This window comes from Cibotium barometz, chromosome 2 (genome assembly GCF_041138505.1).
Source record: "Cibotium barometz isolate CiBa-2024 chromosome 2, ASM4113850v1, whole genome shotgun sequence".
NCBI classification, from domain to species: Eukaryota; Viridiplantae; Streptophyta; class Polypodiopsida; order Cyatheales; family Cibotiaceae; genus Cibotium; species Cibotium barometz.
This window is the reverse complement of record NC_141047.1, coordinates 68,622,337-68,694,425: the sequence shown is the minus strand read 5'-3', so window position 1 is coordinate 68,694,425 and position 72,089 is coordinate 68,622,337. Positions and strand designations below refer to the sequence as shown.

The 72,089-nt window shown below is 40.7% G+C and overlaps 1 protein-coding gene across 1 annotated transcript; it reads right to left on the bottom strand.

Moving 5' to 3' along the window:
• Positions 1–11,907: 11,907 nt before the first annotated feature.
• LOC147641402 (receptor-like serine/threonine-protein kinase At1g78530) lies at positions 11,908–40,477 on the bottom strand. The gene is made up of 14 exons (XM_086821045.1): positions 39,890–40,477; positions 39,668–39,803; positions 35,479–35,550; positions 35,303–35,374; positions 34,921–34,992; positions 34,704–34,775; positions 20,003–20,074; positions 19,834–19,905; positions 14,127–14,248; positions 13,803–13,943; positions 13,316–13,648; positions 12,855–13,109; positions 12,601–12,731; positions 11,908–12,501 (listed from the first exon to the last, which is right to left on the bottom strand). The coding sequence occupies exons 1-14, from the start codon at positions 39,975–39,977 to the stop codon at positions 12,268–12,270; spliced, it is 1,872 nt and encodes a 623-aa protein (XP_086677171.1). The 5' UTR covers positions 39,978–40,477; the 3' UTR covers positions 11,908–12,267.
• Between the last annotated feature and the right edge of the window lie 31,612 nt (positions 40,478–72,089).

The window sequence follows — 72,089 nt, the reverse complement described above, 5'->3', positions numbered from 1 at the left end:
GCCAAGAAGTGTGAATTTATTAATAATTCACTAGTTTTTGACATTTTCCTCTTCCAAAGATTGGTGGCCACTCTTGTTACAAACAAGAGTTGAACCCTCAAACCATCAAGCCAAAGGAAAGCTCCAAGAAATTATGTAAGTAGAGATTCTTGTATTTTTCTTATTGATTTTATGTTTTTCTAATGTTTATGATTGTTTGAAGTGATAAATGGATGTTATGCCTTGATCGAAAGGCTTTTCCTCTCTCTCTTCTTAGAATCAACCCTTCTTTATCCTAGTTAAGTGAAGATTGTTGGAATTAAACTTTTTATAATGTTTTCTCTTTTATAAGTGAATTTTGATTAGTATAGATTACTTTAAATCAATTAGAGTTAATTTTTAAGACAAAATTAAGTAGGAAAATTTGAAAAATGGTCAGCCATACAAAGGAGGTTATGGCGAAATTTTTACAAATAAGAATTATCTTTTATTATGCTAAAAGAGTAATTCCTATCTGTAAAGACTGCATTCTTACATGGTGATCTGCATGAGGACATATATATGCAGCAGCCTAAGGGTTTTATTGCCTAAGGGCAAAGAGAAGAAGGCCTGTAAACTCAAATGGAGTTTGTATGGGCTGAAACAAGCACCGCGGGAATGGTATCATAAGTTTGATACTTTCATGCAGTCTCAGTGCTATCAGAGGAGTCACGTTGATCACTGCTTGTACACCAAGAAGGCAGCAGATGGCAGCCTGATTATCTTGGTTTTGTATGTTGATGACATGCTGATTGCTGGCAGGGATACTCATGCCTTGGATTCATTGAAATAGAATCTACATAGTAGCTTTGACATGAAGGATCTTGGTGATGCAAATCACATTCTTGGAATGCGGATACTCAGAGATAGATCGAAGGGGTTACTCTATTTATCTCAGCAAGAGTATGTATCCAAGATTTTGCAGCGTTTCAATATGGAAGGGGGGAAAGCAATCGAAGTTCCATTGCCTCCATATGTGAAACTCAGTGCAAAGGACAGCCCTACATCTGATCATGAGAAGGCTGAAATGGCCAAGATTCCATATGCTTTAGCTGTTGGTAGTTTGATGTATGCCATGGTTGCTACACGTCCTGATATTGCCTTTGCATTGGGAGTAGTTAGCAGGTACATGATGGCAAACCCTGGCAAGAAGCATTGAGAAGAAGTGAAAAAAGGTATTATGAGATACCTCAAGGGCACAAGGGATTTGTGCATCTGCTTTGGTAAGCAGAAGGCATCTGTCGTTGGCTTTATGGATGCTGACTATGCTAGACATGCGGACTGCAGGAAGTCCACTTCAGGGTATGTGTTTACCTTCACAGGGGGATCTGTCTCTTGGATATCCAGGCTGCAGAAGTGTGTTGCACTGTTTACTATAGAGGCAGAGTATGTGGCTGCCATTGAGGCATGCAAAGAGGCCTTATGGTTGTCACGTTTGGTTGCTGAGCTTGGTATCACTGAGGTTCTTATCCTCCACTGTGATAGTCAGAGTGCTATCATGTTAGCACGGAACCCTGTCTTTCATGCAAAGACAAAACACATATAGGTGAAGTATCATTTCATCAGGGAAGTACGTGACATAGCAAGAGCATTGAGCTAGTCAAGGTACATACTGATGATGATAACCCTGGCAGACCTTCTCTGCGAAGGGTCTTCGCAGAGCGGTTTGCCCACTGCCGGCAGATGATGGGAGTTGGATAGGTATAGATTTTCAGCTCTATACATACTTAGACTTAGCGGATTCTTTTCCTCTTTCTTTAGGCACGTTGACTTTAGGGGGGAGGTTGTTGGGAATAAAGGGCCACCATGCCCGCCTAGTGTCCGGGCACCCTTCGGGGTTGTACCATTATTCATATATCTATTTGAAAAGCTTGAGTGGTACATCATCATTGTACCCACATACTGTCTCTCTCTCTCTCCCTCTACCTGCATTGCTGCATCCATTGAAGCTCCGCACTCCGTGGTCCGTGCACTTTAACTAGAGCACTCTCCATAGCCCAACCAATCATGCATGGTCCACATAAGTATTCCTTGCACTGTTATTTTGCAACTCTTTCTCCAAACCGCTTAGATGCATCATCATGAACTTGGAAACCATCCCATAACGTGCGTAGCTCATCAACAAATGGAGCTATTTCTCGTTGTTCTCCTTAATAGCAGAAAGATAAGACATTAACCTGCAGTAACAAGTCAGTCAGGTAATGCTGTGGAAGACATCAGGACTTCCACCAGAGATTCTGGATTAGAACACCATCCCTTAAGTGGTTGTGGGGAACACCATCCCTTAAGTGGTTGTGGGAAAACACACATGTGCCACCGTCAGTTCAAGCAACTCTTTTACATCTGCAGTAGTTGGATTAATCTTTGGTATCTCTGGTGCCTCCTCATGTTCACCTTCAATGTAGTCTCAGTAACCTTTTCCCATAAGGAAATTTGTTAATCTAAACCTCCAAGCATGGAAGTTGTTCTTGTCAATCTTCTCTACAACAATCTGGTTTATTCTATCATTCGACATCTTATCTGCAACACAAATTTACCAAAAACAACACTCTTGTTTGATCTGCATAAACCATAGTATTCTCTGCCCAGCGGTACTATACTGCACCCAAACTGTCACAACCAGCGACCTCAATTTGCATACATTCACCCAATGGTAACTTTGAGACCTCTTTGCAGCAGTACACACAATGTTTGCACAACCAATCTCCCTTCCTGCAGTTTCAAAAAAAGAGTTCTGTAGAGAATCAAAACTTACCCACAGTGCCCGTGAATGCCTGCGAACTGAAAAACGGAGGTCCAGATTCGCCCGAAACGCATTTTTGACTCCAATTGAATAGTATAGTTTCCTTGTATCTCTCTACAAAGAAAGCTCCTCAATCGAAGTTCGTATGCCAGTGCCTCCTGAAGAACTCCCAACAAGGGTGTAGTAGCCAACACAAAGGGGAAAGAGTAGATGAAGCTCTTACCCTCGTACTGCTTCCTATGCTTCTCTTGCTTGCCGCTCAGCCCTTAGCATGAACTAGGCTTTGATACCATGAAAAGATGTAGGTGGGAAGAGAGCTTGATCTCTTTGCAAGTACACACACACTCACACAAACCCTAGAAGAGAACACACAAGTTGAGAGGCTGAAAATTCTTGTGTTCACACAACAATAGAGATCTACAAGGAAGATAAAGTGACTAACACACATAATAGAGTATATACAAGCAGTCCTTAATGTGAAGACGCTAAGAGGAGTGGGTAGGTGTGGACTAGTTGGTGTAGTCCAACTATAGAATCTCTGGTGGTGAAGATATGTTGGTGCTAGCTACCAAACCCGCCAGTGATGTAAACATTGAACGATCATGCAGGTGCCTCGTGAGTGTCAGCTCATGTTGAGCTTGACATCTCAACAACAACGACAACCCTTCCCAACTCTATCATAAACAAGGGCCTACATGCCAAAGGCCATACCTAAGGTAGTGAAGCCCAAGCCAAAACCAAAGAGGAACAATAGAAGAAATAGAAAAGTAACCAAGGACATGAAAATCCATGTTATCTCCTCTTAGCCACACCCAAGGGTTAAAATTTGACAAGTATGGATACCAAAAGTCTCAGTTATTCCAAATGTTGTACCCCATACTTCTCCAAAATCCAACATTAAGCAACCAAAATAGGTATAGATCCTAAAAGCTAGTATATTGAAGTTGTAAAACGAGTAGCATAGGACAAGTTGGTATGGATCCCAAGGAGAGGAAGAAACACCAAATGGAGGAATGATCTAGCCCATGGATAGCCACACAGAATGCTCCCTCAAGGGCTAAGGATATTATCATGTGGCTGACCATGCCACCATGCCAGCTCTACCTGTAGGGTTCCCCCTACCTTTAGAGTTATATGAGCCTTTGCCTCTACCAAAATTTGTTTTCTGTTGTTATTAATGTTGGTGACTTTGCCATTGGTCCCACCACTTTTTCTTGCTCCTCCTCCTCTCATCTTCAAGGATCTCCCCCTACTTGCTCTACCCCTCTATGAATAGAATACATGCTCTCCACCCCATTGCCACTGCCCATGTACTCTATGAATAGAGTATATTCTCTCCACCCCATTGCCACTACCACTTGATGAGGTACCACAACCACCAAGCTGAATCTTCTCAATAATGGGTAGAAAAAATGCTCTCCCCCCCATTGCCACTACTACTTGATGAGGTACCACCACCAACAAGTCTAGCCTCCTTGCTAGTGAGTAGAATTCATTCTCTCCACCCTATTGCCACTACCACTGATGAGGTACCACCACCACGTTAATGAGTAGTGATACCAACTCTAAAAACTTGAGGAATTTTTCCTTAACTAAGATTGATGTGTCTCAAATGGCCTATACTCTTTCCAAAGCCATTGATCTTAGTTAGGGACATTACAAAGTGGGTAAAGGAGAATTTTGATGGGAAATATCCCCTTGCTCTTGATGATGAGCCAACAGATGTTCTTTAGTTAAAGAGTTGATGAGCAAAAGAGAGCACACTCTAGTAAACCGAAATGGCTATCACATAGCTTGTAACTACTAGTGGCATATCACCCATAATCTCACCAACCACGCTAGTGGCATAAGTGTAAAGTTGACATCATCATGCATGTCACCCATATCTGCATTAGTTGAGATTGATATCTCAGTGCTCCCCCTCAAGCTCAACTCTATACCATGCACTCCAAGTAAGCTTCTACACCTTTGGAGCTTCTTTGTACCCAATGCCTTTGTGAAGATATCAGCGATCTGAACCTCTGTGCTGCTGACATACACCAAATCCACATCACCTTCTTCTAGAACCTTCTCCCTCACAAAGTGATAATGCATCTTAATGTACTTTGTCCTAGCATGATATAGTGGGTTGTATACTGCTCATGTTACCATATAAATCGCACTAAAGGGCTGATTACATAAACTTTTGTCACATACATCCTAATTAAAAATCTAGCCACATTGTATATCCCCACTAATAACAGCACTACCAAAAGTAAACCATAGATCTCTTGTCTAATATACTATCAGCCCAATCTATATATATATATCCATATACATGTTGTTGTATTCCATCCTCATAGAAAAGTCTATAGTGTACTGTAAAGTTGATATACTTGAGTAACCTCCTAGCCACATCCAAGTGTGGCTTCCTCGGGGGGCTTCCTCGATGTTTGCATAAAATTGACTTACCAACCAAATAGTAATGGCTTGGTTATAGTTATGTAGATCAAACTCCCTACAATATGCATGTACATAGTAGGATAGGGTCGTCCAAAAGATCACCTTCATGTAACTTTGTATTCTACTCCAAGAGCACTGAGATTGACTGACAACCTCTCATTCTCCATACTTGGGCATGATTTAGACATCATGTCTAAAGCGTATTGCCTCTATAATAGCCAAATCCCATCATGTGATCTTATCACCTCTAGGAAGTATCACAACTCACCCAAATACTTCATCTTAAACTTCCTTTTAAGAGCATCTTCACCTCATGAATGCTAACGTCATTATCCCTTGTGATAATCAACATAGATGACTATTAGAACAATGCCCCTATCAATCCTTTTCACATAAAGTAAAAATATTTTATATATAAATAAAATCCAATAATGATAAGATATTATCATATCGTGTCTAACCATGCTCTAGGTGCCTATTTCAAGCCATACAAGGCTTTATGCAACCTACAAACAAAATCTGGATGTGCATGGTCCTTATATCCTAGTGGCTTGCACCATGTGGACCTCCTCTTATAAATCGCCATGTAAGAAATCATCCTTTATATCCATTTGATGTAAAGACCATTTCTTAGTTGCAACCGTTTCTATGACTATTCTCAGATTTCCATCCTAGCAATCGAACTAAAAGTCTCCTCATAATCAATTCTATAGATTCATTCATATCCCTTAGCTCTATTAATTTTGCCTTGTACCTCCTCATAGACCCATTTGAATTATGCTTTACTTTTTAAACCACTTGCATCGACACCAACTCCCATGTATCATTTGCCCAATGTAGCAATCCCTAGCATCTTTTCAATTCTTATATCTTCCTCAAAACATGTGAGCTCTATCTCTTGTATTGGTTTGACCGTATAATCATAATGATGGACTATATACCCATCATATCACTTGTATTTATTTAACCATATAAACATAATGATGGGCTGTATACCCATCATATCTCAATCTATATTTCTTTCACCATATATGCATAATGATGGGTGGTATACCCATCATATCTCAACCTCTCCACTGGATATCTGACTCTCATAGACCTATATACACCTCGATCATTGCTAAATGATCTCAACACTACTTTGGCTCTTTGTACATTAGGTGTAACAATAGCTAGGACCACAATGCCTCATCAAGACTCTTTCCTAAGCCATTGTCCCCATCAATAAATTAATGATCTACTGAAACATCAGGCATTATGAAAGGTTGATCCACCTTCTGTTTTTCCTTTCGTGATATGCTCACTCACATATCACAAGTACTAGGATTATAGTATCTATAACCTTTCTTCTCAAAGGAGTATCTAATAAAGATACATTTTTCTACCTTGGGATCCGGTTTTCTTCTCACTTTATTTGGCATAAGTAATGTAGCTAAACACTTTCAAGTGTGCCAAATCTAGTTTTTAACAAGTAAGCTTCTATTCAAACATCATGCCATAAACTACTACATTAGTGTAGTTCTGTTCACATACTTTTTATGCATTCCATCTACTTTGAACTTCAACAAACCTATAACAATGGTTTGGGCTTGCATATTTTTTAGCTCTTGAATATGCTAAAGGTCAATGTTTGTAATCACACTTGTATTATGTGTAAACATTTGCATCCTCTTCAATAATTCAGGCATATTTACATCCAATGTAAACATTCTTCCAATTCTATTTCTCTTTACAACCACGCGGCACTAGTTATTGAAATATTCTACATAATAAGCATGAGGATTAAACCTCACTTGTAGATGTTGGGTTATTCGTAATATTTAGAACATGAATTATATCAACCAGGTACTTCATTTTACCATCCTAAATAGACAATGTCACCTTACCAACATGTGTAATAGAATACACAATCTCATCACCTGTTTCCATATGCCTTAGTTTTTTCCCATTTTTTGCATATCTCTAAACGACTCTCTATGACTGGTCATGTGGTCAAAAGCACCCAAATCAAGATACCATATAACTCTAGGATTCCTTGTATCTGCAATCATAGAACTAAGCTTGTTTAGTTCTCTTACTACAGCTTCCCACTTTTAATGTCATTCTACTTTTTATAGCACTCCTTTGGTATATGGCTTGGTTTACCACAATAATAGCACTCCATGTTATTTCCACTCCTTTGCTATATGGCTTGGTTTACCACAATAATAACACTCCATGCTATTTCCACTCTCATTTCGTTGCTATCTATTCCGGCTCTCTGGTTCCCCCTACCTCTAGAGTGGCCTCTTCCACTTGTTTGTGTATTAATGATGTATGTTTCCAAAATGATCTGCACCATGGCCTCTAGATGAAGATATATCCCTACCTCCACTTGTCCCGCATGCACAAGTCTTTCCTTGCCTTGGTGCTTGTGCTATACAACATAACCAAGGTATCCCATGCATCTTCACGTGTCGCTTCATATCCTATATGTGACAAATCATAGCATCTGACATGCTAACAGATAGCCGGTACATCACTTTGATGGATTTCTCATTCCAAGCCTTAAATGCATGCACCTGTTAAAGAGTGCCATTTCTTTCAAAAGCTCTGGCTCCTTCTCATCACTCCCAGTATCCTTTTTCCATAAGAAAGTTTCTCATCCTGAACTTCCAAATAGAAACTCCCAATTCTTGTCCATCTTCTTGCTTGCAATCTAGGATAGACTATCAGACATGTAGCAACTCACCAAACAGTGCTTATAGGAACTTCTACACTAGATTACAGCAAACTTGTAATCTCCAACAAAGTCACCTCCTTCACTATTGCAAACCTATTATACTACAACTATATATGGAACATCCACATAACATACATCCACCAACCACTTGTGAATCTTATATTCTTTGCACAGACTTACTTGCAACCAAATTTCTGTCGCAACTTTGCATCAAACCAAACATTGGGCGTACACAATCAAAATCGACACTTTCACTTTTCCACATAATATAATGCCCCGTTGCTTCACCGTGTGAAGAGCGGCTCTAGATGAAAGTGCACCTTACTATTGTGCTTACCAGTAGCTACTTGTAGAGATTTACTTCCAAATCAAAGGGAAAGACATGGACCCTTACTCGTGCACCTCTTCTTGTGCTTGCCTCTTGATGCAAATTTGTACATATTTTCTGAGCAAGATAGGTACATAACCATAGTCCTTTATGTGGATGGCCTTATTTTGATGCGGGACCATGAAGATAAGATCCAACATAGTAAGGAGATGTTGAATTTAAAGTTTGAAATGATAATACATTTTTATTTGGGAATTGAGGTCTAGTAGGACCTGGATTACATCTTTGTTTCTCAACAAAAATATGCAAAAGAAATAATGAGAGAATTTGGTATGGCCAAGTGCAGGACATTGATGCAAAGTTATCTACACAAGACAATTCACTACTTGTGGATATAAAGGAGTACATAAAGTTGGTGGGGAGTTTGATCTCTTCTTGTGCAATACACAACCACAGACATCAGCTTTGCAATTGGTATATTGAGCAACTTCTCAAATCAGCCCAAGAAGAACCATTGGAAGGTACGGATGTGTGTGTTGAAATACATCTAAGGTACACGTGGGTATGGCATCACCTATACCTCGAGCAAGACCTTGGTTGGATTTTGTGACTCAGATTAGGATGGAGATTATGATAGCAGGAAGTCAATTTTTGGTTATCGTTTCTCACTGAGGTATGGAGCTACCTCCTAAGTCAATCAGAAGCAACCTCCAGTGGGACTTTCTTTGAGTACAAAAGGCAGCATGTTATGCCATGTGAGATAGTCTAGTTGATGAGAATTTTGGGGGACAAAATTGTGGCTCAAGAGTCAAGAGTAGTTGTGTAACAATCAGATTTATATTGCAATTGCAAAGAACCTGGTGTTCCACGCTCCCATGAAGCACATGGAGATACAAAGCCATTTTGTGCATGAGCTCATCTTGGATGGAGAGGTCGATCTCAATGAAAATTATGTAAATATCTTTACGAAGGCACCTATCAGGAGAAATTTGCTAGAGCGGCATCTTCAACAAATCAACGTTGGACCGAAGAGGCAGTTCAGGGGGGATGTCGAAAACCAATGCTCCACCCTCATCACTCTCATTAAGCCGGTGAAGGTTTGCTCAATATTGTAAAGCCACATGTATGAGGAGTGGTTGCTTTGTTGAGCACTTGGACACCTGCCAATCTCCAATTTTGACATTGGATGTTGGCCATAAGTGGCTGGATGGTTAGAAGACAGCTTATATAAACTTAACACAATGCCAAGTAAAATGCATGTTTTAGTATGAGCCAATTAGCCATACTCTTGGGCAAAAGAAGATCTTCTCAAGACACCTTATCCTAGCACCTAGATGATCTTGGATAGGTCTAGAAGCTACGTGAAATCCGCAGGCCTAAATTGAAGCCTAATATGGTTTTAATCGAATATGTGGCCGGTTTCGTCCATTTGGACTAGTCATAGGGTGGCCCACATTGGCCGACCTACGATATGTCTTACCCTACTAGTTCAACAATCTTAATTTATTTCGAGATCAACATATTTAGATCTATCTTTACAGTATTTTGCACACTTGTATTTGGTTTGCACAATAATACTTTAGCATTATTCTATACCCTTGCTTCTTCACGTTCTTTGCCTTGTGACCAAGTTCCGCTTAATGTATTTCCTTACAAGAGAGAAATTATCTTTTTCAATGTAGAAGGTTGACCTATTTGTTAGAGGTTTGCACATCTAGGTGTGCCCTAGTGTTTGTACATGATACTCAATGGCTAAACCACAGAGATGTGAATAATACAATCATGACTAATATTGTAAACTTTGTGCATGTTAATTCTTAGGTCTCTGAAGCTACTTCTACTATGGTGCAGAGGTTCTTACAATAAACCTCAAAATGTATAGGATGTGGGTGGATTTGCTTACTTACCATTTTACTTTTGGCTCATGCAGTTTAGAGACCTCCAAATTTGGATAACCCCTCATATAATGTGTTGGATGCTCTACGTGTGTCGACTGCTTGTCATGCTTAGGCCATATACTATGTGATTTATAATGAAAAGCCTTGAATACACTTGATTGTTGGTGACTGATTGGGAACCCTAGTTGTTATGACCTCAGGTCCCTCGATGTTGCTTCTATTGGGTCAGATGTGGAGTAACAGATACTTCTAGGCTCCTCATCGACCTCAAATGATGGCTTCATACCCTAGTTGTTATGACCTCATGTCTCTTGATGCTGCTTTTGTTGGGTCAAATCTGGAGTGATTTATGGTGAAAAGCCTTGAATAAACTTGACCATTAGGGACCCTCGTGTCTCTTGATGCTGCTTCTGTTGGATCAAATCTGGAGTGATTTATGGTGAAAAGCCTTGAATAAACTTGACCATTAGGGACCCTCGTGTCTCTTGATGCTGCTTCTGTTGGGTCAAATCTAGAGTGATAGATACTGCTAGGCTCCTCATAGACCTCAAGGAACTTTAGGAAGAATCTTGATGGTTTCATTCACCTCGTTATAGAATTAACTGTCAGATTGAGAGATGTTTTGGTTTAGCTGTGGCGCACACAAGGTCACCGCGAAACACGTTTCATTCCTACTGAAATGTGAGATGTGTTTCTTTGTTGAAACGTTTGAATCATGGACGTTTCGTCCAACGATTCAAGGCAACTTAAAAGTCGACAAGGAAGAATTAAAAACTTTCAATATTGAACATTATTGCAATTCGTGCTTGCATCTCCACCAATTGTGAGGCATCTTATTTTTTGATTATGTAACATGTATACACTATGACTCAGAATGAGGAAATCACTCAAAGTTGTCCATGGATGCAATCAACAATGCATTGCAGTTTTCAACTTTGTTTGGTTATTCGCTACTACTCGAAACTGGTACTTTTGTTTTCTTGATTGAAAGTGTTAAAAGTAAAGTTGTAAATAAGTTTGAAGGCCCAAATTTGAAATTTTAGATTTGGGGCCCCAAATTGGAGGAGAAATTTGCACTTTCACTCTCCAATTGAAGGCATGAATCTAAAATTTCACATTTTGGCAAGCCCCAATTTGAAACTTCAGATTTGGGTCCCAAATTGGAGGGAGAAATTGCACTTTCCCTCTCCGGTTGAAGGCCCAAATCTAGAATTTCACATTTACGCCCCTAGATTGGAGGGAAAAATTGCACTATTCTCCAATTGAAGGCCCAAATCTGAAATTCCCCAACCTTCAGATTAGAAGTATATAATCGTTTCATTGTCCACTTGCCCAGCGTTGAAACAAACGTTCCGGCAACATTTCATTTCAGTAGTGAAACGTTTCGCGTTGACCTTGGACGCGCATAAGCCCCACAGTGTTCTAAGGTTGCTAATGTTGCTAGGGCAGGTCTTACCCAAGGAAAGTTTGAAGAAATGAGGAAGTTGCAGCTTCTCTGTAACTTTTGGACTCTCTAGAGCTGGAAGGTTGATGCTGCTGGTGTAACTTATACAGAGATTGGTCCATAGTCTCCATGAAGTTCAATACTTTTGTTTTGATAGTAACTTTATTGGCTCCCTTTAATTCCGTGCATGAGAAGTGTTTATCTTGTGTGGAGGCTTGAGAATTCTTCCTTGGGGATAGACTATGCAGACTACTACACAAGACCATGTTCTCTCAAAAAAAGATTACAGGTCAAACTGCTCCTTCCGTAACATTTTTGCAAGCATACCAAACAAATCATAACTTTCTTTATCTTCCAGCCCAAGGCAGGCCTAGAGAGAACAAGCCCCTTGTTTTTCAGACTTCAGAGCAAAATATGTTATGTCAAACAAATACCAGATTATACATGATCAAAGAGACATATGCCTCTAAAAAAAAGGAGTGTGTTTGCTGGTAGTAGCAAACTTCACTCATGCCTAAGACATTCTAGAAAACATAGCACCACCACCGCATGCCATGCCGGTTAGTGGCAAAAAGATGAGATCAAAGGACCACAGAGCCAGCAGTGCCAATGGTGAGACCCCATGCAAACACTATCAACCAGGATCAGCTTTCCACTATATTCACCTTTTCATCAGCTCTCAAGCTTCACTTTTTCATGGGGTAGCAGACTGCTACGGGAGAGGTGCAGATCATCCATCTCAAGGCAATCTACCACCTGCTTCATGGAAGGCCTGTTCTCAGGTTTCTTGGAAATGCAAGTCAAAGCTACTAGCAATGCTGTTTGGAGCTCCTCCAAAGGTGCAGTAACTTTAAGATATTTCTCAACAACATCTGCCTCCTTTCCCGACTCCTGTAATCTTCGCGCCTGCAGCAGCACAGCAACAAGGACTATCAGGGGAAAAAAAAAAGGGTAGAAATGAAACGAGCTCACCCACACATGAAGCCAAAAAGTGACTTGACTTACCCATGCAGCCAGACTAATGTCTTCTCCTTCAAATGCATCTGCGGGTCTTTTCCCACTCAATAATTCAAGCAAGACTACTCCGAAGCTATAGACATCCACTTTATCAGTAGCTCTACCACCCTCAGCATACTCTGAAAGCCAATTGCATGTACATGCTATTAGTGATGAAGCTCCAGCTCACACTGTTTTTGTTCTAAGAATTTGTAGGATTCATTGCAATTTCAGAAGTTAGTGGCGGTGAAGGAAAACCGTACCAGGAGCAATGTATCCAAATGTCCCAGCCACAGTGGCTGTTACATGTGTATCATAGAGGCCAAGGATCCGGGCAAGACCAAAATCAGTAATGTGGGCTTGGAAATCGGCATCTAACAGGATATTTGATGTGCTGATATCACGATGGATGATCCGTGGGTTGCAATCATGATGGAGGTATGCCAATCCACGAGCCACTCCTAAGGCTATATTGTGTCGGGTGGACCAATCAATGGGTTTCCGGTCAGATCCCTGACCTGTAGTCACACTCCACAGTAAGAAAGTGCATCATTCATGTAGATCAGAAATATATGCTGATCAGAAATGTATGGTCAGATCCCCAACCTGTAGTTACACTCCACAGTGAGAAAGTTCATCATTCATGTATGGAAAAGTGATCAGAGATGCACGCTGGGTTAAATTAAAACTTACAATAAAGCAGTTGAGTTAAATTAAAACTTACAATAAAGCAGTTGTTCAAGAGTCCCATTAGGGAGAAATTCATAAATGAGGAGCTTCACAGTTGAGGACGTGCAGTAGCCCAGCAACTTTACGAGATTTCGATGCTTGATAGCTCCAAGGGTTTCCAACTCCGCCTCAAACCCTCGTATCGATTCCAAACACTGCTTAAGTTTCTTGATGGCAAACACACTCAAGTTTTTCAGCACCAGTTTGTAGACCACACCGTAGCCACCTTCTCCAATCACGTCTTTGTGCTCCAGTTTAGCAATGTGTTTCAATAAATCTCTGGATGAAGATACTGAGGCCCCTCCTTGGAACATCACCAACTTCCCGCCTGTAATTAGCAAAAGGATCCTGATTCAAAATGACTATCAAGAGCAAGGGCTAAGAACCAAGAGCAAGAGAAACTCTTATGTCCAGGCCAAGTTCTGACGTAACATAAGCTCAGATGAAGGGGGATCATTGAAACCAGGCAGTAGTGAGCATACCATTCCCTAGATTGATCTCCTTGTGCTTACTGTTCTTGGACCATCTCCACAGTAGTAATAAGATGCATGTACCCTTGAGGAAGAGAAAAGCCCCCACACAGATCCCAGCAATTGCGATGGTGCTCAAGCGATGTGAAGCCCCTGAAACATAAATTGACACACAAGAGTTGAAACTAGCACGTTGGATGTTTAAGAACGATTCTGAAAGCAACAAAAATGCTCTGCTCCTTTGAATCATATAATCTGTAGCTAGAGTAATGATTGAGACACTAGAGCAAATGGTGATTGAAGAAGAAGGGGGCTGTAGAGAGATGGTTTATCGACCTTTTGCAGTAATCGGATTGAAAGGGGCTACTAAATCATTGACTGATGGAGGGGGTTGTGATGTTGAAGGTGGACAAACAGAAAAGCCCCGATTCCCACATAACCGCAGATTGCCAGCAAACCTGTTGGCAAAAAACTCACAATGAGAACAATATCATGACAAATATAAGAAAAAACAACATGGCCACCAATTTACAAGGAAAATAAAGCACACCTTATAATGTCTACAAGGAATCAAGCTAATACCCCAGAACACAGGTTTGTCATGTAGAGCAGAGCGGCTTGTTTTACCTAACTGATGCTACTTTTTATTTTAGCAGACTTGTAGGTCATTTCTGCAGTCATTCATGCTCTATCCTCGTGTTTCAAAATGGAGCCTGTGTGAAGAGAACCCAAGCAGCCCCATTGAGATTGTGAGTGCATGTGACGTCGTGTATTACCAAGTAACCTGGCATCTGAATAAATCCATCCTCTAACACTCTGAAGAAGTGGTTGCGATACAGAACAATCCTAGATGGGAGCAACAGTCAACTCCTCTCAACCTTTCTCCTGTGGGTATATATATGCCCAAATGCGTCAATTCTATATTCATTTCGTGTAGAAATAATGTACGGGGTACTCCATCCACTATACAGTACTGGTAACCGTGAAATGAAAGCGAGCCTATGTGAAGTCATACCTCACGATGCGAACAAACCAACACTCTTCCACTCCCTATGCAACCAGGTGCATCGATTATCTGAAAGCAAGCCATGATAGCCATCTTCTTCCCTCTGGGGTGACCCCTAGCCATCACATCCCTGATGTGTATGTTGCCAATTAAAATGAGGCATCTAGATTATATGGACACGATGCAAAAACTGCTAGCACAACGTAGTGCAGGATAAAAAGGTTACTGCAGATGAGTAGTGGGAGCATCGTGGTGTGCTCTCTTCATTCCACAGGTGTGAGGTCTACTGTCCAAAAAAGCTCTGCTGGTGGTCTAACCAATGTGTCGAAGAGGAGGCATGTGGTCTGCACTCGAAAGCCTAGCCATGCTAACGATGCGTAAGTGGCTGTTGATGCGCATGTCATGAAGGATTTCGGCCTTGAAAAACAACCAAGTGTAAGCTTTCTTTATCTCTGCACAGTCATCATCAGCGGTAAAGATATCTTTTTCAAAGCCCCCCATAGATTGTCCTGAAAATCATGACCACCTGTTACAAGCAAGCCAGCCCCACTTATCCTTAAGCATTCAGCCTCCATACACAAATGGAGGTAAATCATAAGCATTCTACAGAAGATTTCTCTCCCTTGTGCATGAGACTTTGTACTGAAGGCTTGTCACAGTGTCACTAACAACAGACGAGACAATTGTCTCTAGTTGGCATTCTCGGTAGATTCTCAAATAATCTCCAAAAGAAGGCCTACATGCATATGCCTTAGTACATCAATGTGCTAACAACTTTGGCATCCCCTATACTTCCAGAGATAACTTTCACCAGGTTCCGTGATTCAGGCTAGCCACATCATTTAAACACTAGGGGCTAGGTGACAGAATAGTGCTTCACTTTACAAACAAAAAGACTTGTCTAAATATCCCCACTAAGTGATTAATTTGGGAAACGTTTACTAAGGACCAAGCATGAACCCTCAAAATTGAGTTCACCTTGAGGGAAGCTGAGTGTGAGAAAACAAAGCTCCAAAGATGGTGGTGTTGGTGCAAGTCAATATGAGACAGTGTTGCAAATTTGCTAATGATTACAATCACACATTTATTTCCTTGTGTATGGTACAGAGGAGTCTGCCCAAAAAAGGATCAACTTGTTCATCCCAACATTGATGTGGTAGATGATGGTGGTCAGATAATGCTTTTTCACAGCAATAACAGCCACAGATTCTTTAAAACTTCATCAGCAATCATTTCTTGATAAGAAGACCATCAAGCACCACTGAGGAACTTTTGTTCCACTGAAGCTAAGGCTTTTGCATGAAGTGTAAACCTATTGAGAAAACCTTTGGAGAACAGTTCACCAGTGGATGGTATTGGGTAGCGAGGGGAGCAGCAGCAACACTCACTCACACACACACACAAGCAAGTACATAGTCGTGCTAGCTTGTGAGAGAAAAAGCACTAACACAATAACGTTAGTTGTGCCGAAATGAAAGTACAATAACACGATAAGGTGACACACACTACATCGCTTAGGGTGTGTTCTTGTGCTCAAGGGAACCTGACGAGAGTAAAAATGGTGTTCACACACCACTGCTTGTGGCATAGATGTCAACAAACCCCCTTGGAGTGATGATGTAAACATGTACAAGGATAGGCAAATGAATCCCCAAAAAGCAATAAGCCCAAAGCTTTGCGAAAAACTTTAAACTTTTCATGAGAAAGACCTTCGTGAATAAATCCGCCATGTTATCGTGTGTGTAAGCAGCATGTCATCGACGTACAAGATGATGACCAAGAAACTATCGTAAGTCCTCTATACAGAGAGGGTACTCTCAATAAGACTGTTGCAAAAACCATGTGCAACTAAGTATGCATGTATCTTTTCATACCATGCCCTAGGATCCTGCTTAAGGCCATGTAAGGTTTTCCTAAGCCTACATACATTGCTTTCATGTCCCTTTTGAACAAAACCAAGAGGCTAAGATATACATATACCTCCTCATGCAAGACACCATTCAAGAAAGCAGTTTTGATGTCCAACTGTACATGCAATCCATGCCTTTTGAACAAAACCAAGAGGCTGAGATACATATACCCCCTTGTGCAAGTCACCATTCAAGAAAGCAGTTTTGATGTCCAATTGTACATGCCATCCATGATGTGCTACTGCCAATGCAATGATGGACCAAATGGTGGTCATATGAGACGTGGGCGCAAAAGTCTCATCATAATCGATGCCCTTTTGCTGAGCATAACCTTTGGCATGCCTTTGCAGGCGTAGCAAACTAGAAAAGTTCAGGAGACCAAACCGAGTATACCAAAGCTCTGCATCTGTTATACTGAATGTACTAGACAATGCATGTGCATCATATGCAACTCTCTCATACGCATGTAGAGATCATAACATAAAGTACCAGATGCAATAATAATATCCCCATCACTGCAATCATGTACACTGCATCTGTCATCCATAAAAGGGTCCACTAGGCCGGACCCAGCAATGGCCGAAACGAACACGAGACCCTTCTTGATACCTGGTACATACAATACACGAGAGAGAGTGATTGTCCCACCATTTGAAGCAGTGAGGAGGAGTTTGCACATATAACTATGCCCCCCTTGGAAGCATCGTTTAAGGGAGAGAAGAGATGACATGAATCATGATGTGATGTGCTTGCTAGCACCACTATCAAAGTACCATACATCAGCATCTGTAGCTACCATGCATACATCACATGCATACATCATGTAAAGAGGGATTACAGCTACATTGTACTTGGAATGCCCATTCATTTTGAGCATAGCTAGCTAAATCCTTTTTGTCAGCACTTCGGCCACAAACAGGCCAAAGTGGTGCTGATGCATCGGCCACAAACATGCCAGAGTCTTTCTTCTCCTTCTCTTTTGCAAGCCTCTTCCTTCATTCATTTATGTAGTGCCCTAGCCTCCGACAGTAATTACGTTTACCCTTCTTCTTGGGCTTCTCACTGTCACCTTTGTCTAATCCTTGCCAGAAGAGGCAGCTGTCCCACCTTTAGCTTTGTAGCCGCTAGCACCTGATGCCTTCCCTTGGCCTTTGCCTTGAGCGGCAAAAGCCTAATCACCAACCCTCATTCCCGACCTGTTTGTTCGGGATTGTTCATCTTGCAGAAGCAAAGACACTAGCTCATCAAAAGAAAAGATTGCATTGCCTTTCATGAGAAGCCGAGCTGTAGTAGCAAAGCCCTCATTGGTGTCAGGCAATGCATTGAGGATGGTGGTGACAAGATAACTCTCACGAATAAGCTCATGAATGTTTGCAAGCTGTTCTCGATGGTCTTTAACCTTCATGAGATACTCACATTGGGCAGCGAACTGTCAATTCTCAGCCATCTCGTGTACTCGAAATACAGTTGTAACACTTCTTGTAATAAAACAAATCAGTTGTTTAGGGCTATTGTGTGTGATGTGTGTTTGATTCCACTGCTATCTCTTCTCTCTCTACTCTCAAACCCTAGCACATAGGCACAAGAGCTCAACAATAATATGAAAACATTGAAGGGGTTATGGCAAGACTATGAACTCAACTTAAAAATATGCAAGAAACATATTTAGGTGGTCATGGCACCCAACCACAGGGTAATTGTGTCGAAATTCCTGCTACAGCCTCTTTACCAGTTCCTTAGAATGACTGCTTGAAAGGCCCCATCATGAGCAGAAGCGAGTGCCCAACAAGAAAGTATTTAGGAGGTCAAAACATTCTTAAGACATGAGTGGTACCCAACCACGGTAATTGTGTCAAAATTCCTGCTACAGCCTCTTTACCGGTTCCTCAGAATGACTGCCTGAAAGGCCCCATCAAGAGCAGAAGCGAGTGCCCAACTAAGAATCTGGATTTAAGTACCAGGGTGCAACTAAAAAACTCCGATCCAGGCACCACAATCAGATTGCCTGTGGCAGGATGCCGACAAGAGGCAAATACACTGCCAATGAGCTGGTTATCGGCAGCATGTATTAGTCGTGGTGCACACTGCACAGATATGAGTAGTTGGCAAGCATAGGTCAGTCATGCGAGCTGCATGTGCATCCATGTTTGGGCTGCTTTTGGACCAGGTGGGAAGTCTACATTGGGTGCCCACTCAAGAGGGAGAGCAGCAGCTAGGCACTCAACAAGGCAGTTATTATAAGGAAAAGAGCAGCAGCTAGGCACCAAACACCCAGTAGGAAACTTATATGTTTCAGACCGCAAACCTTGCTGACAGATCAAGTTCCCAAACCAGTCAGCCAACCAATTGGCACTAATCATCCCACTGATTCATTCTGACTCCTCTTCCACTTATGCATTGCAGCACTCTTTCCTACCTCCTCCTCCGAACTCGTTCTAGAAGCATGCTGTCATTCTTGTATTTCAAAATTCAGCAACAGTACACCCACGTCCTACAGAATATTATTCACTGTATTGCTGCTTTAACATACCAGTAGATGCTATAGACTTTGATTTGTAAGGTCGAAATATCCTCCCATTAACCTTTTCTAATTGTAACAAGAAACACTTTAATTGTTCTCATAGTTGTCAAAAAATCTCAATGGAATGGAGAACCCCAAAATATTTTGAAAATGGAAAAATAAAAGTGAAAATGGAATCTCGACACCATGTCATCATAGGGTTAGCTGCAATTCATAGACAGGCTGATAGTAGACATGAGAAAGATCAAGTCAACGAATGCGTAAGGCTAAAATGCGGGGAAGCCACAAGCAGTGGTGCCCACAATCCCATCATTTTTTTAGTGTCAAATGTGACCTTTCCTAACTAAACGGTTTCCAACTTATTGCCGACAACCATAGAAAGGGTTGGCTGGCAAGTTGAGATGAAAAGGTCTCAACAGGGTTGGCAACGGCTCCTCCCTGGCAAAAATGTGAGAACGGACCTGGGACCTTGCCAACTCCAAGTTTTGACAACGGCTTTGAGGGTGTTTATTTGAAAAGAAGAAATAACATTGTGGAAAAAAATAGGCCTCTCTCTCCAAAACGATGAACACTTTGAGGTTACATCACACTAGTGTGAAGACTCACGAGTCAGATCCAAACTTTGTAAGCACTCCATTCATTGGGATCATTCCACCAAGTTGATTGTAAGACAAGTTCCTGCATAGGAGGGGAATCGAATGTGAGTAAATGGGAGGCACCATCCAATGAATGAATTCTATGATGTTAACTTCCACAAAGGATACAGGAAACTTACAGATAAATCAAGTTGCTCAAATTTCCAATGACAGTAGGAATGCTACCAGCAAGAGAATTGTAAGAAAGATCCCTGCCCGAAAGAGATCAAGATTCAGGCCATATACTATGCATAGAAACTACTGTGACATATGTTACCTCTACTACAGAACTTAAATGTTTTTAAGCAAGACACACTATAAGTATATATTCAGTTGTAAACAAACATCCATGTGGGTGTAGGCCCTCGGACCCTAGCTGGTTAGACCAATCCTTCTACCACCGGGCTACACGCACACGGACACCCCTTAGGCTTTCTCAATGTGATCCATGCAATAATAATTAGTTAACAAGAACAAGAAACAAGGACTGTCTATGAAATGTTTTGAGCTAGAAATCTAATCCTTGTAAATATAATTGCCTCGGGTTTTCAACACTGGTTTTCTAAGGTAGTTACAAAGGGAAGAGTTAAAAATGTTACATAACCCACGAATTGATAGAAGTTTGGTTAAAAAAGGTACTGCACATACAAATACACAAACATCATTAGGAACTCAATGGAGTCTTCTTGGGCCCTTTTATTTGGCAGTTTAAGGGAGTCAAACCTTTTCTCTTAAGAAGAAACGTTTTCTAATTTGAAGCTTCAAAACGGCTACTTTATTCGAATTTGAATTTGGGGGGGAAAATGGAATTTAAAATCTAGCGGATAAAACCATATCATGTAACATATCTATGGAAAGCTCTTGATGCGTAGATCACGGATCTGTAATCTCTGCTCAGATCGGAGCTTGTATGTAGAAGTTATGGAGGTCCGAAAATTGTAAAATTGCTTCCCCCCCTTTTTGGGAGAAAAAGTGCACCCTTTGACCACTCTTACACCTCTCTTACAAACCCATGGTTTTTGCTTACATGGCGGGCTCCTATTTGTCAAAAAGTTAAACGTTTCCATAACCTCATGGCAAATTAAAGGGCCCAAGAAGACTCCATTGAGTTCCTAATGTATACATCAATCAATCTTGGAGATAAATACCTTTCGATTATATTCACTATAAACCACAGTGGTCAACATTACACCGAATGCACCACTGTGCCTTTTTGCCATATCTCTTTTTAGTCGTGCAATGTGCTAAATGTAATGGATATTGGGATATCTCCGAGCTTAAGACTTGTGTAATGCCGGATGATCGTTAAATTCCAAGCTTACAACTTGTGAAAAGCCAATTGATTGTTAAATCCCAAGCTTGTGGAAAACTATATATAGCCTAGGACATTAGTTTTACTTTAGCTTTTGAGCCCCCGGACTTTCCTTGGACAAACAACATTTTATATATATAAGTTATTTTTTACTAATGGGAAAACACATAATCCCATTATCACAACTGAGTCCAGTCTTGTGCCTTTGTGGTGATGGTATGCTTGCTTGCCTTCTTAAATACTTGCATGCTTGTGGATTGGGTGTGTGTACTTGGAGCTTGGAGGGAAGATTTCTTGCTTCTCCTCTTCTCCCTCTCCTTCTCCATCTCCATCTCCATCTCCATCTCTCCCCCATTCCTTGCACTCACGTAGGCATTGAGGTTGAGATAGAGCTATCCATAGCTCTCTCCCTCTTTGCTCCGTTAGGATGACACCAATGGAGGCATGGTTAAGGACCCTAGCTTCTCCACAAGAGACGGTTGTTCAATCTTGAACAACTAGAGGTGCAAACGGGCTATAACCCTTGCATTTCTCCCTTCTTCTCCCTCTTACAAAGCGCAAGAGTTTCCATTTTGGTGAACATCTTTGGCGTCATTGCCAAAGAGGCACCCTAGCGTAGGACTCCCTTGCTACACTATTACGAGTGGCATTGAATATTGCACAGTTGAATGTAAATCCATTGGTTGGTTTAATCTAACTTGTGTGTTTTTTGTTGTTGTTTGTTTTTATTTGGAGCTATGGAGCCTTGGAGGCAAGGAGCATTTCTTCACGATCCAGATTCAAGTGTTCAAGTAGGTGCATCAACTCTTTTCCATTTCTGTCGTGGACATGCTGGCCACCTCAAAGCTCGAGTACGTGTCCAGATTCATGTGTTTGTAAGGGCTATTGTGTCAGATCATTGTAATATTGTCCAAGTGCCCAATGTGGAGAGTTATTGAGTTATTGTGTGAACACACTTAGTTGGACATTATTATCAAGGTTGGTAGCCACTAACATTAGATACTATAAATATAAGTCTAGGCCATAGTCATATTGAGGCATTGATCAGTCAGTGATCCATCCGTCATCATTCAGTCATTGAGAACTCGAGCAAAGCTACCACTAAGTATCTCTATTCAGCATTGTATATATTTCATGTTAGTAATATATGGTAGATTAGGTCCTCTCTCTCTACTGTGTATTGAACATGAAGGAGAAGCAGTTTGTGCATGGGCTTAAGTCTATGATTAGGTGCGCTTTTGCAAGCACCCATGCTACAATTTCTTTCATTTCTTGCTTTTTGAAGTTTTGTGAAGGCATTAAGGACTTAATCCCACCATTGATCTTAGCTTAAATACCATTAGCTTGCATTGTGCATACAATAGGAACCCTAGGAGTAGATTAATCATTAGCTTGCATTGTGCACCATTAAGGACTAATTGGAGAACAAGATCTGGATTGTTTGTGAAAAACCTGCAAATTTCTCTCTGGTCGACTTGCCAACGTACCCGACTGACGTGTGCCAAAGCACATTTGCACGTACGAATGCACATCCTATGCACTGCGAAGAACCTTAACCAATCTACTCATTGAAGAGTATAACTAGAAAATATCATTTCCATAATCGTCACAACTCCCAAAATGGTCGTCACCTGACACATCACATGGCTCGCTGCCCCACAACTTCAGTTGTCAGTGCTGCCAGCCCAACGAACGTTTGTTCTCAAACAAAGGTAGCACGCATGTTCCTTCAATCAACTACAACCCAAGAACACACTTTCCTTCATCGAAAGCCTACTGTTTTTTTGGCAAATGCACATTCGCACGGCAATCAGTAGCAGTCCAGCCACGTCTGTTCACTCAACCTGAGAACACACGTTCTCACATATCGCCATGCACGTTCACATACACCTGTCCAATATGCGAATGCTTGTTCCCAAACTCATCCACGTCCGTACACAAGCACATATCCATGCACATTCACTCGTTTTATCCACGCATCTTTCCACATGAGAATGCACTTCTCGCCCCTGTGAACGCAGATTCCAAGGGCCAAGAGAGACCAAAAAATATTGAAGAATTGGCAGAACCCAAATTCCAGAGACTACCTCAAACAGCAACTAAACCAAGCCTAGTTAGCTTCAAGCCAATAATCTGGTCATGTATATGTGTTCTGGGAGGTTTATTGGATACAATCCGCCAATAGAGGAAAGTACTTCGAACAACGCCAAATCCCAAGCACCTGCACTGGCTTCTGCTACCAAGTGCCCATAGGTATCATTGATGGAGTGCCATCCCAGCCCCCTCATCCAGGTGATAGCTTCTCTCATGATGATGGAGTTGGCTAGGAATGGGCAAAGGCCCTCGGGTACTGTGAGCTCACTCGTCCAGCCAATCCAAGTAGAGGTGAGGATTCAGCACCATCCCTTGAGGTTCAAAGTGAGAGGGTGGTAGGGCACCTTGAAGAGGGTCGTGGGTTCTGTAAAGGAAAGGCTTCCCTAGAAGAAAAGCATGCTGAGGCATGCCTGGGAGGTCTGCGGCACCCTGGCAAGGATCTGTGAAAAGGTGGAGGTAGGGACTTCATCTTATATACCTTCATAAGGTTAGAAAAATCTGAACTTACGAATTGAGAGATTTGAGAAAGAAATAGTAGTGAAGAAGGAAAAAGACAAAAACAAAGCATTTGAAAGATCAAAAATAAATAAACTAACAAACCTAGCTACTAAGGAGAGGAAATCAAAAGATAATATCAAACGAAGACTTTTAATTAAGACATTAACCAAAAACAAAAAAACAAAAAAAATACAAAATACAAAATACAAAATAACAAAACAGAGAACTGTAAACTCTAGACCTAAAGCACTAAGAGCCAGAACCAAACTTTAAAAAAGACTTCGACTCAATAGTGCAACCATTAACTCCAATGTCTATCCAAACATGAAGTGTCGGTTCATCAACTCTATCATGCATAGCGTGGACAATAAGCTATGACATCCCTACTCACGTCATCAGTGCGCAAGAGCAGATGCAGGTTTGTATAAGGTTAGTCCAAAAGAACATGCTTTATAAAACCAGCGAACTGAGTTTCTATCACTCTCCGGAGGTGATGGGCATACTCAGCCATGATAGAGACTAGCACTCAAAGTCTGCTCTAGGGTATAACAACAAACAATCACAAAACATAGGAAAGAACCAAACTAAGTCTATATTAAGCTAGAGCGAGAAAGAAAAGACTAAACAAGGCCTACTCTAAGTTAAAACAACAAACCCTACTCTAAGCTAGAACAGGCCACTTTTACAAAAAAGAGTATTGAATTATGAATTAAGTGGGCTTTTCAGCTCCCCACTTTTATAAAACTTACTCCTTATCATTTTAAACATTCCAAAAGCTGAAATACCAAAGATAAACTTACTACGATTCATGAAAGAACGAACCTTTTTCAAAATCTTATTGAAACTACCTTTTTCGATAAGCAGCAAAATAAGATGGCATGATTGAGAGATAAAGGCAAATTTAGTAGAGCAAAGACGAGAGAATCTAAAAAGTTGAAAGCATATAATACCATACTTAGCTGTATCAGAAATATTGGAAGAAAAGTGTGGCATCCGAATGATCTTTAAGTTAGCATATTCAGGTTGTAAGCGTTTGTCATAAATATCTACTATGAAGCCTGAAGATGATTGAGTGATCTTAAGGTCTAAAAAAGCACAACTATCGCTATTTGAGGAGGACAAGTATTAGCAGAAATAAGGTGTTCCATAAAATCAAACTCATAAGTAAAAAGATAAAAATTAGCAAGAAAGACGGTACAATTGGTACCAATTGCTTGCTTAAATAAAGAGTCGTCTAAGGATATATAAAGGTTATCTAGGAGAAAATCTAACCATGTACAAATGTCATCTTTGTCTACAATTTTGGTGAATCTTTTCTTTCTCTTTTCTACATCTTGATTTTTACTTTTTAACCAAGAAAAATCAAAATGCAAAGCTGACTTTTCTACTAATAAAGCCTTGCATCTATCCTTTTCTAATCTATAGACAAAAACTTTCGTCATAAGGGATCTAATCCTTACACGTAAGTCTTCTAAGTTTAGTTTGGTGTATAAGGTCATGAAGTCGAAGGTTTGTAGGCATAAAGGAGACGACTTTAAATAGTAAGGCCGTTGGCAAATCTGACATCAGCCCCCTTGAGTTCCTGATGGAAGCATCTCAACAAAGGCTAGAAATGGTCTCATTCCTCTGTACTTAAGCTTATGCTGTACATTTTGGTTATTTGTGCTGTACATGAGGACCATGCCCTTGACCTCCGTGTCCTTGCCTTCAAGCTTATCGTCAAACCATTGTGCTGGCACCATAGTCTTTCAACTATCATGCCATAGACTGCACGCAACCTGCCCTCTTGTAACCCCCTGACTGCGATTCTTAGGCTTGATACCAAGAATTCCATTAACATAACTATGTTGGTCCCATAGGTTATGTTGAAAGGTGTGGTGTTGATTAATACCTTGTAGGCAATGCTCTCAGCCTAGCCGTTTTCTTGGGGGTAATATCATGAGGACTTGTGATGCACAACCATAAATTCCTTCAGCATGAAACTCATGACTTCTTTTATGAAGTCTTCGCTTACTAATTCCAGCGGTCACCCAAATCTAGTGAATACATTTTTGTATAGGAATTTGGCCATCAGCCAGAGCTTTTATGGTGGCACCTGCCTTGACCCATTTGGTACACTAGTCTGTGGTTGCGATAAGATAGTGAGTCTGTGTGCCTTGTGCAGCTGGACTACTCAGACCAAACAAAGTCAATGCCTGCGCCACTGCTCAAAAGGATAAGGTGTAGGGGCATCCTATTCTTATTGAGCATGATAGAGAACCGTTGACATTCGTCACAGCCTTTTACCAATTCAGCCACATCACCAAACAATCTAGGCCACCACACACTCATTTTACGGATCCATGAAACCTGTGACCGCAGTCAAGCAAGAACTGGAGGGTGAGGAGGATGGCGATGATGACGACAATACTCGTGACGGTCATGATGACATCACGGAGGACAAGACACTGGTGGCACACGTACTAGACCCCAAGGTCCTCCTACCGTCTACGGGAGGTGGATCTTCCTCTACTACCCCATCTGCAGGCTCCGTTGTTCCAGGGATTGGAGAAACCGACCACCCCATAAACTCTTTTATGGCCCATCCATCTAGCCTCGGCGCTACTTTTCTTTCTGCCACTCCCACCTCGGCCTACCACTCCACCAATGGTAACAACCCACGACTCGCCAACACCACCCTCACCTCCCCAACTCTTTTCCAAACTACCCCCACTTCCCACCACCTTGGGAGAAGTCCTCAAAGGCCTAGATGTGCCCTCCACATGCTCCGGCTGTCCAAATTGCCTCATCACCAAAAGCCACTCCACCAAATGCCCTTGACGAAGAAGGGGAAATTCCAAGGTCCCCCACCAAAAGACTCCGAGCAAATTGATCCTCTGAATCGCCCATTCAACTTACATGATCTGTTAGATAATACAAATTACGAGAAGGTCATCCAGGTGCTTGAACGCCAACTCCATTCCCTAGAAGAGTCCAACCTCATCACTAACGGGGTAGATATCTCCTTGATCAGAGGCTATCTTGATGTAAAGATGAAACAATGGGAGAAAGACCACAGGACCAAGGAATAAGGTGCATACAGGAGGCACTACCCATGAGATGATGGGAGAATAGCGGCCTAACCTCTTGAAGCCCCACATGTAGAGGGAGTATTGCTACATCCCCAAGTACATCCGCGTCAGCCCCATTTACCTGCAACTTGCCCAAAGTTGGGACTCGGACCTGTTCGAGAGGGAGCTCGAGAAGAACTTGACACTCTAATTCAACTTCCCTTGGTTTGAGCCCCTCAACTCCAAACGTCATAAGTGAGGCATGGTTGGCATGGTTGCTTCACACCATGTTCCATTTGATATGGCAATACAAAACAGTGCCCAACCCTGACGTGGTCGCCACCATCAGATTCTTCTAGCTTACCATCACCTTGCGCGGGTGGGATTCCCTAACTCGAAAAGATTCAAAGGTCGTCCCCAAGGACTCGCCTTCTACATCAACAAAGGACCCAATCTAAAGTAGACACTCGGCTACTACACACGAGTGCAATGGCTCCAAGGATGGCAGCTCAAGACAGCCTTCTAGACGTCCTACAAAGCCTTCCATCGGACGACCAAATACCAAAAGTCATGCTACGACTTCTATCGACACTACTCCATCTACTACTATTAACTCAAGGGCATGCCTCAACACTGATTCTAAGGGTGAAACCATGATTAGGAAGGGAGGACTGTTAACCACATTGGTTAACATTACTCCACATGCGTGGCTGCGTTGTACGCAAAAGGCTTGTATGTAAGTCATTTTTTATTAATGAGAAAACACATAATCCCATTATCACAATTGAGCCTAGCCTTGTGCTCTTGTGGTGGTATACGCTTGCTTGGCCTCTTTTGACGCTTACATGCTTGTGGATTGTGTGTGCACTCGGAGTGAAGATTGCTTGCTTCTCTTCATCTCTCTCTCCTTCTCCATCCCCATAGGCATTGAGGTTGAGATAGAGCTATCCATAGCTCACTCACTCTCTCTCTTCTCCATACCCATTTGCATAGCTCCATTGGGGTGACACCAATGGAGGCATGGTTGAGGAAGGCCATGACACATCCAGTTCCATCCTCCCTCCTTTTTTAGGGTTTGTAATAGCCACAAGAGTTGTAAATTCAAACAAAACTTATCAAGTCAAAGCAGATTTTCCAAGTGCTTCTTCAGTAGCACTTACAACTAAACAAATCAAACCTTGCTTTTGTTAATCAGCTCCAACCTCTTCAAACACATTGGCCAGCTACACGTGTAACAATTAATTGCAAGGCTCCATGGAATAAGGCACAAGACCGGAAAAGTCATGTGACCTTTTAGAGACACAACGGCTGCAAGATCCACGATGCCATGCATAAATGCTGCTGCACCCTGGAGGAGACGGAGCAACACTGCTTGTAGGTTTTGTTCGCAGCCAAGCATGCTTGACGATGGGATAGCTCACCGGACTTCGGCTGATGAACAAGACCGTAATTACATCACATGGGCTCCATTGTATGGAAAAATGGAGCCCATTGTACGCAACAATGAAGACAGGACAAGACTCTTGATTTCAACAAAAATGATTCAATTGTTTGAACCTTCAGTAAATTACAAGAGGTTTCCAAGATGGCAATTCATAATCAGTGTCTGTGATGTTGAGATATCGAGCTCATCTAGTGAGGCGGTGGACACTGATGACCCGCCTGGGGGATAGGCCTTACACTTATACCACTGGCATGGTTGGTGAGATCTTGGATGATATGCGGCCAGTGGGATGACAGGCTGTGTGACAGCCATTCTAGAGACTGGCATAGTTATAGCGCCAGCTCATTTAGTTGGGTTCACACTATAGAGAACCCTTGTATGTATTGGTTGAGTACCTTTCATATTATGTGTACTCTTATCTTTGTATATGGTGTGTTGAGTGTTGAGTGAAGAAGAAGAAGATTTTCAGCCTCTCACCTCGTGTGTTCTCTATTAGGGTTTTGTGAGTGTGTGTGTGCTTGCTAGAGCTCAAGCTCTCTTCCCCCCTGTATCTTTTCATGGTATCAGAGCCTGGTTCATGCTAAGGGCTGAGCTGCAAGCAAGAGAACCACAGGAAGCGGTACGAGGGTAAGAGCTTCAACTACTCTTCCCTATTTGTGTTGGTGACTACACCCTTGTCGGGAGCTCTACGGGAGGCACCGACAAACGATCTCTGATTGAAGAGCTTTCTTCGCGGGAGTAAAGCTATAGGGCAACTATAAAGTCCTATCGAACAAAGTTTTCTGGGCCGAAAACGCATTTCGGGTGCGTCTGGACCTCCGTTTTTCAGAAAGCAAGCGATTTCGAGCACTGCAGGTAAGTCATCGATTCTCTGCAGAACTCTGTTTTAAGAACTGCAAGAAAACAGATTGGCTGTGCAGCCACTGTGGGTGCTGCAAAGAGGTCAACAGTTGCCATTGGGTGTATGTATGCATATTGAAGTCACTGGTTGTGATATTTGAGAGTACTAAATACCGCTGCAGAAAATACAGCAGTTTGTGCAAGACAAACCAGAGTGCTATTTCTGGTAAATTTGTCTGTCTGGCAAGATGTCAAATGATGGCATAACCCAGATTGTGGCTGAGAAGCTTGATAAGAACAACTTCCATGCTTGGAGGTTCAGGTTGACGAATTTCCTGATGGGAAAGGGCTATTGGGACTACATAGAAGGTGAGCATAAAGAGGCACCGGAGATACCGGACATAAATCCGACTGCTGCAGATGTGAAAGAGTTTAAAGACTGGAACCAAGGAGCCAGGAAAGTTATGTATTGGCTCTCCATTAGTATACAGGACACCATGATTGGGCACATTCAGGATGCCAAGTCCCCCAAGGAGGTGTGGGGCACCTTGGTAAAACTCTATGAAACAAATACCAAGGCACGTAAGATACAGTTGAAGAATGAACTTCATACTGTGGAGAAAAAGAGCATGTCTGTGAATGACTATGCATTGAAGATAAAGGGTATTGTGGAATCCCTTGTATCTATTGGTGTGTCAATAGATGATGATGATAAAGTGGAAGTCTGTCTACGTGGTCTCGGGCCACAATACAAGGCGTTCAAGACGTCTATTCAGACTCGGGAAAACATTCCCAACTTTACAGATTTGGTGTCTATGCTGATTATAGAAGAGAAGAGCTTGGGTGAAGACCAACAGTCTTCACAAAACAAAAACAGTTCAGAGCAACAGGCCTTCTACACAAGTTCAGGAAGAGGACGAGGTAAAGGAGGCCGTGGACGCGGTCAAGGAGGTGGCCGAACAGGTAATCGGAATTATGGCCAGCAGCAGCAACAACAACAACAGTCCCAGAATACACAACAACAACATCAACAACACACAAGTGGAAGAGGCAAATTCAAAGGCAAGGGGAGTCAAAGAGGACGTGGAAATTGGCAAAGGCAATATAATGATGCACGTGAATGCTTTTATTGTGGTAAGCTTGGACATGTGCAGGCAGAATGTTATAAGAAGCAGGCTGACATGCAAAATGGGAAAGTGCAACAGAACAACTATGCATCCTCAAGCAGAAACAATGAGGATAATGAAAGGTTGTTTGTTATGCAGCATGTCGTGAATGCCATGTCTGAAAATGTTGAAGCAATACAAAAAGATGATGTATGGTATGTGGATTCAGGTGCTTCGAACTACATGACAAGTCATGGGGAGTGGTTCAAGGAGATGAAAAACCTTGAAAGACCAGGTTTTGTGGAAACAAGGGGGATGACACTGCTCATCCAATTGCCCATGTTGGAGATATGCCATTATGTATGCAGGATGGCAAAGTGAAGTACCTTGCAGATGTACTTCACGTTCCGAACATAACAAAGAATCTGGTTTCAGTTGGCCAGATGATTGAGCAGGGTTTGCAGATTCGGTTTAACCCTGATGGTTGTTATGTTGAAGACTTTAAAGACAAGTGCAGGTTGGTTGCAAAAGGCAACAGAGTGGGCAGAATGTTTATGTTGAATGTAGACATGCCTGAAATGAGTGCTGCGATGTTTGCAAATGGTTCAGGAATTATTGCAGACATAGACATTTGGCATAAAAGAATTGGACATGTGAATATGCAGAGAATGAAGTTTATGCAGACTAAAGGAATTGTGACAGGGCTGCCAAAGTTTAAAGTAGAAGGTATGCAGAGAATATGTGAAGCTTGCCAATTTGGAAAGCAAACAAAGCATGTATTTCCACGTAACAGATATGTGAGCAGAAATGCACTAGATGTTGTGCATTCAGATGTATGGGGTCCTACGAAGACCATGTCTATGGGAGGCTGTAGGTATTATGTGACATTCATTCATGACCACACAAGGAAAGTGTGGATATATTTCATGAAGGAGAAGAGTGAGGTGTTCACTCACTTTCAGAATTTCAGAGCTTTGGTTGAAAAGCAAATAGGGAAATATGTGAAGTGCCTAAGGTCAGATGGAGGGGGAGAGTACTTCTCCAATGAGTTCTCTGAACTTTTGAAGAAGAATGGTATTCGGAGACAGTTTACATGCAGATACACTCCGCAGCAAAATGGAGTTGCTGAGCGAAAAAACAGACACATTGCTGAGATTGCGCGAGCATTGATCGAAGAGAAGAATATGCCGCATAGCTATTGGGCTGAGGCTGTTTCTACAGTAGTATACATCATGAACAGGACTCCAACTGCATCCATACATGATCTAACTCCAGAGAAGAGGTTTACTGGCAGAAAACCTGATTTGTCTCATCTGAATGTCTTTGGATGCATTGCATATGTGCATGTGCCAGATGAGTTGAGAACTAAGCTGGATCCAAAAGCTGAAAAATGTGTGTTTATTGGATATTCCCTTGAGCAAAAGGGATACAGGTGTTATAACCCTGTTACACGTGAGTTGAGGGTAAGCAGGGATGTTGTCTTTGATGAGATGAGCAACTGGTATGCTGCTGAAAAAGAAGCTGTTGGGGCTGATGTGAGTGGAAGTGTGGTTGCACAGAATGCAAGTCAGCAATCACAGTTTTTGAGTGGACCAGGAGAGTCCTCATCTAGTGGGTCTGTTGATAGACCATGGAGTGGCAGGCTGCGTCATAATACCAGTCCTGCAAATGTGATTAGTACATCACGTAAAGGAAAAGAGAAAGTGGTTGAGTCCCTTGGTATGCCTGACATTTCTGCAGGGCATTCTCATGTTGATGGAGAGTCTAGTGGCTCAGAGATAAGCCTTGATGAGGAGCTTGGGATCCCAGCCATGAGAACACCTGGTGTAAAGAAGGCTATGGAAGCCATGAATGAAAAGCTGCGAAGATCTGGGAGAGTGAAAAACCCTGTGCAGAGGTTTACATATGATGGTTATGTGGCACATCACTATGCATATATGGCAAAGGTTGTGCAAGTTGTAGAGCCCACATGCATTGATGAGGCTGTTGGAAATGTGTGTTGGGAGAAAGCTATGGATGAGGAGATGGATGCACTATATGGAAATGAGACTTGGGATTTAGTGCAATTGCCTGAAGGCAAGAAAGCCATTGGATGCAAGTGGGTGTACAAAGTAAAACATAACAGTGATGGAAGCATAAACAGGTACAAGGCTAGATTGGTAGCCAAAGGATATACGCAGACATATGGCATTGATTATGAGAAAACTTTCAGCCCAGTTGCCAAGATGGCAACAGTGAGAGTTGTGATAGCAGTGGCTGCATCAAAGCAATGGTCTTTACATCAGATGGATGTAAAGAATGCATTCTTGCATGGGGGTTTGCAGAAAAAAGTGTATATGTTGCAGCCACCTGGTTATGAGGATGTGAGTCACCCCGAGCATGTTTGCAGGTTGAAGAAAGCCTTGTATGGCTTAAAACAAGCACCAAGAGCATGGTCTGACAAGATTTCAGAATATCTTGTCACTATTGGCTTTCATGTAGCCAATGCAGATTTCTCGCTGTATGTGAGACACGGTGATAGAGGGGTTGTGCTTCTTGTCATCTATGTAGATGACTTGATCATTACGGGAGACCATGATGCACAGATCTTTGATGTAAAGAACTTGCTTAGACAGAAGTTTGAGATGAAGGATCTGGATGAGCTCAGATATTTCTTGGGCATTAAGGTGATTAGGTCACCACATGGTATTGGATTACTGCAGAGACAGTATGGCTTGGACATGTTGTCCAAGTATGGTATGACAGGCTGTAAGCCTATTTCCGTGCCATTGGATCAGAATGGCAAGTTGAGTGCAGATTCAGGAGAGATTTTGGAGGATCCTACTATGTATAGGCGCATAGTAGGAAGTTTGATCTACATGACGATCACCAGACCAGATTTAAGCTATGCTGTTGGGTTGGTGAGTCAGTTTATGCAGGTTCCACGGAAACCGCATTTGGATGCATTGAGACGCATACTGAGGTATGTGAGGTCTACTTTGCATTGTGGACTGTTTTATGAAACTGGGACAGAGATATGTGTACATGGGTACACAGATGCTGATTGGGCTAGTAGTATCTCAGATAGAAGATCTACTAGTGGCTTCATGTTTTCTTTGGGGAGTGCTGCTGTGACTTGGAGCAACAAGAAGCAGCCTACGGTTGCCCTATCCAATAATACAGAGGCCGAGTACAGAGGAGCTGCTATAGCAGCATGTGAGGTAGCTTAGTTGAGAAAGCTACTTGCAGATTTGGGTCTATCAGTGGATAGACAAGATGTTATTTTCTGTGACAACATTAGCAGTATACAGTTGGCCAGGAACCCAGTTTTTCATGCTCGTACGAAGCATATAGAGGTCCACTACCATTTTGTCAGAGAGAAGGTCTTGGCAGGAGACCTTGACCTTATTTATGTCAGCACACAGGATCAGGTAGCTGACATCTTCACCAAAGCATTGGGTACAGAGAAGCTCCGCAGATTCAGGGCTTCGCTTGGTGTACATGAGATGGAGTTGAGCTCGAGGGGGAGTGTTGAGATATCGAGCTCATCTAGTGAGGCGGTGGACACTGATGACCCGCCTGGGGGATAGGCCCCACACTTATACCACTGGCATGGTTGGTGAGATCTTGGGTGATATGCGGCCAGTGGGATGACAGGCTGTGTGACAGCCATTCTAGAGACTGGCATAGTTATAGCGCCAGCTCATTTAGTTGGGTTCACACTATAGAGAACCCTTGTATGTATTGGTTGAGTACCTTTCATATTATGTGTACTCTTATCTTTGTATATGGTGTGTTGAGTGTTGAGTGAAGAAGAAGAAAATTTTCAGCCTCTCACCTCGTGTGTTCTCTATTAGGGTTTTGTGAGTGTGTGTGTGCTTGCTAGAGCTCAAGCTCTCTTCCCCCCTGCATCTTTTCATGTGAATAAGCACAAAAATAGAAAACTGCGAGGAAAAGTATGAGTGCGTTGTACATGCATCGCACAAGAAATAGACAGCTGCTGCAAGGAAAATCGATGTCTTACCTGCCATGAGGTAAGACGTGTGGTGGGGGTCTAAGCTCAAGGATTCAAACCACATGAAGTTTGAGGGCAGCAACAACAGTGCCATTTATCGAAACTCAGCAGGATGGAAGAGCCCCAGAATTTGGTATGGCTTGCACTAAAACTGACAACATTAAATGCATTCAGTTCATGCTTGATAAAGCCCATCTGTTGACGGGGCACATCAAGACAATCGGATTTCGGCTCAAAATCTTCCCCATGATGTAAGGGTTGGCAATTGATACTTTGGTGCCCACATCAATGATCAGAACACCACGGATTGCATGAGTACGCATGTAATGGTGTCCTCAAGTAATTCGAAGTAATTCTTATAAAGCACTCTTCCGCATGTTAAGAAAGCCATTGATACTTTACAAAGCCACAGAATTGTCCATAAAAGATGTCTACAGTGGTGGTTATGTGATGTTTTCTAACGATAATCTCTTGCAAACCAACAAGGAAACCAAACTACTCACAAAATTCTGAGGGATTTCAAGCTTCCAAAACTTGAAGAAATCGATCCAGACAGGTGATTGTTCTGCAGGTACCTGTTACAGCCACTTCCTCAATCCTCATGCCTTGTGTATGTCAACAGTAAGTACGCATTGGTAAATGTAAGAAAAAATACGGTTGGTCATGCTTGGTGCATTGATGGAAGAAAATAAGACTTCAATCACATCCATGAATACTTACAACGCTTGGAGAAGGCCATAGTTTCTGAATTGAGAAGGTATACTACCACTGAAATTGTTGTGATGAAGACTCCTGCACAATCACCGAGCTCACTCTTTTAATAAACATTTCATACAAAGTGGAACAGCCTGTAGTTACTCCCCCCGCCCCTCCTCTCCCTCTCCATGAAACCCCCCAAGCATATGTAATTTTCCTCGAGAGTGGCCAGCCATGACAGGAGTCCCCCTCTACATTATACTGTTTTTTTCTCCTTGGAGAGTTTGTGTTTGGCCTTGACCTCACCAATGTAATTTTCAGTCAACTAAAATAAGGGTCTAATTGTCATAAAATGGACGGACAGCTGCCCAAATAATAGAATACATCAATCATAGAATAACCTTACAATGTTCTCATCCGTGTGCAATTCGCTAGCTGTTGTGGTATGCCACCATATAAGCTATTATATTGTAAGTACCTGTTGACAAGGAGCGAAAGAAACTGAGCTCATATTGCCTTAAGTTTCAAAACCACACAAACTTTAATAACAATGCATCTCACATAAATAGACTTGGAACTTACAGTCTATGCAGCTTCCTAAGGCGTCCCAAATCTGCAACAAGAACTCCACTCAAATTACTCCCTGCAAGATCTCTGCAATATCCCCCCAAAAAATAACAGGTTATTTTCGGAGAATTCGTAGACTAAAGTAAAGCAAGTTCAGCCTGCAAGTCTGCCTCCGTGTATCCTAGTGGCGTTCATTTTCTGGGATGAGGACCAGGGTTCGATGTCGAACCCTGCCTGTTATACCCGTGGGATGTGGATCGCTGCCTATCACTGAATGCTATGTTTAATCTCTCAATAAGAAAAGGTAGCCCACACATGCAGGTTCTGCATCATATGTATTCTCTAATGATCCTTGAGTTGGCATTTTTACTTTCTCCTTATTGAACCATCATGACAATATCACCGAGGGAGATATAAGAAAGGGCTTACCTCTCCTGGAAATTTGCAACTATGTGACCAAGAGGGCCTTGTGATTAGGGGGTGCCACAAATTTTTTGGGTCCTCAGTGAACAACACTTCCCCAAGAGAATACATCCAGCAGCAAAGTGTGTGAAGGTTGAGCCCGTCTAGCTTTTATTACTTGTCTACAAGGTTGCTGTCAGGCTCAGCCACTAAGCATGGTCCCAAGGAGGTGCACAGATCCATCAAAAGAATGAAGCCAAGGTAGCAGATGAAGTGGTCTGCCAACAGGCGAAGCTAGAAGAAAATATTCTCTAAGGGTATGTACTCAGATCCAGTACATCGTTAAGCTCTCAGATGAGTTCCAAAGGCCTAGCAATAGGCATGATCAGTTCCGACAGGTGACCGCCGCCATGTTAAGGGAAAGGGATAGCACGTATGGGGACAACAGTGTAACAAATGCTCAGTTCTTCAACAAGACTTGGAAGTGAAGATCAGAAGTGGAAGGTGTTCAGTCAAAAGTGTCAAAGTCGGGGTCAAAGCTAAAGTAGGGTCAAAGTCAGAAGTCAGTAGTCTAGGGAGGAAGGATGACATAGTGTCCACCCCGTCATCAAGTTTAGCAAGAGGGGATGTCATGTGCACGCCTATGTCAGCATGAACAGCATAATCCCTGATTAGGACAGCAGTTAGGACAGCATTTAGAGCAGCATCATCATCATCAGCATAAGCAGTATGGAGGGCATGGGAACCCAGTCGGCAGCCATCAGAAGCATCCAGCTAACAGTTGGCAACCATCAAGGGAACCTAGGCAGCAGAAGACCAGCATCATCCAGTCAGCCAGCAGGTTTGGGCAAACATGGCAATAAGTGCAGCATTTATCAAGTTATTTTATGAGGATATTTTGTCCAAAGCTGACAGACAGCAGTCCATGCAGGTCGACCAGCACTTCATGAACATATATAAGCATAGCCAATCATTGGCATAATTCATTCAGCACATTCATCATTCACATCATTGAAGAAGTAGCATTCAGCATTAAGCATGTAGAAGAGGCCAGAGGTCACCCCTTTGGGGGTAGACCAAGGACCTAGATCATGTACAGACATACAATCACCTTTTTGTACCATATAATAAAGAAAACCTGACAACGACTCTCTCTCTCTTCTTCTCTCTCCTCTGTCTTAATCATGTTCATTCAGCATCTTGTTCTTAATCAGGCTGAGGGACGTGGATCAGTACAGCAAGGCTTCCACCCATGCAACAAGAGCTATCATGACAAAAGATGAAAACGAAATGGAAATGTGAGGAGAGGTTTTCATGTGAACATCACATTGTGGATACCACAGTCAGTGATTTTCTCCATATGCTCATTGTGAAGGGCTCACTCTTACTCGAGGCCATGGGGTTTCAAAGAGGCTTGAGGATCTTGCCTTCCACAGAACTATGTGCCAATCTCTCTGTGCATCTAAGAAGCTTATCTCGATTCTTTTCTGGGTCCCTGTCAATCTCCTCTAAGTTGATGTGGTCCCAAAGATCCTTGGTTTGTGGGCTCTGCTCTGAAGGTGCTCACAGGCAGGTAGCTGTTTGGAGATTGTGATAAGGACTCCTTGTGGTAGAGGTCTCTCAAATCATGCTGCTCTTGCTGAGTGCCCTTGTGTCTCCTCTTGGCACTTGGCTTTCCCACTTGGCACTGGCCAGCATTATGCAAGAGTGATACACCTTGCTTGCACCTGAACAAGCCTCACATTGGCAGCCTCCTCATACATTTCTACAGCATCCCCATGATATACACTGCAAGTTGATTACTCCACTGCTCTCTGACAGCTCAAAGTCGCCAAAGTACAACAACAATTTCATCAATACCACAGCCTCAAAAGCAATTTAGGTCCAACGTAGAACTCGTGTTTTCGTCAATGTAGAATCATGTAAGTTCACTGATGAATTCAATCCTGATAAGATACGAAAAGTGCATGAGCTCCATTTGTTTCCCAAACAAAGTTCACAGCAGTATTTAAGTTGACAAATGAAGCATGTTAAGATGACGACTAAAGGCAGCCAAGTGTGTGATGGTTCCTAGGTCAAGCATGCTCTTGCATGGCACTCATTGGGAACCATAAAAAGTCACTCATTGGGAAACTCTGCCTCTGGCCAAAAAAAAAGGCATAATTTCAGATCCTGAACTAGGAGCATCTCTCTGTCAATATCATTTGTAAGCTCTTAAGCATCAACCTTGTTTTTCTTGTCTACATGAAATCTGAGTACACAACAATTTCAATCCCACAACCTAGAAATGGGTTCAAAACCCACTGAATGCCTATAGCAAGAGATATAATCTACACTATAATGCACACTATTATAGAACTGCCACATGGCAGAGCAGGGCTCGGCCACGTGGCAGCTCCAGAATAGTCCCCCACTCGTGAGGGGAGCGGCAATGTGCAAGTCACTAACGGGGACTTGGCCATAGGGATTGCACCTTATAACTTAGTCTTCAAGATATATACAATTCTCCCTAGTATAGAGTTCATGTTCCCAACTTTAAGAGTTCAAGATAGATGCAATTCTCCCTGTAGATTTCATGTTCCCAACTTTAAGAGTGACCAAAGAGATGGAATGGACTGGCCACCCACAAGTTATCTTAATGACTCATAAAACTTAAAAAAATAAGACATTGAGACTAGGCTGCACTTAGTAGTGGGCATGTATGCCAAAACAAAAAGGAGAAAAAGATGGTTCGATTTGAATATAAATACCAAGAGGTTCAAAGTAGGGAATTTGGTCCTACTTTATAACCTTAAGAAAAACAAAAGAGAACTCAAGCTTAGAGGATGGATGCTTTAGGATTTATGAACTGACTCAGGAGAAGTGATCCACCAAGAAACATTGGACAAAGTAGGATTTTTGAGTGGGAGTAAGAGAGGGAGCAGAAATGTGCGGCCGCATGGCCAAGCCCCGCATTTGGCCAGGCGTACTGTTCTTTTCTTGTTGAGATGAAGTAAGTTTGTATTCGTAGCACATCATTACTTGTATTAGAAACTCCTCCTTACAGCATTTAACATGCTCAAATGTGGCGTAGTGTTTCTTTGGAAAAAGTCTCATCTTCGATCCTTCTCCCTATGATTTCAGTTAGTATACGCGAATTGATGGTGCCATGGCAGTTGCTTACGGTATACACAGTTCTCACTAGAAATAGGAGAATGGTTCACAGACATGTAGCCTGGTGGTTGGACTTGCTGGGCATGAACCCGAGCTCAAAACCCACCAGCCTAAACAGTCTTTCCAATTTCTACTTATATAACTAAATATAACTAGATATAGGAGAACGCTGTCCTGGATGAGGATACAGAAAATCTGCAGACTATACAGAATGGACCTGCATGAATCTTAAATTTACCTGTAAAAATTTATTTTTCCACTTTCAAAGAATCTGTGGAAATTCTTCAGTTAAAAAGTAGGCAAATACTACTTTTTTTTAATATGATGAAACTTTGAAGTCATTAGACATACGATCTGTCGAGAAGAATGTTTTCCGCGAACACTGGTTGGACTTTGAGTCCCGCTAGCTTTACACACCCCCAGTTTTATCACTCTTTATAAGGAGCAGGGACCAATTCAGAATTAAAAATTGCCCGTATTAGTGGATCAAATCAGCTACGAATCGAATTCACTAAACAGCAGCTAAAGATTTGGCAGAGCCCAATTGGACAGGAAAAGCCACTAGATTGAAGGTAAAATTTGGGTCTGCAGTTCACCATTTCAAGAAGGACACCATTCAAATGCAACGCTTGGATCGGAGTAAACTTACATGGAAATCACATTGCTCGAGAGGGGGTCGCACCAGACGCCTGTCCAATTGCAAGGGGACACGTGGGAAGAATTCCAATTGGCTAAAACCCCTCCAGGGTCAGTTACGGCTGCTTTGAATGCGAGCAAGCTCTGGCCTGCACGAAATGAGATGAGATGAAAATGCACGGAGGGGAAATATACATGTGCAGAAAAGAGGAGAGGTGAAGGGAAATTAGGGTACCTTCTTGGGATAATAATGCATCTGCGGGAGGGGATCCAAAGAAGGTAGAGAGGAGAAGCATGAAGAAGCAGAATGCAGTGGTGGCCATTTGGCTGCAACCTACGGCTCACCAGTTAGCCTTGTTGAGGCATCAACACAATTTAAGGGCAGGCTGCTGCACAGGTTTGTGTGAGTGCACTGTGTGAGCACTGTGAGAGAGAGAGAGAGAGAGAGAGAGAGAGAACTGCTGGGAAGAGTACTACAGTACGACCACGTGAGTAGTTGTTGCAGGCATCAAATTTCGCTTTTCAAGTAATGATGGAATGGGAGGACATGTGACATGTCTGTCTGTCATTGTATGAAAATATCCAGAGCATTGGTGGCTTAGAGCTCTGATCTGGCGATAGCGATTGAGAGTGCACCGTGGGCAGCAGTTTGGGTGGCAGGTCACGGGAAAGCTAATCAAAAGCGGGCTTTGAGTGCAGGTAGGAAGGAGGAGTTGACCCTATTGATGTGGAAAGCTCCCTTTTCTGGTGAACTCTCTAGCTGTGTGTGCGTAATAGTGGATATATAGAAGAGGAGGGGGGGGGGGGGAGAGAGGAACACGGTAGAGGAGCGGCAGGCTGACGGCCACGCAGTTGTGTAGCCTGGAGTCTACGTGTAACGTAGGCTTATTAACTGCAACAACAGCATGCGGGTCACGCGCATTCCGCCAGTCAGTCATGGCCCTACCTTATTAGAAGCCACACCTTCGCAAATTGCTACGCTCCGACTCCATGCGGCCATGCCTCCCAACTTAGATTTGATTTCACATGAGACAACAAGGAGTTCTGTGTTTAATGTTCCTTCACATGATGAGAAATGATTTGATACGAGTGTGGCTTATGGATGATGATTCAATTATCACAAGGCCCACCCTGGGGCCTCACCTTGCATGGACTAGTGGCATGGGCCTTCTATGAAGGGTAGGAGCTGGGCACACGATTCACCACTCTCTCTCTCTCTCTCTCTCTCTCCCTCCCTCTCTCTCTCTCTCTCTCTCTCTCTCTGTGTGTTTGTGCGTTGTAATCCTCCCTCCTCTCTCTTTCTCACTCCCCTTCAGCATTGCCAGATTCTCTCTCGAAGCTCTCTCTTCCCCACAAACACACACACACATATAGACTCTCTTCTCTCTCATAGACTGTAGTTGATCGAGGTCTTCTCATACATATGTACATTAAAATAGTATATATGTGTGTACACCCCTTTATATATATAAATAGTAATTGATATAAATAAATAGTGTGTGTGTGTGTACGCGTGCGTGCATGCGTGTGTGTGTGTGTGTGTGTGTGTGTGTGAGAGAGAGAGAGAGAGAGGCAACACTTCTTCATTATTTACAACATCATAATTCATCAAACATAGTATTTGTATTCTTTTCTCCATGGATGTGTGTGTGTGTGTGTGTGTGTGTGTGTGTGTGTGTGTGTGTGTGTGAGAGAGAGAGAGAGAGAGAGAGAGAGAGCACACTTCTTCATTATTTAAATGTACTTATGTATACACATATATACTCTATTCAAACTCTTGTGGGTGTAAACAACATAGTTGCAACTACTAAGTGTGTGTACATGTGTGTTTCAATTTGTACATATGGGTGCTTTCCCTTTAGTGTGTATACATGTGTGTTTAAATAAATACATGTAATGCGGCGTTCGTCTTCCCGACTTTTTTTCATGTAATGCGGCGTTCGTCATCTTCTCGACTTTTTTTCGGCGTTCATCATCTTCCTAGTGTCTTCTCGGCTTGCTACATAGGTCAGCCTCATCATTGCTTTTTTAAGTTTTTAAAGTATTTTTAATTTACAATCATGCGTCGGGGCCATGTGTGTGTGTTTCAGAGAGAGTTTTTTATATATTTATAAAATATAATGTGTGCGCAAGCCATGTGTGTGTGTTTGTGTTTGTTTTTTAAAATGTTAAAGTATTTTTAAGTTTTTTAAATTTTTATGCGTTGCCTGTGTGTATGTGTGTGTGGGTGTGTGTGTGCGTTGTGTGTCGCCGTGTGGTGTATGTGTGTGTGTGTTTTAGAGAGAGCTAAATATAATGTGTGTGCGCAGACCATGTGTGTGTGTGTGTGTGTGTGTGTGTGTGTTAAAGTATTTTTAAGTTTTTTAATTTTTAAATGCTTGCCGTGTGTGTGTGTGTTTGAGAGTGCGTCGTGTGTGTATGTGTATGTGTGGGTGTGGGTGTGGGTGTGGGTGTGTGTGTGTCGTCGTGTGTGTGTGTGTATGTGTTTGTTTTTAATATTTGTTAAGTTTTACAGTGCACCGTGTGTGTGTGTGCGCACATGTTTGAGAGAGCGTCGTGTGTGTGTGTGTGTGTGTGTTTGAGAGAGACCCTTTTTAAATGTGTGCAAGTTGTGTGTGTGTGTGTGTGTGTGTGTGTGTGTGTGTGTGTGAGAGAGAGAGAGAGAGAGAGAGAGTGGGGGTGTGTGTGTGAGTGTGGGTGTGTTTGTGTGTGTGTGTTTTTAAATATTTTTTTAAATGTATGCAGGCCGTGTGTGTGTGTGTGTGTGTGTGTATGTGTGTTTGTTTTTTAAAATGTCTTAAGTATTTTTAATGTGTATGCCATGTGTGTGTGTGTGTGTGTGTGTGTGTGAGAGAGAGAGAGAGAGAGTATATGTGTGCGCGGGCTGTGTGTGAGTGTGTGTGTGTTTGTTTGAGAGAGTTTTTAAAATTTTTAATGTTAAAGTTTATCAAGTTTTTTAAAGTGTAAGTATTTTTAATGTGCGTCGTTTGTGTATGTGTGTGTGTGTGTGCTTTTTTTTAATAAATGTCTTAAGTAATTTTAATGTGCATGCCGTGTGTCGTTTGTGTATGTGTGTGTGCGTCGTTTGTGTATGTGTGTGTGCTTTTTTTTAATAAATGTCTTAAGTAATTTTAATGTGCATGCCGTGTGTGTGTGTGTGTGTGTGTGTGTGTGTGTACATACATACATTGTTCTGGGTGTATGTGTGTGTGTGTGTGTGTGTGTGTGTGTGTGTGTGTGTGTGTGTGAGAGAGAGAGAGAGAGAGAGAGAGAGAAATATAATGTACATCGTCGTAGGTTGTATGTGTGTGTGTGTGATAGAGAGAGATAGAGAGAGAGAGAGAGAGGGAGTGTATAATGTACATCGTAGTAGGATGTGTGTGTGTGTGTGTGTGTGTGAGAGAGAGAGAGAGAGAGTGATTATTTACATTGTGTGTGTGTGTGTGTGTTTGTGTGTGTGTGTGTGAGAGAGAGAGAGAGAGAGAGAGAGAGAGTATGTGTGTGCGCGTGTGTGTGTGTGTGCATGTAAGTGAAGCAGGTGACTCTCATTTTTTTTGAGCATATGAGGAATACTCTTTCCTTTGAGGAAAGGGAGAAGTTGCTGAATTTGAGCGTCGCTTTTTTCCTAGGCTGCCTTGGTTTGGGCCATGGTCGGTTGTAGCAAGTGGATGGAACGATATTTTTATAATTATTATATATTTAGAAGATTCAAAAGATTTAGATGAAAATATTTCGTTGATGAATATTAAGAAAGTCTAGGGTTGATTGATTTTTATGAAATAAAAGACAATCCCTGGTGTGATAAAGACGAATCACGTCAAGTGTTTCAAGAAGTTATTAAATGTATCCCTAAGCATAAGTTAATTCGAAAATAAATATTCGTGTGTCATTTTTCTCTCTGTCTTTCTCTCTTTTTTCACACACACCCACCAACACCTACTAAGAAAAGGATAAGAACACACATGTTGTAAATAATGAAGAAGTGCTCTCTCTCTCTCTCTCTCTCTCTCTCTCTCTCCCTCTCTCTCTCTCTCACACACACACATCCATGGAGAAAAATATAAGGACTTAAGAGAGATGACCAGAGCGAACGCCCGGAGACACCTACACACACAAAGAGTGTCAGGGATGGAGAGAGAGAGCAAGACAGAGAGACTCCATATTGCCTTGGCCACCCAATACTCACATAACTCGGGAGAGAGAGGGGGGGGGGGAGAGAGAGAGAGAGAGAACCTCAGGAGGGGAGCAAACGCAGAGCAAAGCAAACGCGGAGAGGGAGGCAAAGCAGAGCCAAATAGCAGGTGTGGTAGCATGGTTAATCTAGGTAGGCGTCATGTGGCACGAACATGTGCGTGGTTAATGTTGGTGACCTCACGTGGCAAAAGCATGCACGAAAAATCTAGGTTGCATGTTAATGTCGGCAAGAAGACGGCGCAACGCCACGTGGAGGGCACGGACATGCTGGGTTGCGTGATAGAAGGTCCAAAAAAATTTGCCACATGGAGGGGGGACGTTAGTCGGGTTAGATAATAGTAGATGCTTTTTCACAATCTGCGTGCCCGTTTTTCAAGCATTTTTTATGCTCTTTCGGCCAGTTGCATGTCCAAGACCTCAAAAAATGGTTTAATTTTAAGGTTACTCCCAACATAATGACAAGCAGGGCTACTCATCAAAAGGCGACCCCGCCTCTAGGGCCCAAATACAATGCGAATTCCATGCTTGTTTTTTTACAACCTTCATAATCATTTTGAAATACCTTCTCGTTGTGGCTTTTTGAAATCCCCATCAAAATTGCGCTTTAAATGGATTGAAAATATGAATTTTTCCATTTTGCATGGCAAGGTTGAGGGTAGATTAGAGCCCTTCAAAAAGTAACCCTTGGTACAAAGTCATAAATACACTGACACATAATTTTTTGATGGTTCAAAACTAGAGATGATGTGTCCACATTCTATAGGATGACAACTTGAACTTCACCTTATCTCCTTTACTCCTCCTCCTCTCAACCATCTCCCATTAGGTTGAGTTTGTATGCATTGAGGTTAAAAAGATTGTCACTCAAAGGTTGTGAGGGCTTTCAAAATTTCAACATATTTCCACAGTGCCTTGAGGTCAACAACCAATTGCAACTTGGGAGAGAACAAGGCAAAAACGGCCAAAAATCTTATGGTTGCGAGCTCAACACAAAGAAAATATTATTATTATTTTTTGGCAATGGAGCGCCAGCGCAACAATAGAGCTCTGGCTCCAAAGACTAGGCGTGCAGGTTCAATACCCCATGCCCCTCTCACACCCACCCCCCTCCCAAAAAAAACAAAAAAAAACAAACCACCCTATAAGGTGTGGAATATAAAGAAATGAACCTCCTCTCAATAGAACATTCACACACACACACACAATTTTTAACTACTAAACCACAACTTCTAATTTTGGTATCAACTATGCTAATTTTGGTCTTGTGTGGAAATTAGCCTTTTACAAATGTTATACTGCTCATTTGATCCTTCAGTGAAGCTCTTCTTTGGGAAAAAAAAAAGGGATACATGCCTTATTTGTGTGCCTTTTCTCTAATTATATTGGCATGCTGAAAAGGCTATTACATTCTTCTAGACAATTCCGTCTTTGACTAACACGTTGCCATCTCTCGTGTTGCCAATTCATTGAACAACATTTGTACCCATACTACATACAACTTCCCCACTAGTTACAACTTTCCCACTAGTTACAGTAAGCACCTTCAATTATATTGTATGTGGCCCCACTCCTCCATTACCCTTCTTCTATGACTCAAGGTAGGTGCTAATTTATTCATTTATTTCTTATTTATTGCGTGTATTTGGCTTTTGGGACTAGTTCAAGGTGCAAATCTCAAATTTCAATCATCTAATGACAAACTCATCTAAAATAATTTTCTTCTAAAATAATGCACATCAACAACACAACTATATGCCATTCACACATAGAATCCCAATCATGGATAAGCACCTTTAGGGGGCTTTACAACCTAAGGCTATACTACACATTATTACATGAATCCACTCTCCTTTCGTAACATATCTTTAAATACCACAACAATCAACCCTATACATGTGAACATTGAAAATAAAGTCAATTACTTTTTTCTCAACACCCTCGGCTTTAAACAATCATGCTACTATTCAAATGAGATGCTTACATACTTCAAGGATGTGGGATGTGATGCATGAAGATCTTGTGCCTTGGCACAAAAGGGCTTTGACATGTGCCACCTATGGTTGCATGCATGATGTCGACCCCAAATAACCCTACCATCGACCGGAGTTAATATAGGGAATAAACAAATTCTTGCCTCAACACACAAGACTTGTAAGCCATGATGTCAACCCCAAATAACCCTACCATCGACCGGAGTTAATATAGGGAATAAACAAATTCTTGCCTCAACACACAAGACTTGTAAGCTATGCCATGTGACAATGTAGGGTGTTCACAAAACATCCAAGATCTTTCACATACACACATGAAGCACAAATTTCACAATAACATAGACAATGATAACAGTTAGTTATTTTTTTGAAGTTGATTACAACAAATGACTTATTTCTCCCTATATATGTACTCGTATGCAGCAAGCTTTAATAGCTTGAAATGTACCACTTAGCTAAAGGAGGGTATGTACACACAAGATAACCTCTTTTCCCTGATTCTCTCCACCTCTTCACTTTTCCCAGAATATCTCCACACTTCCTAAATCTTCTCATGCTACCCTTTATTCTCTCCCAGTAGATTCTTCTCACCTTTTCATAGGTTCTTTCACATTTACATCTTCTCTTTTACAGCCTCTAACCAAGGGCTTGTTCTCGCACACACCCTATTAACTTGTATTTTCAACACCTCCCCTCAAGTGAATAATCCTAGTACACCTAGACCCTATACCAAGTTTGCCTCCCCTTACTTGATAGTCTGCGACTAGTGTCTACACCTCCCCTCAAGTTATCTTAGCACACCTGGACCCTATATCAAGTTTCTCTCTTACTTGATAGCCTGCGACCAGTGCCTCGAGTCCCTAAACTCATAGTCCTTGACACTCTCTCTCTCTATGTGTCCAAGGCTTACTATAGTTGCCCGCGACCTTGACTAAAGTGCTCACACATACATCTCTCTACCACGTGGCCTACATCATCGGTGGCTCAGAGGTGGTTTTGCTTTGTTGGGGCAGGTTACATTGGGTTGTGGGGTCTCTCTCTCTCTCTCTCTCTCTCTCTCTCAGAGATTTTCACATGGCTCCTCACTCTTTGGAGCCTCACATCTTCTCTTTTCTTCAGTCTTCTTGTCGTGGGGCAGCTCCTCTCCACGCGTCCGTCTCTTCTTTCAGTCTTCTTGGGGCAGCTTCTCTTCTCGTGGCAGCTTCTCTTCTCGTGTCCATGTCTTCCTTCAATTCTTCCTTTAGATCTTCTTGGTGTGGATCTTCTTCTTGGAAAGAGATATTCTTCTTCTTTCATGGCTGGGGCCATGAGCTTGTCTGTTAGGTCTTTTTGCTCCATGTGAGCAACATGTTTCAATGTTTTGCTAACAGTTCCTTTGGGTTTTTGATGTTTATCTTGTGTCATTATGCAATGCAAACCCAAATTTATGCGGGAGGTCTTACCTCTTGCCTTATTCTGGAGACAAGGGCAGTGTCTGTTCCCATTTTTACACTGATGCAATGTGCCCAACACATAATGCGTACAGCATCCATTCATATGCACATTCCCAAATGCAACTCTGACTGTGAATAATCTTGAATTTGAGTGAGATTTACAGGCATTAACCAAGGGTTAAATGCAAAATGATGATCTTCACAAATTTATCAGCACAATTTTACCAGAAATTACATTAAATCAAGGGTAACCAATTTGTACGGGATGGTTGGAGTATCAAACCAACTCCGATTTGCAATCTGAAGTTATAGGGATCTGTATCAGATACCTAATGGTTAATTTGAACCCTCAATTGCACCAAAACATAGTGATTAGTATTGATTAATCATTGATTAGCAAATTAATCCACTATTTTGTGTACAAAAAACAGAGTATGCGGGGAGTCCAGATCTGGTGCCTTAGACTTCAAATGAGCTCAAATGCTTTCAAAGCCATCAATAGCAATGAGTCTAGTAGAGGATTAAGCCAATAAACACAAGATTTGACCAAATATTGAAAGCTTAATCTCTGTTTTACCAAAGTCACCTGCAGATTTGATGAAGAGCTTGGATCTCACTGTAGACTTGATGAAACTGAATTCTGTCTTCACCAGCTTGTAGAGCATGCTTGAAAACACCTTGGGCTAAGAGGAATTAGAGAGATTTGATTTGATGAAGTAGCAATGTCAAAAACAGCTCAGAAAAACGGTACCCAGTAAAAACGCAATTTCTCCCTCCTTCACTGGCGGTTTGCGCTTCTTTTTTGATGAGCTTGAAGAGCTATGGGTTGGCTACCATGTTCTAGAAGGGCTTGACCTAATTGTGAGTGTGCAAGGTGAATGAGTTCCTCCACTAGCTGGGGGTGAAGAGGTGAAGTGAAAAATAACTAAAATTTTGATTATTTTCTAATTATCTACTAATCTTAATTAATTAGATAATGGGCTCATAAATCTGATGGATTTTAGGCATGGCTCTGATACCATGTTGAAATTTGAGCATTGTGATGAGCTATGGTGGATCAAACACTAGAATCAACATCATTAACAAAGTGATTAGCAAATAATTAAGATGTAATTAGTGAGTAATTAGCAAACAAATAATTAAGACATAATTAGTGGGTAATTAGCAAATAAATTAATGTAGGCATGGATACTCAAAAACCAGCAAATTCTCATTAGGGCTATGCCTCAATTTATAGAGTTTACATCAAGCATCAAATCCCACTGATTTCTCCATGATTCACTCCATTTCTTTTCCCTGATTCTCTCCACCTCTTCACTTTTCCCAGAATATCTCCACACTTCCTAAATCTTCTCATGCTACCCTTTATTCTCTCCCAGTAGATTCTTCTCAACTTTTCATAGGTTCTTTCACATTTACATCTTCTCTTTTACAGCCTCTAACCAAGGGCTTGTTCCCGCACACACCCTATTCACTTGTATTTTCAACACCCTACATAGGGGTGAAAATGTGAATGTGGCTCTGTCAGCCATGGTGTGTGCGTGAATGTTCCTTGTGCAATGGATTAACTTCTAAGTTTTAAGTAAGTGCATGGACTTTGTATGGGCGATACCGGGTTAGTGCATGGTTTGTGTGAAGCTCGTGTGAAGTGGCACGGTGAGTTGGCTATGTTTGGAATGGCGTCTAGACTTGTTGGGAGGAAGGTCTTGGACTTTCCAAGGGTGCTTAAGTATGGGTCTCCTCATAGATGATACCCTTTAGCCCTTTTAATATATCTAGAGATGGAAATATTAGCCACACGTGTATGTACCCTATTTGGTAATACATCTAACTTAGCCAAAACATCTATAAACCAACTGACTTTCAACAACTTAAGAGGGGTTGCTAACTTCCTTACACTAGCTGTACCAAATGCCTTTAGTATCTCCATCGAATAAGGATGCCATATGATTGTTGTCAAACTTAGATTTGCTAATTGACATGCATGAACCTAAAATGTGTCATTTCAAACTCACCATCAAGTATGTGCTACATTGTGAGATCTTCTCCTTTTGATTTTATATCATTATGTCCCCTACCTTTGTAGTTGAGTGGTTAGGAGGCAACATGGTACATTTTATACTATTATGTCCCCCACCTTGTAGCTGAGTGGTTACAATGTCAAAGTACTAACAATGAATATGGTGAAAAAACAAATAATTTTTTTTTGACTTTATGTCAATATGAGGTAGGCCTGGCCCTTTGTCCAATTCTTATAGACAGCAAGCTAGTCATTTGTATATACATCATTTTTTACATTGAGCAATGCACATCTATTCCCTTGCCACCAATAGAATACTTGTGATGTCTCTTTCTTCACTCTATCCTTTTATAATACACATGCATTCCCTTGTAATAGAATACTTGTGAGCTCTCCTTCTTCTCCCTACCCTCTTGCTTGTATATTAAATCTTGCATGCTTAATGAATGCTTGCTATATAGGTTTAATTGTAGGCTTCTCCATCTCATTAGCTTCTTCTCCACCCACCTTTTGTGAGAGACACCACTTCCTCCTTGCCTCCATCTAGGCAAGCTAAGCTCTGCATTCACCCCCTTAGTAAAGAAGCATTCTAGTGTAACAACGAAATGAGGACACAACGAATGAGCTAGGGCATCCACTTGGGAAGTTGCATTTGTGGCTCTATGGCAAAAAGTATTGATCTGGAAAGCATAAGATAAGCTCTTGAATTAAACATATTTAGCACTATTTTGCTTGGGAAAAGCCTAGGGTGTAGCTTTGTTTTTTCGTCCATTCCAAGCTATTACAATCACCCATAGAGAGCCAATACATAACTTTTCTGGCTCCTTGGTTCCAATCCTTGAACTCTTTCACATCTACAGCAGTCAGATTGATCCTCGGTATCTCTGGTGCCTCTTCATGCTAACCTTCTATGTAGTCCCAGTAACTCTTTCCCATCAGGAAATTTATCAACCTGAACCTCCAAGCATGGAAGTTGTTCTTATCAAGCTTCTCAGCAACAATCTGGTTTATGCCATCATTTGACATCTTGCCAGACACACAAATTTACCAGAAACAGCACTTTGGTTTGTCCTGCACAAACTGCTATATTTTCTGCAGCGGTACTGTACTACAGTCAAATGTCACAACCAGTGACATTTGAGTGCATACATACACCCAATGGCAACTGTTGACCTCCTTGCAGCAGCACACAATGTCTGCACAACCAATCTATCTTCCTGCAGTTCTTAAAACAGAGTTCTGCATAGAAACGATGACTTACCCGCAGTGCTCGAAATGGCCTGCTTTCTGAAAAACAGAGGTCCTAATGTGCCCGAAACACATTTTTGGCCCGAAGAAGAAGAAGATTTTCAGCCTCTCACCTCGTGTGTTCTCTTTTAGGGTTTTGTGAGTGTGTGTGTGCTTACAAGAGCTCAAGCTCTCTTCTCCCCTACATCTTTGCATGGTATCATAGCCTGGTTCATGCTAAGGGCTGAGCTGCAAGCAAGAGAAGCACAGGAAGCGGTACGAGGGTAAGAGCTTCAACTACTCTTCCCTGTTTGTGTTGGCGACTACACCCTTGTTGAGAGCTCTACGGGAGGCACCGGCAAACGATCTCTGATTAAGGAGCTTTCTTCGCGGGAGTAAAGCTATTGGACAACTATACTGTCCTATCAACAGACGATAGGACAGTATAGTTGTCCAATAGCTTTACTCCCGCGAAGAAAGCTCCTTAATCAGAGATCGTCTGTCTGATAGGACAGTATAGTTGTCCAATAGCTTTACTCCCGCGAAGAAAGCTCCTTAATCAGAGATCGCCTGGTGCCTCCCGTCTATGTCTGATAGGACAGTATAGTTGTCCAATAGCTTTACTCCCGTGAAGAAAGCTCCTTAATCAGAGATCGTTTGTCGGTGCCTCCCGTAGAGCTCTCGAGACAAGGGTGTAGTCGCCAACACAAATAGAGAAGAGTAGTTGAAGCTCTTACCCTTGTATCACTTCTTGTGCTTCTCTTGCTTACAGCTCAGCCCTTAGCATGAACCAGGCTCTGATACCATGAAAAGATGCAAGGGAGAAGAGAGCTTGAGCTCTTGTAAGCACACACACACTCACAAAACCCTAAAAGAGAACACACAAGGTGAGAGGCTGAAAATCTTCTTCTTCTTCACACAACACTCAACACACCATATACAAAGATAAGAGTACACACTATGAAAAGGTACTCAACCAAATACATACTAGGGTTCTCTATAGTGTGAACCCAACTAAATGAGCTGGCGCTATAACTATGCCAGTCTCTAGAATGGCTGTCACACAGCCTGTCATCCCACTGGCCGCATATCACCCATGATCTCACCAACCATGCCAGTGGTGTAAGTGTGGTCCTATTTCCCTATTCAAATTTCTTTTAAAATATATATTTTTTGACCTAAAAATTTAAAAAATCCATTAAAATTATAAATTTTCATTGGATTTGAGAATTGTCGGGCGAAATTAGAAATTTCGTGAACAATGGGATGCTCAGGAAAAATTAGGAATATTCTAGAAATTATTTTTTGAAATATTTAAAATTGGTATTTTTAAAATATCAATGGTATTTTGGCAAAATTAATTGCTGAACATTTTCTAGAAAAATATAGGTTTGGAATGCCATAAGATAGGTTTGGTGGAATTCAAAATTATCATATTTTGAGGTCCTATAAAATTAGAGAAAATTAGAAAAAAATTATGATAATTCGTTTTCTCGAGAATTTAATATTTTTGAGGGTTATTTAATGTTGAAGTACGTTTTCTCATGCTGACATTAGATAGATGCGGGTTATTCGCATATTATTAATACGATTATACCTTGTATTAGTAGATATTTCTATTTGGATTTATTCTAAACAATGTTTTCATGATTTTTTACCATTGTTTAGCCATTCTTTTTGGACATGTTCCTTAATTTCTTTTGATGGCTATAATTTGCGTTCAAAGTGTGTTTCACCTTTGACACTTTTCCATGATAATTTATTTTGCACTTGTTTAAGTGTGGTTTGTGCTTAATTTCTTAAGCCTAAAACAAATTCTATCATGGGTCAGTTGATCGGTTTGTTTTGGTGGATTTTATTGGATGTTTTCCAAGTTTTATATGGACTCATTAGGTTCTGCCTAGATCACTTGTGTCTAGGGGTTTTTAATGAGTGCTACACACGTGTTTCACTTGCTTACTTTGGAGTTTTGCTTGAACGACACCACTTTCATATACTCCGGATTGATGAGTTGGCCAGCAATTTTAATGCTTCTTTTGGTATGATTAATGACCATTAGATGGCATGCATTAATTTTTATGATCAACTATGGTTTTCATGGATTTGAGGAGCTTCTATGCTTTTACCCATGGTTTTATAAGGATCTTTTGATCTTTTGGATAATCATGTGCTTTGAGGGTATCATTTGCCTTCGTTTTTTGCACATAATTTTGGAGTATATTGCTTGTACTCTTGTACATATTCCAACTTGGATACCTAATTGTTTATATATCTAGGTGAGTTATTTTTCTACCCTAATTTTATTATGTTTTGGGTAGTTATCATTAGAAAGGCGCCAATAATTCAATTTCTTTTCTAATGATGTACTCGAAAAGAGTTATTCCTTGATGTAGTCTCAGGAATATAGAGATAGGTTTTAGTATGTGAAAGTCTGGATAAGGCCATCTTATTCCTTTTGTACAGGATTTTATTCATATTTCCTAGACGGCATACTAGGGAGTTTTCAAATTGTTAAGGTATGTATGGGTGGTATCATGGTGGTATGGGACGCTAGTGATCTATCTTATGGGATATTTTGGGCTCAAGATTGTTGCTTTGCTTACATCACTTAGCATGTTGACCTCAACATTCAAATACAATCTCATTTTCTAAATTCACTAGAAGTTATAGTGTGAGCATTCTCTAGATAAACTTCTTTTATCTATAGCCTGCATGTATTGATGAGTGTAACTCGTCGGCATATTCATTTGTTGAAATCTCTTTTTTTAGAGTTCAACGAGTTTATCTTGTTGTGTTCGGATTAAGGAAATTTGGATTTTTCCTTTGTTGGCATTTTTTCTCTAGTTTCGTACTTTAGGTGATTTATACAGTCAACCTGATGGTTTACAGATGGACATATGTGACTCATCGAGATGCTTATGACTCTCTATGTTGATATGGGTAACTCGGGACATCGATTATTTCATGTACAGATATGGGTATGTCGGGGCGCCAATGAATCCCTTGTTCTTGCCGTTTATAATGCCATGTTTTCCTACTTTATTCCGAATGGTTTACAAACGAGGAAATTACTTTGAGTATGAATTGCTCTGATCATCCATAGTCTGATGGGCAAACAGCGCATATGAATCAGATTTTAGAGTATATGCTTTGTGCATATGTCTCTAGAAAATCATCATATTGAGAAAAATATCTTCCAATGATGGAATTTGCCTATAAACAGTTTTAAATATATGGCTATTGGTTTTAGTCCGTGCATACTTATGTATGGGTATCAATCCGGGTACCTATTGATGTCAGTTCTTAAGGATATCGAGCTTGATGCATCGAGGGATTTCTTGCGTGATATGCAAGAAATGTTGACCGAAGCTCGAAATTCTATCAGGAGTGCTCAGGACAGAGTATGATTTTATACTGATAGGGGACGCTCATCTCGGTCTTTTGAACTAGGAGAGTTGGTTTATTTAAAAGTTCCTAAAGATTCTCAAAACTTTGTCAAAAGAAAAATGTTCGAATTTATCTCCTAGATATTGTGGTCCATTTCGAGTTATACATCGAATTGGCACGGTTGCGTATGAACTAAAACTACCTCCAATTGTTAGAGTTCATCCAGTCTTTCATATTGATGGATTGAAAGGGAAACTGGGAGGTAAGGATAACACAATTACTCCTTAAGAACTCATTGAAGTTGAAGAATTATCCTATGTTCCACATGAACCTGATAAGGTACTTGAATTCAAGGAAAGGAAACTTTGAAGTTGACTAATCCCTGAGGTTAAAATAAGGATTCGACTTGGGAGTCGATTGAGATTGTTCAACGCAGTTCTTCTTTTCATTGCAAGAGTGCAATGTTTTGAGAGAGGGGAAGTATGTTATTTGCACATTATGTGTGCATATACTTGGAGGCTAACCCACATTAGGCTTGTAACATCCAGCCATTTGAAAGTACAACTAAACCATCAAAAATACAACCCATTTTTGAAAATGCTAAAATATCTCAAAAAACACTATTTTTTAAACTAAAAAGAGTACGAGCTCCTAAAAAGCTAAAAAAAACTGTTAAAAAGTGCAAGTTTTACACTTCAATACTTTGAAAGATGATAGAGCTGCTCATAAAATCACACATTTTTTGAGAAAAAAATACTCAATTTGCAATAAAATAATAATGTCCACAAAATTGGTTACAATGAGAGGTCTTATGCCTCTCGTGTTAAATCTTTGACTTTCTCCAAAAGAATTTTTTTGGTTTGTTCTCGTAGATGACCCGACTTTTTCAAGGTAAAACCATAAACAAGAACTTCCACATCCTCCATGCTTAGGCTATCCACGCGACGTTGACTACGATTTGCTTTCTTTCCCTTTTTATTTACTCGAATCATCTCTGGATAATATTTTCTTGATAATGCATCATCTCCATTGACCTTGTACCAGTGGACCTCAATTGAGCTTACTTTTCCATTTTCCTCAAGGACTTTAAGTACCTTTGCCAACCAAAAAGGACATCCGCTTTCATCATCTGTTGCTAACACTGCAATCATTGCACCTACAGTGAGCTCCTCAATATTTCCTTCCCACATTTCCTTCTCTTGCAGTCGTCGTTGACTAGTCCTTCTAGCACCAACATACGCTTCGCGAGTCTCCCCATGCACCAATGTTTGCAATTCTTCAGGCAATTCTGTTTGTTGATTTGGCATTTGAATATTATCATCACGGTCTTCAAGTTCTTGTACTCTCCAAAGAAAGGGCTCCAGATTTATCAGTGATCTTGAATTGCTTTGAACTTCCTCAATCAAGATTTCTTGCTCATGAAAAAATGTATTCCACCATCCAAGTGAGCAAGCTGGAAAATACACATGTGCTGATTGTATGGTCTCTTTAATTTCTATCAAACATTGCTGATAATTGATGGCTCGCTTTTCTTTTTGAGCTTTTGCTGCTTCAATGCTTGATGCCAAAAGCATTTTTGCTGCCTGAAGAATTTGTCGTTCTGGGACACTGAGTAAAAACTTCAAACCATCCTGAGGATGCCATGCCTCTGAGTTAGAGTACTTCTTACACCACAAACGTGTTTCAGCTTCTTTTTCTTTTATTTTGAATTGATGTTGGAAACTATGGTCATTAAGCTGAGCGAATGCAGGGCTTGCAAAATCTCCACCTGTTGCAAACTCTCTAAAATCATAGGTGCCTTTCAAAACATGAATTTCTGGCATAGGATCATAAGCTTCTTTAAGAATTATGCACACCTCTGGAAGGTCAAATGCACTTTTCTTAGCAAGTTTGACTGAAAACCTACTAAACATCTGATCAATTTGATCATGAGTGTGACCCACCAACAAAAATCCAAGTTTGACCTTTTTGAAAACTTTCTACTGCACCAACATACTCAAATAAGCAAGCACTATTTGATTTTTGTTTTCCCTTGCCGTATTATCTAGCTGCACATAAAGTGTGCTAGGTAATTCTCCTTGCCATTCACTTACTATTTTCTGAATTATGGTGATGGTCAAGTTAGGGTCGTTGTGTAAATTTGAAAAGTTTATAAAAACTTTTGACGTCATGATGCCATTAAAGATGAGGGCTCCAACAACGTGTAGTTGTATGAAATTCTCTTCCTTCAAATTCTTTGGAGCACGCATAAAATGGGGTATCAATGTCTTCTTTTGATCCATTCCATCTATGACTAATCCCAAATACATTTCTTTCTGCTCAAGGCACTTCTTTCGATGCTTTGCTAGCTTTTGACGCTCTGTACTTTGTTGTTCTCGATGAGCTTTAAGTGCTTGTAGAATAGGACCTGAAAACTCAAAACAATGTAAAGCTAGTTTAAATTATACCACTTGGAATTCTCATTCATAAATTAAAACGTACAAAAAACACAAATCAAACATACCTTTTTCTTCAAATGTCTTTGCAACATCTCTTTTGGCTTTGAGCTCTACACAAATTTGACAAATCCCCATTCTAGTTTTCTTGGGAATTTTCACATCAGCAAAATATTGTTTCCAAACTCTAAGAAATGAAGTAAATGAAAGAGATGACATGTTTCTTCCTTTCAACGTTTCCACGTAGAGGTTGTAAACTTCTCCCTTTGTAAAATTATCAGGCAAATGGGTGAATTTTGAGAATTTGGCATGCGCTCACCATTGTAAGTGACAAATCGTTCCATCCAGCTCTTGAGAAAACACAGCTGAGGAGTCTCACGTGTACTAAATGAGTACCGTGAATCTTCTTCCACCCGTTGCAACTGCTTTAAGATCTTTTGCATCCGCTGATTGCTTAAACAAAACACTTGAAAAAAACACTTTCGACACACAATCGTGCCAGAAACTGTATATTTTATCTTCTCTCCAGACCTTAATAAAGAACCATGTAATGCTGTATTTTGTTGAGCACGTTTTAAAGCAAAGAAGTTTTCACGTTCCTGCTTAATTTTTCTGAATCCAAGTGTCCTCAAGCAGTTTTTTTTACAACAATACACCCTACATGCCTCTCTCAATGCATTGCGATGCAAAAACTTGTCTTTTCTTCTCAAGGGAGTGGTTGTCTCCACACGAATAGGCTGAACTAATGATGGAGAAACTGGAACATCGGTATCAGAATTTGATAAATTAGCAAATAGTGGGCTTCTAACATCATCATCACTGATAGATTGGCTCAGACTTTTAGGAGTGAGTACGGATACAGGCACTTGAAAAGAGCAAAATGAGCTTGAGAGAGACTTTTGTTGCCCTGCCATGACTAGGAACTTCAAACCTCTAAGTTTCTCTAAAAAACAATGGTCTAAGCTACAAAGTGGAGTGTAATCTCAAATCCAAATAACTTACTTTTAATGCTTAGATTCAAAAATAATAATATTAATATAAATATTAAAATTTATTAATTATTATAAAAGATGAGACGTAAAAGATGAGAGGAAGTCCTTTTTAGAGACACATTCCAAGGGTCTGCCGCTAAGAGAGCCACAAGAGCATTTGTTTTAATTTGGAGCATTTTTCTTGAGTTTAATTCTGTAAGGTATGCATTTTCTTGATTACTTTGTTATTTATTACAATTTTGAAATTTTCTTTCATTGTCATTTGGTTCAAAGTTTGCAATGAGGAAATTATGGCTAGGAAGAAAAACAAAAATATTATCTAAGGAGGTAAGTGATTTCAAAAATAGACTTTTTTTAAAAAGGTATTTTTTTGAAAGAATTGTTTGTCTTTTAAATACACAAAAATACCAAAACGAAGATTTCATACGTAAATTAAGAAAAAAAGAGGTTGAAAAAATAATATTTTATAAAATAAAGATTTAATCAATAATTTTTAAAAATTATAATGACTTCATTTTTTAAAAAGCTAATTCTTGTGTTGTATTCTGGAATACAACACAAAAATCGATAAGTTGCCATGTTTCTTGTGTATTAAGTAGTTTGTATTCTAGAATACAAAGCTTGAAGTCACATTTTTAAAAATTTAACACTTATGCACTTTGAGATTGTATTCCAGAATCCATTGCTTGTACAAGTTGTATTTTGGAATACAGCTTCTCTCAACACTTGAGTTGTATTCCAGAATATGAAGCTTTTACAAGCTGTATTCAAAAATATATTTTTTCTCTGTACTTGAGATTGTATTCTAGAATACACAATTTCAACAAGTTGTATTCTAGAATACAACTTCTCTATACTTGAGACTGTATTCCAAAATACATAGTTTCAACAAGCTGTATTCTAGAATGCAACTTCTTTCTGCACTTGAGTTGTATTCCAGAATACACAGCTTCAGCAAGTTGTATACTGGAATACAACTTCTCTCTACACTTGAGTTGTATTCTAGAATACAGAGCTTCAATAAGCTGTATTCTGGAATACAACTTTTTTTTACACTTGAGTTGTATTCCAGAGTACACATCTTCATCAAGTTGTATTCTGGAATACAACTTCTCTCTTCACTTGAGTTGTATTCCAGAATACACGACTTCGGCAAGCTGTGTTCTACTGTAAACCAAACTCAATGTAAACCATTAGAATAGACCTTCATGCAAAAAAGATTTGCTTTTTATCTAATTTTAGAAGACATGCAAAGAAAGCAAAAGCTCTCGAGTTCGCGTCGCGCGCGCGACTAAAAAACAGCAAACTGTAGTTTTCACATAAAAAACAGAGGAGGAGCAGCCCGGGAGTATTTCAACCAGGTGTCTTGGGGTTTTACCCCCCTTTTCAAGCCAACGGAACGGTCAGAATCTCCATCAGAGCAACGTAGCAGAAGATAGGTTTTAGGATTAAGCAAAAGCTCTTGAGTTCGCATCGCGCGCGCGCGGCAAAAAAACAGCAAACTGTAGTTTTAATAAAAAAAACGGAGGTGGAGCGACCTGCAAGTGTTTCAACCAGGTGTCCTGGAGTTTTACCCCCCTTTTGAAGCCAACGGAGCAGTCAGAATCTCCATCAGAGCAACGTAGCAGAAGATAGATTTTGGGGGTAAATTTTTCTCAAATTGTGTTCAAGAAAGAGGTTCTGTAAGTACTTTGATGATACAAAGGATCCTAATTGTTTTGGGTTTGATCTATTCATCTCTTAGTGCTTTCTCCTCTCTTTTATATCTATGTATTGTGGTTAGAAGCTTCTTGTGAGTTGTATTCTGGAATACACAGCTCTAGAAAGTCATTTATTGAAATTCAATTACAAAACACATCTTTGGAGGAAACAACCTGTTGTATTCTAGAATACATCTCTCTCTCCCTCTTTTTCTCTAGTGTGCTGAGGAGCTCTCTCTCTTACATTCCTATCTCATGTTTGCTTACATATCTAGGTCCGTTCTTGCATGGAGGTTAACACACACACTCTCTCTCTCTCTCTTTCTCTCTATGTCTATTTGTTCTCTTTCACTTTTTGTCTTTCTCGTTTGTTTGCCCTACATACACGTTTACTAATCTTAAATGTTGTTTCATTTAACAAATCATATTTTTGAAAAATATGATTTTATCTCTATTTGTTTATCTTAGCAATGAGATAATGATTTTTTATTGTCTTGTTTAGGTTTAAGATGGCCTCACCAATACGTGATGCTTGAACTTCTAAGAAGCAAAAGAAAAGTAATCAAGCAACTGCATCTGTCCCTGTGGGTGGCTCAGGACGTTCAGGAGTCTTGACACCTTCTCGATCTCAACCTGCTCCAGTTAGTCCTCACTTTCAAGCACCTCGAGTGACTGTGACTCTTCCAAACCCTGATAGACGTCCAAGTGAGCCAAGAAGACAACTTTTAGTAGCTCACCAGTTTCCAGAGTTACAAGATCAACCACCATCAAGCAGAATGGTTTTAGCTACTCATGGACTTCCTCCATCATCTCAAGGAACCACACCTTTAACTCAACATCAGCAGAAAAAGTCTTCAAGCATGGAAGCTACAACTCTTTGGAGTAGTGCAAGAGGTAAAGCACGAGAAGGATTTGCTTGGACAATTCAATTTGGCATGGTAGGTAAGCACAAGACAATCGTTGAGCCAAACACACCTTTCCTTTCTATTGCGGAAGAAAAAGGAGACTCTGAAAATACAAAGTATTTAACTTATGGTCGCATTGTTGAAGTCAAAGAAAGTATATCTCGTGGGATCATTCATCATTTGGTAGACAACAACAAAGGAAAGTTTCTTGCAGTTAGAGTTTTCTCTGCTAATTTTCGACTTGAAGAGATGAATCCTGTTTCTACCCAGCAAGAGTTTAGAGATGCAATGATTACTCGCAAACAGGTATGGATATCTTTCTCTCAATCTTTTTTTCATTAGTGTTAAAAAAATTTCTTATCTTTGTGTATTCTAGAATATGTAGAGAACTGTTATTCTTTTTTAAGTTTGTTTGAGTCATGTCTTTCAAACTCATATATTGGAATACGTAGAGGTCAAGTCAACTCTAGTTTGCATGTATTCTAATAAACATGAAGTTTGTCTAGTCTAGTTTGTATGTATTCTAGTATACACGTAGTTTAAAAAACTTCTTATCTTTGTGTATTCTAGAATACATTGAGAACTATTCTTTGTTTTTTAGTCTATTTAATTCTTGTCTTTCTAGCTCATATCTTGAAACACTTAGAGGTCTAGTCAAGTCTAGTTTGTATGTATTCTAGTATACAAGAAGTTTGTCTGCTCTAGCATATGCTAGAATGCATTCTAGTATACAAGAAGTTTGTCTTGTTTAGTTTGAATGAATTTTAGCAAGAAGGAAGTTTGGCTTACTTTTTATGTCTGGTTTAATGAGTTTACCATGTATTCTAGTATACAAAGAAATGGTTAAAGTGTTCTTACTTTTGCATAAGTTACTCTTTGGTTCTTACTTTTAAGTTCACTCTATCAAGTCTTAAAATCCTCTTCTACTTAGAATGACTTTTTCTTTTTCTTTTTTTGTAGTCTTTTTCTGAAGCATTTCAAGAGCATCATGATAATTTGTACAATTCCAACCACTCCACTGATGATTATGATTATGAAGAGAATGAAGGTACAGACATAGATGACTCAGAAGAAGATGTTGAAGTTCTTGAAGAGACTTCTGGGTCAAAGTCTCAAGATGTGAGTGATACTTTGCTTTCTGGACCTGGAGCTCCAAAGTCTGATCCTTCAGAATCTTCTGGTCTTAATACCATAAGAAATAAAGCCAAAAAGTTTCATATGGTTGATGAGAGACCCTTAATTTTACTAGTGTCTAATATAGAACGTCCTCCATTAGATCCTGTTTCAAATAAGAGACCACAGAAAGTTCGAACCATTGTCCCTGGACATGTGAGTAATCTTAAAGTAATGATAAAGGAGAAACCAACAACAAATGTTTTACCCCTTCTTGTTCTTGTGGATAAGTCTTCTTGTGTTAAGAAAGAGAGTTTTGAGAGATCAAAAATCAATCAATACAAATACTTTGTCTTGGGGGGAACTCACTCTCTCATTGCTAAAAAAGAGTTATGTGCTGAGTATCCTCATGTAGAGAGCTATAAGACAGTCCTAGCATGGGTCTATGCTGGGTTAGGTGATGATGATGCAAAGCTACTTGCCCTTGATCACAACATTGATTCCGAGATGCGACTATCCATGTCTTTCTTACAAAAGATAAGATTTTTTCACAACGAGTGGATCAATCATATTCAGCAAGGTCATAAAGTTGATGAAGCTTTCAAAATCAAGCTTTGTGAGCAAGTTGGTCTTGTCACAAAGAAGTCAAGCAAAGCTGGACGCTCTGGAAAAACAAATGTTCGAGGTCATGACAATTTCTTTCAGTTAGCCTTTCGTGATGGAGAGATATGGGATCTACAAGAAGACATTTTCAAGCTTTGGGAGGAAGGTAAAATCAAAGGGCAAAAAGTAAAGCTCCCACCTGGAAGTCAAAAGGGCAAAGGAACAGGGAATGAGGACACTTTGAAGCCAATTCCTAAAGAAATGCGTATCACGAATTGGCGAGCAATGCAAGGAATACGCGAGAAAAATATTATCATACCCATCTTGGCACGAGTGAAAGGAGGTTCTTTGACACTCGATGAAATGGCAAAGGAATTAGAACAGTACGTTGCTAATTCTTCTTTTTAAATGTACTTATTTTATTTCATGTAAAGTTGTTTTTTTATTTTGTGTTTTTTTGAAACAGGCAAAAGACTTTCTTGTACATGCAAAGAATCATGATTGAAAAACTTAATTGCAAGGATTGGAACGAGGTTCAAATGTTTCATCCCATCACTAGTCAGCCAAGCTCCTTAGAGCGTTTCATTTATCTTTTCAAAAATGCAGTAAGTAAACTACATATTTGAATAGATTTTTTTTTATTTAAGTGTTTTTGAAGGTTTTGTAAAAATTTAGATCAAATATTTTAAAAAATTGATTTTGATTTTTGTATGTGTATTCTAGAATATATTTAATGTTTACTTATTTTCATTTTAACAAGTCTCGAGCACCTCGTGCTCCCATAAAGACAATTCCTCAAGAGTTTGAGCAACATTTGAGTCGCGCAAGGGCAGAGCGGAAGAGATTAGAAGAGGCACAAACTTTGGAGACCATTCAAGAGGCAAATATTTTCATTTCTGATGATGTGTTTGTAGAACCAGTTCAATATTTTGTTCATGAAGGCAAAGTAGAGAACATGGAATTGTTTGTTACTGCACAACATTTTACTTTAGCCATTGCTGATGCTCCGTATGGATTTAAGGCACCACACTCAATACACGATGAAGTAAAGTATGGTGTAAGTGCATATAAAAGAGTCATCGATGCTTTCAAAAAGGTCACAACGGCTGAATCATGGGCACTGGTAATTTTTCATGCTCATGATCAAATCTCTGCTGCAGAGAAAGCATTCGTTGACAATCAAATGGTCCATCAGCTATGCATATGGTATGTTAAATTTCAAGCATTCTTTTGCAAGTTACAAAAGCTTAAGTTAAAGCCTAACTTTTTCTTTTGTAGGACAAAGCCTAACATCAAAGGCTAACTTTTTCTTTTGTAGGACAAAGCCTAACATCAAAGGCTATAAGCTTGACAGACTTTCTTTTGCTGTCGAGTTTGCTACCATTGGTTTCTGGTCTCCCGCGGGTCCGAACAGTAAAGGAAATTTTAATTTTGCTTCGAAACCTAACCGAACAAATATTTTTGATAGACCAGGCGTGTGTCGAAAGCTCAGGGATCTTTCTGGTGATTCAAATGAGATCATGAATCCTTATCAAAAACCACAACTTTTGATGATGGATTTAATTGAGCTTCTATCTTTAAAAGGAGAGTGGATCATGGATCTTTTTGCGGGGACAGGTAATCATGCAACCTTAACTTATTACATATTTTATATTGCTCATTTAAGTGAGCTTTACCATGTTGATTCTTTTTTTCTTAGGAACAACCACTATTAGTGCTCTTAAAAAAGGAAGGAATGTTGTTGCTATTGAGCTAGATCCAGTTCAAGTTCGTTTTATTCAACAACGAGTCACTGCAATGAAAGAATTGCCGGACGAGTTTCAAGAGGTTGGAATGAAAAACATGGCAGCAAACCCAAGAGTGGTGGATGCATCTGGAGAACCTCAGCCTCCCTTTGGACCTGATGATGAAATGCAATTTGCAGATCTTGAGCCTTATGAAGATCCACATACTGTGGATATTGATATTTCTCTTACGGAGTCAACACCACTCATTGTAGGACGCGAGCAAACTGATGAAGAAGTTAGTCATGAAGAGGAGGAATTTCCTATGCTAGAATAGATTTAGACACTTGTAGTTTCAAACAATTTTTGGTATTTAAATCCTCATTGGGGGTGTTCAAGGATTTCTAGGTTTTGAGAGTGTTTTGAACAACATTTGTTTGTATTCAAAACTAGCATTACAAATCTTTTTGAGGAGCTTGCGTTTTGAGATTGGTTCAAAAAATTAGTCAAATGTTATCTCTATTGAAGCATTTATAGGAATTGTCTCATAATAAGACTTGTTTTTTTAATCAATGAAGATTAATTTAATCATGACATTGAAGTTGTGCGATAAAAGTAGTTATATTTTGCTTTCTAGTAACGATAGCAATAATTTTGTATTCAAAGTGAAGCTCTTTGTTGTGAGTCTCTAATGCAACTTTTGTGTCATGTTTTTTTGTTTGAAATATTCTAAGATTTTGTAGGGATAGGCTTGTACTTAGACATCAAATAGTGGAAAATTTGGCAAATTTTTAATTTAGCGAATGAATCACTTGCAAGTATGTTTTAAGTTAAGCAAAAAAGTCTCTTTTTAAAGTTCTACTTTATTGGGCACGTCAAAGATTCTTTTGGTGCTAGATTTGGATTGTTTTTAAAGGATTTTTTTGGTCTCTCAAAACTACAACTCACGATCGGTTGTATTTTCAAATGGCTGGGTGTTTTGTGAGCATGGGAGCATGGGAACAAGCTCTAGTGGAGCATGGGTTAGGACTAACCTTAAGGGTTAAGGTTAGGGTCAGGCATCCAAGGTCACACATGGGAAATGGAGAGTCAAGAGTCACTTGAGGACCCTCCTATATAATAGGGACATGGGGCACACTCAAGGGAGGCTTGAGGGCTTGAGGCTTGGTTATGTTATGCTCTCTTGTGTAGAGGATAATAACTACTCACCTACCATTTCACACTATAGCTACATGCTATTGGATTGGAGTTATACCTCTGGATAGTATGGGATATCAAGGTAGAGGTATGATGTATTTCATTTATAATTCATGTGTGCATCCCTTGGGCTCGGGGGTGGTTGAGTGATTGAGTTTATGCCTGATTTATACATGTTTATGCATAATAATTATCTAGAGAGATCTTAGGGTTTTAACACTTTCATAGATTGCACACGTAAAATATACAATGTCGCTGGAGAGGTGTTCGATGAGTGTTAATATGCACCCCTTCCTGATATAGATTCCATTCTCGAAATATGTCGATAAAGAGTGGTCGAGGCTGTTTTGCTGGATGATTAAAATGTTCGGGGTCTTGGAAGGTACAAGGCAACATGGAACCACGAGTAAGGTGAATTTAGGTAAAATGTAAACACCAATCAAGCAAGCACGAGTAAGGTGGATTTAGATAAAATGCAAACACCAATCAAGCAGTATATTTAATGACTGGTCAAATTTTCTAGTTAAGACAAGGGTAATATTAAAATTGGTCCAAATTCAATCACCTTTTCACAGGTTCTTTCACATTTACTCATCCTCTTTTACAGCCTCTAACCAAGGGCTTGTTCCCGCACACACCCTATTCACTTGTATATTTCAACAGTAAAAAGAGTTGTCGCGATGTTATGTAGGTGATGGCTTCTTGGCTTGCTTCTTGTTCTCCCTCTTCTTGTCTTCTCCCTCATCTTCACTCTTGCACATATGAGGGCATGGAGTAGGGGGGGTTGAGGTCTCCCATAGCTCCCTTTGTCCTTTCTCATTACCTAGATTATGGAAGCTCCACTTGAGTGGTGGAGTGAGCCCCCTAGCGGCCCCACATAGGAGAGTTAACCCTCATTAGGGTTGGATAAGTGTCTTCTTTATCTTGGTTTGCCAAAAGTCATTGTTTCTGAGATGACAGAGACTCTAGATTCTACAATATTTTTTGGATCACTCTTTTCTCCAATTTCCATCCGAAAAATGAATGGATAGAATAAGTTCACCAATAACGCTATCTTGGATGTACTTCGAGCCTTTGACCAATAACCTAGTTCATAATGGGATAAGTACATTCATCTTTTACAGTTTGCATACAATAATACTCTTCATTCGTCTAATGGGCAAGCACCTTTTGAGATCGTATATGAAAATGCTTTTACCTATTCTGGCCTATAAGACTTTCCCATAAAATTGAAGTTGCTGATCAATTCACTATCGATTTTAGTCACATTTTGAATGAGGTGAGACATTATATTGCACATACTCAAGAGCAATATGTTGAGAAATCAAACCGTAAATTTAAAGCTATCTCTTTTGAAATTAGAGATTATGTACTTTTGAGAATTGGAAATGCAAACTTTAGAGACTATGTACTTTTGAGAATTGAGAAATGAAAACTTTAGAGTGTTGAGAAATTCCTAGCTGTTAAGCTCATCCCAAGATGTTTATTTATGTCAAACAGTGTGGTAGGATTAATTAGAAAACAAATTGATGTGTGAGTAGGGTGGAAAGTGGGAGAATGGAATTTGCATTAACAAGTATGCCCCTCCAAATTGAGGACATTAATAAGTGTCATGAAACGGCACTATAAAAGTTGTACATTATGAGATATTCGCCACCCAAAGCCTAGTTAAGTAAGTTTTGGGTGCCCAAGTGTGAATAAGGGCCAAATGTATATAAGGCATTTTCTCATAAATGAAAAGACACAATTCCCCTTTGTGCTATTGAGAGCTCTTCTTTATGTCTTGAGAGAGAGCATTCTAACATTTGTGCCTCTTCTATGCTTGTATGATTTATGCTTGTGTGGGAGAGTGAGAGAGAGTGGTTATCTTATGTGCGATGGTGTGAGCGACTCTACGGTGACAGCGTGGAGGTGGAGCTTGGAGGTTTGGAGCTTAACAAGTGAGCTTAGAGGCCTCAAGGGACTCAAGTTCGAAACATTGATAAGTGTCCTACTATGACAACTGTGTTCTATTGCTCATCCTTTAGGTGAATGCATTGAGTTCCCTCTTGGAGGTTGTTGAGATATGGAGCTTAACTAGTGCTACAGTGGACATTGATGACCCACCTGGGTGATAGCTTCCGCATCTACACCACTAGCATGGTTGGTGAGATTATGGGTGATATGCGACCAGTGGGATGATAGGCTGTGTGAACCATTTTGGATTACTAGAGACTGGCATAGTTATAGCGCCAGCTCATTTAGTCAGGTTCACATTATGGACCGACCCTTGTATGTTGTAGTAGTTGATTACTAACCCATATAGTGTGTACTCTTATCTTTATGTCATGTTGGTTGAGTAGAGAAGAAGAAGATAGAAGAAAATTCAGCTATCCATCTCTCTCTTGTGTCTTGTTCTCTCTTGTGTGTGTGTGTGTTTGCTTGCTAGGGTTTGAAGCTCTCCTTCCCCCCACATTCTCTTTATGGTATCAGATATCCTAGATTGTGTGAGAGCTAATGAGGCAAGAACAATCAATGTAGGAAGCGGTACTACACAGGTAGAGCACCATCGTCTCTTTCCCCTTCTTGGTTTAGGTACAACACCCCCTCAGTAGCTCTGGGAGAGCTACACATCTCCGATTGAGGAGCTGTCTTCTTCACAAGGGAGCAGAGCTACAGGGGGCAGGTATACTGTCCTATTTGGATAATGGTTTTTCGGCCAGATTCGTGTTTCGAGCACGTTACGGGCTCTGTTTCGTCACTGCAGGGTATTTTCGGGGCAATTTTCAGGAAGTTATGGTAGAGAACTGTTTCTACTCGAAATCTAGTTATTGCAGTGCAACAGTGCATTTTGGAAGTGCAGATAGGGTTTTCACATGTATTGTTGATATTACTGAGTGTATGTACATGTACTCTGGTCACATTTGGTGACACATAGGCTGTGCTGAAGTACCCCTGCTACTACAGCAGTTTATAGGAGATAATGCTGTATTACAGGTTGCATATAGAAGTTGACTATTTGTAGGTTATTTGATTGCTGCAGGAAAACATGTCTGACAGAATTAATCAGATTGTTAGTGGGAAGCTAGATAAGAATAACTTCCATGCACGCCTGGAAGTTTAGAATGACCAATTTTCTATAATGTGTAAAGGATTTTGGGATTATGTAGAAGGAGACAATGAGGAGCCACTCTTGTAGATATACATAAATTCAAGGATTGGAATTAGGGTGCAAGAGAAGTCGTGTATTGTCTTTCAATTAGTGTCACAGACACTATGATAGGACACATACAGGATGCAAACACTCCAACAGTTGCATGGCAGAATCTGGTTCAGATGTTCCAGACTAACACAAAGGCAAGGAAGTTGCAGTTAAAGCAAGAGTTGCATACTGTGGAAAGAAAAGCACGTCCATTAATGAATATGCCTAAAAGATCAAGGGCATTGTTGAATCCCTTGGGTCTATCAATGTATCAGTGGTGGAGGATGATGATTTGGTGAGTGTTTGTTTGAATGGGCTTGGCAAAGAGTACAAGCCATTCAAGACCTCCATTGTAGTTCGGGAGAATATTCCTAACTTTTGAGACTTGATATCTATGATGATGCTGATCATAGAAGAAAAGGCTTTAGGTGAGGATTCTTCTTCACAAAGCAAGAACATATCGAAACAGGCTTTCTACTCTAATTTAGGTAGAGGCAGAGGTAGAGGCCGTGGTCGGTGGGCTAAGGTGGTGACCGACAAGGAAATGAGAATTCTGGACAACAACAGTCCAATGATACATATCGAAACAGGCTTTCTACTCTAATTTAGGTAGAGGTAGAGAGGTAGAGGCCGTGGCGTCGGCGGGCTAAGGTGGTGGCCGACAAGGAAATGAGAATTCTGGACTACAAGAGTCCAATGATTCACATCGACAATCATACACAGGTGGAAGAGGCTAGTTTAGAGGCAGGGGGAGCCAAATAGGCTGAGGTAGTTGGAAAAAAAATCAAAATGCAAATAGTATAGAGTGCTATTACTGTGGCAAACCAGGACACATAGAAAAGGACTGCACAATGAAAAAGTAGAATGACATTAAAAGTGGGGAGTTGCAGCAGCAAGGAAACTATGCATCATCTAGCAAACGTGGAGGTGATGACAAAAGTGAGCAGCTATTTGTGATGCAGCACATGATTAGTTCCATAAGGGGATGTGTTAGGATCTCAAGATATATGGTATATAGATTCTGGCACCTCTAACCACATGACCAGCCATGTTGAGTGGTTTAGAGATATGTAGAAAATGGAAAAACCAGGCGATGTAGAAATTCATGTTGGTAAAGTGCCATTGTCTATGTTGTAGGATGGAAAAATAAAGTACTTGGCTGATATACTTCATGTTCCGAATATTACAAAGAACCTAGTTTGTCTTGGAAAGATAATTGAGCAAGGTCTGCAACAAGTGAGGTTTAATCCTCAAGGATGTTTTGTGGAAGACTTCAAAAATAAGTGTCGCTTGGTTGCAAAGGGTAACAGAAATGGCAGGATGTTTACTTTGGATGTGAACATGCAGGAGATAAAGGCAGCCATGTTTGCGCATGAAATAGGTGTCATCGCAAATATTGACATATGACACAAGCGCATTGGTCATGTGAATGTACACCGACTGAAGTCTATGTAGGTCCAAAATATTGTTGCAGGTTTGTCAAAGTTTAAGGTTGATGGTATGCATAAGGTATGTGAACCATGCCAACTTGGTAAGAAGGCCAAACATGCTTTCCCACATGAAAAGCATGTCAGTGCAAGGCCATTGGATGTGTTATATTCATTGATGATCACACTAGGAAAATGTGGGTTTATTTCATGAAGGAGAAAAGTGAGGTGTTTGCTCACTTTCATAGATTTAAAGCCTTGGTCAAGAAGGAAAAAGGCATGCAAATAAAATGCCTAAGAGTAGATGATGGGGGAGAATATTTCTCCAATAAGTTCAGCGATTTCCCGAGAAAGCAGGGAATCAAGAGGCAGTTTACGTGTGCAAGTACACTCCGTAACAGAATGGTGTTGCAGAAAGGAAAAACAGGCACATGCAGAGGTGGCACGTGCCTTGATGGGGCTGAAAAGAATATGCCACATTACTTTTGGACATAAGAAGTAGCAAACTGCTATGTACATTATGGATAGGACACACCCACTGCAGCTATTCATGGTATGACTCCTAAACAGAAGTTTACAGGCATAAGATCGGATGTGTCTCACTTGAAAGTGTTTGGGTGTATTGTATATTTGTACATGTTCCTCATGAAGTGAGAACAAATTTAGATCCAAAGGTAGATAAATGCATCTTCATTGGTTATGCTATGGAGCAAAAAGGTTATAGATGCTATAACCCTACCACTCGTGAGATGTGAGTAAGCAGAGATGTTCTTTGATGAGATGAGTAGCTAGTATGCACCCGTAGTGAAGGAAATAGAAGATGCAAATGTAAGAAGTGCTGATGATGCACCACATATAGAGCAGCAATCACAGGTGCTGAGTGGACCTTGGGGAGTCCTCGAGCAGTAAAATCCAATGTTAGCCCATGGTCAGGGCAGGTTGAGGAATGATGTAGGTACACATGTATCATGGAAAGGGGAAGGAAAAGGAAGATCAACCTTTTGTGCCTGATCTATCTCAGTAGGTCACTCATATGTGTATGGTGACTCTAGTGGCTCTAAGCAGAGCCTTGATGAGGATCTTGGCATTCCGTCTGTGGTTATTCCTAGTGTAAAGAGAACCAGGGATGTTTTGAGGACACTTGGCAGTGATCCAGGTGTACTCAGGTCTACGAGGGTTAGATACCCTGTTGATAGGTTGAGATATGATGGATATACATAACATCATTATGCTTACATGGTAAAAGCAATACGGGAGGTTGAGCCCATTTTCTTTGAGTAGGAAATTGGAAATAAGAAATGGGAAGATGCCATGGATGAGGAGATAGCAACATTGGATGAAAATGCAACATGGGAGTTAGTTCCTTTGCCTAAGGAAAAGAAGGCAATTGGATGTAAGTAGGTGTATAAAGTCAAGCACAATGCTGATGGTTCAATGAGCAGGTACAAGGCAAGATTGGTTGCCAAGGGCTATGCACAGACTTATGGCATAGACTATGAGGAGACATTCAGCCTAGTTGCAGGAATGGCAACTGTAAGAGCTGTCATTGCTATGGCTACAGTGAAGGGTTGGGATGTAAAGAATGCTTTCTTGCATGGTGATTTACAAGAAGAAGTGTACATGATGTAGCCACCAGGTTATGAGAGTGATGCACATCCAGATTTTGTGTGCAGGTTACGCAAAGTCTTGTATGGTTTGAAGTAGGCACCCATAGCATGGACAAACAAGATCGGGGAGTATCTTGTTACCATTGGATTTCAGATATCCAATGCAAAATTTTCACTATATGTGAAAAAGACAGATAGAGGGATCATGCTATTAGTCATCTATGTGGATGACTTGATTATCACTGGTGATAGTGATGCAGACATACATGAGGTTAGGATGCTTTTGAAGCAGAAGTTTGAGATGAAGGATTTGGGTGAGTTGCGGTACTTCTTGGGCATAGAGGTGGTGAGATCACCTCATGGAATTTTGCTATTGAGGCAGTATGGCTTGGACATGTTGTCCAAGTATATGGTATGACAGGCTGCAAGCTTCTTTCAGTGCCATTGGAGTAGAACACAAAGCTTTCCGTAGATACATGTGAGCTTTTGTAGGACCCCACTACATACAAGTGCATAGTGGGTAGTTTGATCTACATGACCATTACAAGGCTAGACTTAAGCTATGTTGTTGGACTTGTGAGTCAGTTTATGTAGGCCCCTAGGAAGCCACACTTGGATGTGGCTTGATGGATCCTCAAGTACACAAAGTCCACAATTGATTATGGACTTTTCTATGAGGCTGGTATAGAGATACAATTGCATGGGTACACAGATGTTGATTGGGCTGGTAGTATTGTAGACAGGAGATTTACTAGTGGTTTTATGTTCTCATTTGGGAGTGCTGTTGCTGCTGTGAGTTGGAGCAGTAAGAAGCAGCCAACAATTGCCATGTCGAGTACAGAGGCAGAGTATAGGGGTGCTGCTATATGGCAGCTTGTGAAGTAGCGTAGTTTTAGAAGCTACTTGGTGACATAGGGTAGTTGTCATATATTGTGACAACATGAGCAGCATACAGTTGGCCAATAACCCAGTATATCATGCTAGAACGAAGCACATTGAGGTGCATTATCACTTTGTGAGGGAGGAGGTTCTAGCAGGAGATGTAGATTTGGTATATGTCAGCACAGAAGAGGAACAAGTGGCTAACATCTTTACGAAGGCATTTTGCACAGAGAAGCTCCATGGGTTTAGGACCTTACTTGAAGTGTAGTGAGTGGAGTTGAGCTCAAGGAGGGGAGTGTTGAGATATCAAGCTCAACTAGTGCTACGGCGGTAGACATTGATGACCCGCCTGGGTGATAGCTTCTGATGAGATTATGGATGATATGTGGCCAGTGGGATGACAGGCTATGTGACAGC

Coding starts and splice junctions, on each gene's coding strand:
- LOC147641402 (XM_086821045.1), bottom strand. CDS start 39,977: ATGGCCACCACTGCATTCTGCTTCTTCATGCTTCTCCTCTCTACCTTC. Junction 19,906..20,002: donor TTGAGCAACTTGATTTATCT/GTAAGTTTCCTG, acceptor CCTCCTATGCAG/GAACTTGTCTTACAATCAAC. Junction 14,249..19,833: donor ACAAAGTTTGGATCTGACTC/GTGAGTCTTCAC, acceptor TTTTGCCAACAG/GTTTGCTGGCAATCTGCGGT.